Source organism: Lonchura striata, chromosome 27 (assembly GCF_046129695.1).
Source record: "Lonchura striata isolate bLonStr1 chromosome 27, bLonStr1.mat, whole genome shotgun sequence".
NCBI classification, from domain to species: domain Eukaryota; kingdom Metazoa; phylum Chordata; class Aves; order Passeriformes; family Estrildidae; genus Lonchura; species Lonchura striata.
In genome coordinates this window covers 5230006-5291645 of record NC_134629.1, presented here as the reverse complement: position 1 = coordinate 5291645, position 61640 = coordinate 5230006, and the positions used below count along the sequence as shown (strand labels likewise).

Genomic DNA, 61640 nt, shown 5'->3' with positions numbered 1-61640 from the left:
GGGAGTGACGAGCGTGACACGGGCGGGGGGGGAGTCCACGGCTGGTCCCAGCGCCGTCCCCGCTGTTGCCGTGGTAACGGGATGCGCAGGGATGCTGCGCCGCTGCTAAAAATGCCAGAAAAGGGGCGGATGAGCGTGCCCTGAGCCCCGCAAGACCCCCCGAAAAACCCCAAAACAGCCCCCAGGCCTCCCCCCCCACCCAGAGGGTCCCCCCGACCCGGCGTTGCTGCCCCGGGAAGGGGAGGGAGGGGATTTAGGAGTGCGGGGAGCAGCGGGATGGACGGAGGGATGGACGGAGGGATGGATGGATGGATGGATGGATGGATGGATGGAGGGATGGATGGATGGATGGATGGATGGATGGAGCGGAGTACCGGGTGGGGGGGACACCGGCAGCCCAGCAGGTGCCGGAGCCGGGGGCTCGGGGAGGCGCCCGGGAGCGCTCGCGCCTGCCCGGTAGCGGCGGGGCCGCCGCCCGCCCCCGCCCCAGCCCGGCCCTGGGAGCGGCGCATGGCGGAGAGCGGCGGCCCCGGCCGCCCCCGGCCGCTCAGGGCCCCCCCCGCCGGGCCCCGGCGCCCCCCGGCCGCTCTGGGCCCCCCCCGGCGGGCCCCGGCCGCCCCCCGCGCCGCCGCCGCCGCCGCCGCCGCCGCCAAGGACGAGCCCGTCGGGGCGCTGCCGTGAGCCCCGCCACCGGGGGGTCCCGGGCATGACCCCCCCGGCCCCGTAACCCCCCATCCCTCCGTCTCCCCCTCCCCCGTAGCCCCCGCACCCCCTCCCCATCACCGCCCCGTGTCCCTCACGCCCCAGCTCCGCTCCCGACCCCCCAAACCGGTAACCGCCCCCCCCCCTGCCCAACCCCGGACCCCCCGGTCCCCACAGCCCCCCTCCCCCCGCCCTGACTCCCCCCGATCCTCCCCCGCCCCCAGAAGCCCCCGGCCCCTGCCCTGCCCCGCTCGGGGGGATCCCCCCGCGATGCCCCCCGGCCGCTAACCGGGGGTGAGGGGGGGTGGTCCCGATCCGCGGCCGGCGGGGGGGTGCCTGCATTTCGGGGGGGGGGCGGCGGCGGTTCCAACCCCTCCGGGGGCGGGCGAGCGGCGAAGGCTTCGGGGAGGCAGGGCCGGGGGTGGGACCGGAGCATCACCGGCACCGGCGGCCGCGGCGCCGCGCGGGGATCCAGGGGGGCCGGGGGGGCGCCCCGGGGGGGCCCTGCCCGCACCCATGAGCAGGACCACCGGCCTCCAGCGCAGGACCACCTACCTCATCTCGCTCACGCTGGTCAAGCTCGAGTCGGTGGGCGCCGCGGGGGAGGCGGAGGAGGCGGGGGGTGGCGGCGATGGAGCCCCTGGCCCCGGCGGGGCTGCGGCCGCCCCCCGCACCCCCGAGCCCGGCCGAGCCCGGCGGCCCGAGCGGCTCTTCCAGCGGCAGGACGCGCTCCGGATAAGTACGGCCGGTCCCGGCCCCCCCGGCCCCGACGCCCCCCGCCCCCGCTCGCCCGCCTCGCCCCCCGCCGTGCCCCCCAAACCCGACCCGGCCACGCTGCCCCCCCGCCCCCGGCGGTGCCCCCCAAACCCGACCCGGCCACGCTGCCCCCCGTGCCCCCCGCCGTGCCCCCCAAACCCGACCCGGCCACGCTGCCCCCCGCCGTGCCCCCCAAACCCGACCCGGCGCTGCTGCCCCCCCCGCTCCCGGCCTTGCCCCCCAAAGCCGACCCCCGTGGGGCCAAGGGCACCTTGCAGGGGCCGGGGGAGCGGGCTCTGGCCGCGCTGGACATCCCCCAGCCCGCCGCGGCCCCCCGCCGCCCGCTGCTGAGCCAGGCCACCTGGGGGGGCCCCGAGGGACCCCCGGAGGGAGGCAGGGCCCCCCCGCCGCCCCCGGAGCCCCCCGCCGCCTCCCCGCACCCCTCCGCCGGCGCCCGCCGCCTCCGCCTGGCCGGCCCCAAAGCCCCCAAAGCCGCGAGCGGCGGGGGGACCCGCGGCACCCCCGACCCCCGGGCGGGCAAGGCCCCCCCAAAACCGGCCGGCAGCCGCCTCTCGTGGCCCGAGGGAGAGGGGAAGGGGCGCCCCAAGGCGGGGGGCAAGAGCGAGGGGCCCCCCCGGGCCCGGCTGTCCCCCAGCAAGGGCAAGAGCAAGACCCTGGACTACAGCGACCTGCAGCCGGGGGGGCTGGTGCCCGCCCCGGCCCCCGAGACCGGGCTGAAGCGGGGACGCGAGGGGGGTCGCGCCTCCACCCGCGACCGAAAGATGCTCAAGTTCATCAGCGGCATCTTCACCAAGAGCCCCGCGGCGACCCCCACGCACCCCGCGCCCCCCTGGTCTCCCCCCGGCGCCGACCCGGCCAGTGCCGCCCCGCACAGTGAGTACCGGCCCGCGGCAGCCCGGGGGTCGCCCCGGCCGTGGCTCGGTGTCCCCGCGCCCCCCCCGGTGACCTGGGGCAGGCGTACCGGTGCGCGCTGTTTGGCCGTGGTGTTGTGCCTCAGTTTCCCCGGCGGGCGGAGGAGGCGCCCGGACCCGCGGGTCGCGTGTGGGGCAGCAGGACCCGTCTGCTCCCGGTGGCTGTGGGGTGGGGGGTACGGGGGGCACAGGCGGGCACAGGGGGCACGGGGGGCACGGGGGGCACAGCGGGGCTGTGACCCCGGGCTGGGCCGGGCCGTGTTTGTGCCTTGGGGGCGATGTGAGGTGTCCGACCCGGCGGGGGCCGGTGCTGCTGGGGATTCCCGTGGTGGGGATCCCGTGCCTCGGTTTCCCCGCTGGGGGAACTCCACGGGGGTCAGGCGCGACCCCCTCCCCACCCCCGTTGTTCCGTCGTCGCGCCATCCGTCCGTCTGTCCTCGCCTCCATCCGTGCGTCACACCCGCGCATCCTGTCCCCCATCTGTCCGGCCACCCCACGGCCCCCCGTGTCCTTCTGTCCCCCCCGGCACCCCTGTGCCTTCCTGCGCACCTTGGCACCGCGGGGCGCGTGGGCAGCACCTGCAGGGCCGGGGGTGGCAGCTCGGTGACAATGCGAGGGGTGACAGGCAGCAGCGTTAACCCTTTCCCGGCTGGCGCGCGCCTGGCACGGACCCGGCTCCGTGCTGGTGGCAGAAACTGAGGCACAGAAATGGGGGGGGACCCCCTGACTGTGTCCTGCCTCGGGTTCCCCTTTGGTGGTGCCACCTCTGCCCAGAGGGGATGCCAGGTAGGAGATGTGGGGGGGGCACAGGGCACGTCCTCGTGCCAGGCCAGGCGCTTGTGCCGCGCCGTGTCCTTGTGTGCCACACGAGCTGCCGCCTCAGCCTGGTGCCCGCCGTGTCCTCGTGTCATGTCCTGTCCTCGTGCCACACCGTGTCCCGGTGCCACACTGCATGCCGTGTCCCTTGTGCCACACCATGTCCTTGTGCCACACGTGTCCCAATGCCACGCTGCATGCCGTGTCCCTTGTGCCATGCCTCATCCTTGTGCCACACGTGTCCCTCGTGCCACACCATGTCCTTGTGCCACACCGTGTCCCAATGCCACACTGCATGCCGTGTCCCTCGTGCCACACCATGTCCTTGTGCCACACCGTGTCCCGATGCCACGCTGCATACTGTGTCCCTCGTCCTTGTGCCACACCATGTCCTTGTGCCACATCATGTCCCAATGCCACGCTGCATGCCGTGTCCCTCATCCATGTGCCAAACCCAGTGCCACACCACGTCCCAGTGCCACACTGCATGCCATGTCCCTTGTGCCATGCCTCATCCTTGTGCCAAACCATGTCCCAGTGCCATGCTGCATGCCGTGTCCCTCGTCCTCGTGCCACACCATGTCCCAGTGCCACACCACATCCCAGTGCCACACTGCCACGCCGTGCCCTGGCGTCCATCGCGTCCCTGTGCCACACCTCGTGCTCACGCCATGCTGCATCCTCAGCCTGAGGTTGTCGTGCACCGCTGGCATCGTGTCCATCGTGTGCCACGATCCACGGCGTCCCTGTGCCACCCCTCATCCTCCCGCCACGCCGTGTCCTGGTGCCCGTCGTGTCCTCATGCCACATCCTCGCGCTGGTGGCGCCCGCTGTGGCCTGCTTCCCGCTGTGTCCCCATGCCACACCACGCCCTGGTGCCACGCTGTGCCCTCGTGGCTGCCGCACCCCGGAATCGTTGTGTCCCCATGCCACGCCGCGTCCTTGCCCCGACGGTGTCCTGGTGCCCGTCCCCGTTCCCATCGTGTCCCTGTGCCCCGCCGCGCTCCCCCATGCGTGCCCACCGTGTCCCCGTGCCCTCTGCGTCCTCGTGCCTTGGCACACGACGCCTCGTGCTGCCACGTCCCCGTCCCTGCCACGTGGCATCTGCGCGTCCTGCCGCCGCCCCCGCGGGCCCGCTGCCGTTGCTGGGTGACAGCTGGTGGCCGCCCACGCAGGAAGCTGCTGCTGCGCTGCGGGGTGGGGCCCCCCGGGGATTGGGGCTCCTGGGGGTGCCGGGGGCTGCTGGGGGGTGCCCGGGCTTCCCGGGCTCTGTCTCACCCATCTCCCTCCGCAGAGGCCTTGGTCAACAGCCAGGAGTGGACCCTGGGCCGCTCTATCCCCGAGATCCGCCTGGTGGGTGCCGTGTCCCCGTGTCCCCGTGTCCCCCGAGGACCATGTCCTCAGCCATCCTGACATCCCCTCTGCCCACCCAGGGGGTCCTGGGCAGCAGCAAGAGCGGGAAGTCGGCGCTCGTCCATCGGTTCCTCACTGGCTCCTACGTGGGCTTGGAGCCCACCGAGAGTGAGTGGTCATCGGGAGGACATGGGCATGGGATGGGCATGACCATGGGCATGGGATGGGCGTGGGATGGACATGACCATGGTCATGGGATGGATGTGACCATGGGCAGGGGATGGGCACAACCATGGTCATGAGATAGGTGTGACCATGGGCATGGGATGGGCGTGGGATGGACATGACCATGGGCATGGGATGGACATGACCATGGGCATGGGATGGACATGGCTATGGGCATGGGATGGACGTGACCATGGTCATGGGATGGATGTGACCATGGTCAGGGGATAGATGTGACCATGGGCATGGGATGGACACAACCACGGGCATAGATGGATGTGACCATGGGCATGAGATAGGTGTGACCATGGGCATGGGATGGACATGACCATGGGCATGGGATGGACACGGCCATGGGCATGGACGTGACCTTGGTCATGGGATGGATGTGACCATGGGCAGGGGATAGATGTCACCATGGGCATGGGATGGACACAACCACGGGCATAGATGGATGTGACCATGGGCATGAGATAGGTGTGACCATGGGCATGGGATGGATATGACCATGGGCATGGGATGGACACGACCATGGGCATGGACGTGACTTTGGCCATGGCATGGAAGTGACCATGGGCAGGGGATAGATGTCACCATGGGCATGGGATGGACACAACCACGGGCATAGATGGATGTGACCATGGGCATGAGATAGGTGTGACCATGGGCATGGGATGGACATGACCATGGGCATGGGATGGACACGGCCATGGGCATGGACGTGACCTTGGTCATGGGATGGATGTGACCATGGTCAGGGGATAGATGTCACCATGGGCATGGGATGGAAGTGACCATGGGCGTGGGATGGACACGGCCATGGGCAAGGGATGGATGTGACCATGGGTGTGGGATGGACATGACCATGGGCATGGGATGGGTGTGACCATGGGCAGGGGATGGACACGACCATGGGCATGGGATGGACATGGCCATGGGCGTGGGATGGACACAACCATGGGCATGGGATGGGCGTGACCATGGGCATGGGATGGATGTGACCATGGGCGTGGGATGGGTGTGACCATTGGCATGTCACAGGGATCAGTTCAGTGATGGAGTGGCCATGGGGATGGAGGTGCAGGACTGGACATCTCCATGGACCTGGGCTTGGGATGGACACGTGGTGGGGCTGGGCATGACCATGGCATGGACACGGTCATGGAATGGACACGGTCGTGATGCTGGGCATGGACAGGCGTGGAGATGGCGAAGGGGTTGGACGTGGCCGCAGAATGGACAAGGCCACGGTGCTGGTCATGGCTGCGGGACTTTTGGGGTCAAAGTGCTGGTCACACCTGGTGCTGGCCATGGCCACGGGAGGTTCCATCCCCGTGGGCGGAGCACACCTGCAGGGTCCCCCCTTCGCCTCCCCCCACCACTGCAGGTGGCCAGTTCAAGCATGAGGTGACGGTTGATGGCCAGAGCCACCTCCTGCTCATCCGGGAGGAGGCCGGCGCCCCGGACGCGCAGGTACGGGGGGACCGGGGGCCGGGGGGGGCCACGTCGGCCAGAGCCAAGCCCTGAGCCCCGCCCGTGGCCCCCCAGTTTGCCAGCTGGGCGGACGCCGTCGTCTTCGTCTTCAGCCTGGAGAGCGAGAGCAGCTTCGAGGAGGTGACGCGGCTGCACGCGCTGCTCAGCGACCTCCGCGGCACCAGCGACGTGGCCCTGGCGCTGGTGGGCACCCAGGGTGAGCCAGGGGCGCGCGGGGGATCTGCGGGGCCGGGAGCAGGACGGGGCAGCCCCGGCTGACCCCCCGACTCCCCAGACAAGATCAGCTCGTCCAGCCCGCGGGTGGTGGAGGACGCGCGCGCCCGGGCGCTCTGCGAGGTCATGCGGCGCTGCCTCTACTACGAGACCTGCGCCACCTACGGCCTCAACGTGGACCGGGTCTTCACCGAGGGTGGGTGGTGCCATGGGGTGATGGGGACAGTGACCAGCGTGTGGTGGGCACCATGGCCTGGTGGGATGGGGATGGTAGCCAGGGTGGAATGGCCGCAGTGACCTGGTCAGACAGGGATGGTGGCCAGCGTGGGGTCACGTCTGGGTCGAGGGGAGTGGTGGCCAGATGGCACAGGGCCATGTCTAGGTGAGACAGGGACTGTGTCCAGGTGGGATGGAGACAGTGGACAGGGTAGCACAAGGAACTGTGTCCAGGTGGGGTGGACCCATGTCTGGGTAGGTCAGGGATCATGTCCACCCCATGTGGGATGGGGGCTACATTCAGGTAGGATGGAAACAGTGTCCAGGTGGGATGAGGGTGGGGACAGTGTCCAGGTGGGATGAGGGTGGGGCCCATGCCCAGGTGGGTGGGGCCCATGCCCAGGTGGGATGGGGACAGTGTCCAGGTGGGATGAGGATGGGGACAGTGTCCAGGTGGGATGGGGCCCATGCCCAGGTGGGATGAGGGTGGGGCCCATGCCCAGGTGGGATGGGGCCCATGCCCAGGTGGGATGAGGGTGGGGCCCATGCCCAGGTGGGATGAGGGTGGGGACCATGCCCAGGTGGGTATCCAGGCCGGTGGCCGGGCAGGTTGGGGTCCGGCCCTCCTGACTCCGTGTCCCTGCAGTGGCCCAGAAGGCCGTGGCGCTGAAGAAGCAGCAGCAGCTGATGGCGTCCTGCAAGTCCCTGCCCAGCTCCCCGAGCCACTCGGCCGCCTCCACCCCCGTGGGGGGCGTCCACCCCAGCCAGGTGAGCCCCGGCCCCCCGCCCCGGCCCCCCGCCCCGGCCCCCCGCCGCAGCCCCGGCTGAGCCCGCGTCCCCCCAGACCAGCAACGGCGGCCACACCAGCGACTACTCGTCCTCACTGCCGTCCACGCCCAACGTGAGCCACCGGGAGCTGCGCGCCGAGACCCCGGCCCCGCCGGGCACCCCCGGCTCGCTGCACCGCGGGGCCAAGCGCCGCACCAGCCTCTTCGCCGTGAGTGCCCGCGGGCCCCGCCGCGGGTGGCACCGGGGGCGCCTGGCACCCCGGCTGCTCCCCTGGCATGGCGGTGGTGACACGGGGGGATGTGACATCCTGGCTGTCCCCCTGACGTTGTTACCCAGAACGTCATCTTGACAGGGTGGTGGCATTGAGGGGCATGTGGCACCCCAGGTGTCCCCTGGCGGGGTGGTGGCATTGAGGGGCACGTGGCATCTCAGTTGTCCCCTGGCGGGGTGGTGGTGGTGGCACTGAGGGACGTGTGGGCATCATGTGTGGGGATGGGGGACACAGAGGGCACCAGGGATGTCTCCACCAGGGGTTTTCTGCTGTGTCCTCTAGCAGGGTGGTGGGGACGCCTGGCATCCGTAGTGCCCGTTTGACATGGTGGTGGGGGTGGCACTGAGGGACGCGTGGGCACCCGGGGCGTTCCCACCATGGGCCCGCAGCGGTGGGGTCTGTGGCACCCCAATGTCCTCACCGCCGCGCTCCAGCAGTGGGGGACGTGCGGGCACGCCACGAGTGCCACCCCCTGTCCCTGTCGCTGTCCCCACAGACGCGCCGCGGCAGCGACTCCGAGAAGCGCAGCCTGGACAGCCGGGGCGAGGCGGCCGGCAGCGGCCGTGCCATCCCCATCAAGCAGGTGCGAGGTGGCGGTGGCGGGGGGACGCGGCAGGGTGCCAGCGTCCCCTCTGTCCCCTCACCGCTCCCCGTCCCCAGAGCTTCCTGCTGAAGCGCAGCGGCAACTCCCTGAACAAGGAGTGGAAGAAGAAATACGTGACCCTGTCCAGCAACGGCCTCCTCTTCTACCACCCCAGCATCAACGTGAGCGTCCCCGTCCCCCCGTGGTCCCCAAAGGCTGGGAGAGCCCAGCGTCACCCGCGCTGTCCCCCCAGGACTACATCCACAGCACCCACGGGAAGGAGATGGACCTGCTGCGCACCACGGTCAAGGTGCCCGGGAAGCGCCCGCCGCGCGCCATCTCCGCCTGCGGCCCCTCGGCCAGCATCAACGGGCTGCTGCGGGACCCCGAGGCGGGCGGTGAGCGCCGGGGCCGCCGGGGGCCGGGCGACACCACGGGGACCGCCGTGACACCGTCCCTCCCCCTCGCAGCCGGTGTCCCCTCCGTGGGGCTCAGCCTGCCCCCCGAGCCGGGGCTGAAGGTGGTGGGCAAGGGGTCCCTGCAGCGCTGCGCCTCCGCCTCCGGCGCCAAGCTCGCCTCAGGTGAGTGGCACCAGCACCAGCAGGGACGTGGCCACCTCTCGGGCCACCCACGGGGACTTCCCCGTGGTGGCCTCACTGAGCGTGGTGACTCCTGAGCAGCTCAGGAAGCTGGTGGCCCTTGGTGGCCCTGGTGGTTCTGGTGGCTCTGGAGGCCACTGGTGGTCCTGGCGAGCCCAGGGACCAGGTGGCCCTTGCTGACCACAATAACCCTGGTGGTCCTGGTGAGCCCAGGGACCAGGTGGCCCTTGCTGACCACAATAACCCTGGTGGTCCTGGCGAGCCCAGGGACCAGGTGGCCCTTGCTGACCACAATAACCCTGGTGGTCCTGGTGAGCCCAGGGACCAGGTGGCCCTTTGGTGGTGCTGGTGGCCACAGAGGAACTGCTGGCTCTGGCGACCATGCGGGTCCGGGAGTCCCAGAGGCCACAATGGGGAGCCTGGTGAGCCCATGTGGGCCTGGTGACCCTCATGAGTCTGGTGAGCCAAGGGGTTCTTGTGAGACCCTGGTGGCCCCAGGGATTTTGGTAAGACCAATGAACTTGGTGGCCTTGGGGGTGGGTCCTGGTGATCGCAGTGAGATCGGGGACGCCGGTGAGCTCTGGTGGCCCCAGTATGCCCAGCACCTCTGGGGTACTTCTGACCCTGTGACCCCAGTGAGTCCAGAGGCCCTGGTGGCCCAAGTGACAGTGCTGAGCCCAGAGGATTTGGTGACCCTGCTAGCCCTGACCTGAGTGGCTCTGATGGACCTGGTGACCCTGGTGGCCCTGACCTGGGTGGTTCTGATGGACCTGGTGACCCTGCTGACCCTGACCTGAGTGGCTCTGATGGACCTGGTGACCCTGGTGGCCTCGGTGGTCCTGGGGAGCTCCCTGGTGCTCAGGGGCCTGGTGAGCCCAGTGACCCCGGTGTCCACGGTGCCCGTGGGTGGTCTCTTGGCAGAGTCGCCGCTGTCCTTCGAGGCCGTGTCCAGCAGGGACCCTCCTCCGTCGCCGCTGGTGGACAGGAAGAAGCACCGGCGGAAGAAGCTGATGACGCCGTCCAAGACCGAGGGCTCGGGTGGGCAGGCAGAAGGTGGGTGCCACGGCCATGCGTCCCCAGCCCCGGTCACCATGACACAGTGGGGACAAGGCCACCATCCTCCACGGCGGTGATGCCCCCGAATTCGGGGAGATCTGGGGTGATGCTGCCCCTCACGCCCCCGTCCACGCTCGGCCACGCTGTCCACGCATCCCCCTCGCTCCGCCACTGCCTGCCACCTTCTGCACCGTCCCCAGGGCTTCGTGGGCCCCCCTGACTCTGTCCCCGTTTCCTCTCTCTACTCCTGCTGCCCGGACCCTCCGCAGCCAAGCGCAAAATGTGGAAATTAAAAAGTTTTGGTAGTTTAAGAAATATTTATAAAACAGGTAACGTGGCGCGAGCGGTGCCTGCCGTGCATGTGGCTGTGCCCCCCCTTGCCTGCTGCTAGCGCACACCCCGGCAGGGGTGCGGACACTGGGGAGGGGGGTCGGGCACAATTTGGGTGCCAGGGGTGGATGTGGGGGGGCTGGAGTGGGTGCTGGGCCAGCGGGTGCAGGACCCCCCCCGTCCCACCGTCCCCCCGGGGGTCTCTGGTCCCGCAGAGGAGGAGAACTTTGAGTTCCTGATCGTGTCGAGCACGGGGCAGACGTGGCACTTCGAGGCCGGCAGCTTCGAGGAGCGCGACGCGTGGGTGCAGGCCATCGAGAGCCAGATCCTGGCCAGCCTGCAGTGCTGCGAGAGCAGCAAGAACAAGGTGGGACCTCGGCGGGGGCTGCCAGGGTCCCCCGTGCCACCCCCCGCCCCTGTCACCGCCGTGTCCCTCCAGGCGCGCACGGACAGCCAGAGCGAGGCCGTGGCCATCCAGGCCATCCGCAACGCCCGCGGGAACTCGCTCTGCGTGGACTGCGGGGCACCCAGTGAGTCCGGGGGGACACGGGGACACGGGTGGGCTGGGACATGGGGGAACAGCAGGGGACACGGGTGGGGTGGGACATGGGGGACAGCGGGGGACACGGGTGGGCGTGGGACATGGGGGGACAGCAGGGACACAGGTGGGCGTGGGACATGGGGGGACACGGGTGGGGTGGGACATGGGGGAACAGCAGGGGACACGGGTGGGGTGGGACATGGGGGACAGCGGGGGACACGGGTGGGCGTGGGACATGTGGGCACAGTGGGGGACACGGGTGGGTGTGGGACATGGGGGACAGCGGGGGACACGGGTGGGCGTGGGACATGGGGGACACGGGTGGGTGTGGAACATGGGGGACAGGGGGGACACGGGTGGGTGTGGGACATGGGGGGACACGGGTGGGGTGGGACATGGGGGGACAGTGGGGAACAGCAGGGGACACGGGTGGGGTGGGACATGGGGGGACACGGGTGGGCGTGGGACATGGGGGACAGCGGGGGACACGGGTGGGCGTGGGACATGGGGGACACGGGTGGGCGTGGGACATGGGGGACACGCGGGACATGGGTGGGCATGGGACATGGGGGACAGCGGGGGACATGGGGGGACACGGGTGGGTGTGGGACATGGGGGACAGCGGGGGACACGGGTGGGGTGGGACATGGGGGAACAGCGGGGGACACGGGTGGGGTGGGACATGGGGGGACACGGGTGGGTGTGGGACATGGGGGGACACGGGTGGGTGTGGGACATGGGGGACACGCGGGACATGGGTGGGCGTGGGACATGGGGGACAGCGGGGGACATGGGGGGACACGGGTGGGTGTGGGACATGGGGGGACAGCGGGGGACATGGGGGACACGGGTGGGTGTGGGACATGGGGGGACACGGGTGGGTGTGGGACATGGGGGACAGCGGGGACACGGGCCCTGCAGAGCCCTGAATGCAGGGGGTGATGCCACCCGGTGAGATTGGGCCACCGGCCATGGCCACTTGGCAACCGGGGCGAGGGGGGGCTGTGGGACACGGGAGGCCACGTGTGACGTGATGCCACGGGTCACACGATGTCCCGGGCCAACATGATGTGTTGGCATGTGCCACGGGATGCCGTGGGCCACACGATGGATGGCACGGGCCACACGGTGCCATGGGCCACACCATGCCAGGGTCACACAGTGCCATAAGCCACACAATGCCGTGGGACACGTGATGTCATGGGTGACATGATGGATGGCACAGGACACACGGTGCCATGGGTCACACCATGCCATAAACCACAAAATACTGTGGGCCATGTGATGCCATGGGTGACACGATGCCAGGGGTGACATGATGCCATGGGCCACACGATGAATGGCATGGGCCACACATTGCCATGGGTCACACAGTGCCACAAGCCACATAATGCCATGGGACACGTGATGTCATGGGTGACATGATGGATGGCACAGGACACACGGTGCCATGGGTCACACCATGCCAGGGTCACACAGTCATAAGCCACACAATGCCGTGGGACATGTGATGCCATGGGTGACACGATGCCATGGGTCACACGATGGATGGCATGGACCACACATTGCCATGGGTCACACAATGCCCTAAGCCACAAAATGCTGTGGGACACATGATGCCATGGGTGACACGATGCCAGGGGTGACATGATGGATGGCGCAGGACACACGGTGCCATGGGCCACACCATGCCAGGGTCACCAATGCCATAAGCCACACAATGGGACACGCGATGCCACGGGTGACACGATGCCACGCGGTGCCATGACCGGCACCACGTCACGGATCACCGCGCCCACGTGCCAGGCTCTCTCTGTCCGTACCACCCCAGGGGTGCCGCAGCTCAGGCGCCACCCCACTGACGCCCCCCGCTCGCCCCGCAGACCCCACGTGGGCCAGCCTGAACCTGGGCGCCCTGATCTGCATCGAGTGCTCGGGCATCCACCGCAACCTGGGCACGCATGTGTCACGCGTGCGCTCGCTGGACCTGGACGACTGGCCGCGGGAGCTGACCCTGGTGCTCACGGCCATCGGCAACGCCACCGCCAACAGCATCTGGGAGCAGAACCCGCGCGGCCGCTGCAAGCCCACCCACGAGTCCTCCCGGTGGGTGCCCCCGGCCCGCCCCGCTGCCACGCCTCGGCTCCGGTGCCGCCGTGATGCCAGCCTGCCATCCCCGATGCCACCACGTGTCCCTGTCCTCCATGCCACCGTGATGCCACCACGTGTCCCTGTCCTCCATGCCACCATCCCTGATACCACCACGTGTCCCTGTCCTCCATGTCACCGTGATGCCACCCTGCCATACCTGATGCCACCACGTGTCCCTGTCCTCCATGCCACCATCCCTGATACCACCACGTGTCCCTGTCCTCCATGTCACCGTGATGCCACCCTGCCATACCTGATGCCACCACGTGTCCCTGTCCTCCATGCCACCCCACCATCCCCGATGCCACCACGTGTTCCTGTCCTCCATGTCACCGTGATGCCACCCTGCCATACCTGATGCCACCACGTGTCCCTGTCCTCCATGCCACCCCACCATCCCCGATGCCACCACGTGTTCCTGTCCTCCATGTCACCGTGATGCCACCCTGCCATCCCTGATGTCACCATGTGTCCCTGTCCTCTATGCCACCATGATGTCACCCTACCATCCCTGATGCCAAATGTCCCTGTCCTCCGTGCCACTCTTCCATCCCTGATGCCCTGTGTCCCCCATGTCCCCGTGGTGCCACCCTCTGTCCCTAATGCCCCATGTCCCCTGTGTCCCCTGTGTCCCCGTGGTGCCACCCTGCTGTCCCTGACACCCCATGTCCTCTGTGTCCCCCGTGTCCCCGTGGTGCCACCCTGCTGTCCCTGACACCCCACATCCCCCATGTCCCCTGTGTCCCCTCTGTGCCCCATGGTGCCACCCTGCTGTCCCTCACACCCCATGTCCTCTGTGTCCCCCGTGTCCCCGTGGTGCCACCCTTCTGTCCCTCACACCCCATGTCCTCTGTGTTCCCTGTGTCCCCGTGGTGCCACCCTGCTGTCCCTGACACCCTGTGTCCCCCGTGTCCCCCGTGTCCCCGTGGTGCCACCCTGCTGTCCCTCACACCCCACATCCCCCATGCCCCCGTGTCCCCGTGCCCAGGGAGGAGAGGGAGTCGTGGATCCGTGCCAAGTACGAGCAGCGGCTGTTCCTGGCGCCGCTGCCCGCGGCCGAGGCGCCGCTGGCCGAGCGGCTGCTGGGCGCCGTGCGCGAGCGGGACGTGCCCGCCGTGCTGCTGCTGCTGGCCCACAGCCACAAGGAGCAGCTCAACGTGCCCACGGCGGACGCGGAGCGGCGCACGGCGCTGCACCTGGCCTGCGACACCGCCCAGGTGGTGGTCACCCAGCTGCTGGTGTGGGTACGTGCGGTGGCACGGCGGGGTCGCGGGGTGGCTCTGGGGGGGGACGATGGGTGGGCATGGGTGCTGTGGCACGGCCACGATGGGGGTGGCGCGGTTGTGGGGACCGTGACGTGGGTGTGGGGGATGGGGTGAGGTCATGGGGACCGTGGGGTGGTCTTGAGGGATGGGGGGTGGCCTTGGGAACCATGGCATGGCCAGGAGGCGAGTGACACGGCCATGAGGAGTGTGGGGTGGCTTTGGGGGACACGGTGCGGTCATGGGGGACATGGTGTGGTCATGGTGTGGTCATGGGGAACACGGTGTGGCCAGGAGGGACACGGTGTGGTTGTGGGGGACAGGGTGTGGTCATGGGGGACATGGTGTGGTCATGGTGTGGTCATGGGGGACACGGTGTGGTCATGGTGTGGTCATGGGGGACACGGTGTGGTCATGGTGTGGTCATGGGGGACATGGTATGGCCATGGGGAACATGGGGGACATGGTGCAGTCATGGGGGACACGGTGTGATCATGGGGGACATGGTGTGGCCATGGGGGACAGGGGGTGGTCATGGTGTGGCCATGGGGGACAGGGTGTGGTCATGGGGGACATGGTGTGGTCATGGTGTGGTCATGGGTGACATGGTGGCCATGGGGGACATGGGGGACACAGTGTGGCCGTGGGGGACACAGGGTAGTCTTGGGGGACATGGTATGGTCATGGGGGGTGTGAGGTGTTCATGGGGCAGCTGGAGTGGGCTTGGGGGTCACGGCACAGCCAGGAGGAAGATCGTGGGGTTGTGGGGACTGTGAGGTAGCTGTGGGGTTGTGGTTGCTGGACTTGGGGACTGTGATGTGGCCAGAGGGAAGATGACATGGTCATGGGGGACACGGTGTGGTCATGGTGTGGGCATGGGTGACGTGGCCAAGGGGGACATGGGGGACATGGTGTGGCCGTGGGGGACACAGTGTGGTCATGGGGAGACACTGTGGTCATGGTGTGGTCATGGGGGACATGGTGTGGTCATGGTGTGGTCATGGGGGACATGGGGTGGCTGTGGGGGGCACGGTGTGGTCATGGTATGGCCATGGGGGACACAGGGTGATCATGGGGGACACGGGGTTGTCATGGTGTGGCCAGGAGGGACACGGTGTGGTCATGGGGGACATGGTGTGGTCATGGGGACATGGTGTGGTCATGGTATGGCAATGGGGGACATGGTGTAGCCATGGGGGACATGGTGTGGTCGTAGGGGACATGGTGTGGTCATGGTATGGCCATGGGGGACACAGGGTGGTCATGGGGGACATGGGGTGGTCATGGTGTGGTCACGGTGTGGTCATGGGGAACACGCTACAGTCATGGGGACAACGGCACAACCATGGGGGATGTGGAAGCGCCCGTGGCAATCCTGGGGTGTGCCCAGACGCCCAGGGAGGACACGGGGGACGTGACCCGTCCCCGGGGGCCGCGCGGGGCCCCGCGGGTGACGCGTGGCCGTGCCCGCAGTACGGGGCCGACGTGCGCGCCCGGGACGGCCGCGGCCGCACCGCGCTGTTCTACGCCCGCCGCGCCGGCAGCCGCGAGTGCGCCGACATCCTGCTGCAGCACGGCTGCCCCGGCGAGGGGCCCGGCAGCCCCCCGACCCCCGGCAGCCCCCCGACCCCCGGGCCCCCGACCCCCGGCGGGCCCCCGACCCCCGGGCCCCGCCGCCGCAGCAGCTGTGCCAGCGTGGGGCCCTGCGAGCCCCGCTCTGCCCTCGTATAGCCCCGAGGGGCCCGGCGCCCCTGGGTGCCCATCCCGGTGCCACCCGCGGGGTCGCCCCTTGCCCACGGTTTGTACTTTTGATGCTCTATTTATTATCCTTTCCATGTCGGGGTCTCCGCTGGTCCTGCCCCCCTCTCCGTGCCAGGGACCCCCATGCCAGGGGCACAGTGATGCCACTGCCACTGCCACTGCCACCTCCCTGTCCCCTCCCCGGGGTATTGTGCCCCAGCGTGGGGTGGGCACAGCTGGGGTCGGGGTGACCTCTGCCCATGTCCCTGCCACCCCCGCCCGTGTCACCCTCACCCCCCCCGTTGCCCCCTGCTCACATCACCCCGTCCTGCCCCGTCCCCGCTCCCGCGTGCTGTGTCCCCCTCCCCTTGTCACCTCCCCAGCCGCGCCCCCTCCCCAAATCACCCTCGCCTTGCCACCCCCTCTGACCCGCCCCCGTGCCCCCGTGTCCCCCCCGGCCGTGCCCCCCGCCCTGGCACAGCCCCGGCTCGGTGGCAGGAGCAGAGCAGACCCCGACTCCCCTCCCCTCCTTTTCTACAACAACCTTTTGTACGCCCCCTCCCCTTCCCGTGCCCTGACACCCCCCCCGTGCCCCGAGCTCCCCCCGCCCCCCGTTTCTCGGCGTCCCCTCGGGATCCCCGTTAATTTATTGCTTTGTTTAGCGATAGGATAGAGCCAGCCCCTCTTCCCGCGGGGGGGCACCGCCGGCGGGACCCCCGACCCCTCCCGCCGGCCTGGGGGGGCCGCCGCGTCCCCCTCCCGGCCCCCCATGAATGTAGGGGCGCCCCAGCTGTGACGCCCCCGACACGCCCCGAGGGGCCGAGCCGGGGAGCCCGGGGGGCCCGGGGGGCCGGGGGGGGTCGGTGGGGGGGGCCCAGCCCCGGGGGTCGCCCGGGGGTCCGGGCCGTGTACAGCGTTTCCATCTCGCGGGTGTGACTGTAAGTACGTGACAATGTCGGACACTGGTGCTGTGACCCGGCTCGTCCTTCCCGCCGGGCACGGGGGGCACGGGAGTGCCAGGAACACAGGGGGTACAGCGGACATGGCACAGGGGACATGGATGGCACAGGGGACATGGCACAGGGCACATGGATGGCACAGAGGGGCACAGGGGGCACGGGAGTGCCAGGAACACAGGGGGTACAGCGGACATGGAGGGCACAGGGGACATGGATGGCACAGAGGGACACTGAGGGGCACCGGGGACACAGGGGACACAGAGGGGCACGGGGACATGGAGGGGCACAGGGGACATGGCACAGGGGACACAGAGGGGCACAGGGGACACTGAGGAGCACAGGGGACATGGCACAGGGGACATGGATGGCACAGAGGGGCACAGGGGACACAGGGGACATGGAGGGCACAAGGGGCACGGGGAGGCACAGGGGACACAGAGGGGCATGGGGGACATGGCACAGGGGACACAGAGGGGCACAAGGGACCTGGCACAGGGGACATGGCAGGAGCACGGGGGACACAGGGGACACGGATGGCACAGGGTACATGACACAGGGGACATGGATGGCACAGGGGACACAGAGGAGCACAGGGGACACAGAAGGGCACAGGGGACATGGCACAGGGGTCACAAATGGGCACAGGGGACATGGCAGGGGCACAGGTGACACAGGGGACATGGAGGGCACAGGGGACACGGGAGTGGCAGGGACACGGGGCACAGCGGACACGGAGGGCATGGGGGACATCGAGGGGCACAGGGGACATGGCACAGGGGACACAGAGGGGCACAGTGACATGGCACACGGGACATGGGTGGCACAGGGGACACAGAGGGGCACCGGGGACACGGAGGGGCACGGGGGACACCGAGGGGCACCGGGGAGCGGCCGCTGTCCCGGCCCGCGCCCCGCCGGTCACCGGGCCCCCCCGCACTGACCGGAACCGGGGGCGGGGGCGTGACCATCTGATCTGGAGGCGGGGCTTGAATAGTAATGAGATGGGCGTGGCCTGAGAGGGCGGTGATTTGATGCGAGAACGCTCGTATGTAAACAAGGGGGCGTGGCTAATGACTCAATACACGCCCAAAGGGAGCGGCTTGATAGGTAGGCGTGGCTTCGATGCAAATGAGGTGGGTGGGGCCACACCGGCGGCACAATGGGCGGGGTTTGCTGCGTGGGCGTGGCTTAGAAGGGCGTGTCACGATGTGGGCGTGGCCTGATGGAATGGGCGGAGCCAACCCCGCCCGGTGCCGGGAGAGGTGGCGGGGACACCGGGAGGGGATGGGGGTGTGCGGGGACACCGGGAGGGGCGGGGGGTGTGCGGGGACACCGGGAGGGGATGGGGGTGTGCGGGGACACCGGGAGGGGATGGGGGGGTGTGCGGGGACACCGGGAGGGGATGGGGGTGTGCGGGGACACCGGGAGGGGATGGGGGTGTGCGGGGACACCGGGAGGGGCGGGGGGATGTGCGGGGACACCGGGAGGGGATGGGGGGTGTGCGGGGACACCGGGAGGGGATGGGGGGGTGTGCGGGGACACCGGGAGGGGATGGGGGTGTGCGGGGACACCGGGAGGGGCGGGGGGTGTGCGGGGACACCGGGAGGGGCGGGGGGTGTGCGGGGACACCGGGAGGGGCGGGGGATGTGCGGGGACACCGGGAGGGGATGGGGGGGTGTGCGGGGACACCGGGAGGGGATGGGGGATGTGCGGGGACACCGGGAGGGGCGGGGGGATGTGCGGGGACACCGGGAGGGGCGGGGGGTGTGCGGGGACACCGGGAGGGGCGGGGGGTGTGCGGGCACACCGGGAGGGGCGGGGGGTGTGCGGGGACAAGGAGCGGGGCGGACACACCCAAATCGGCCCCTCCGGCCCGTGCCCGCCCCCAGCCCCACCCGGCGGGTCCCGGAGGGGTCCCCAGCCAAGCCCCCAGCCCCGCGGTCCCTCCGCTGCCGCCGGCTCGGGGACCACCGCAGCTGCGGGGTCCCGGGCCGGGAAGAGCGGGGCGGGCTCGGAGCTGACGAGCCGGGCCGGGCCTCGCTCCGCAGGTTTTGGGGCGCTGGCATCACCCGGCACAGCACCCGCAGCCACCCCCGCGTCCTCGCCCGCGGGAGGAGGGACCACGGAGCACGGAGCGGAGCCGCGATGTCCCCACGCGGTCACTGTCAGGGCGGGGACACCGTCCCCAGGGAGTGAAGCCCCCCCCCCACGCCCTCCTGCCAGCCCCACCCCACCCGAGTCCCCCGTGTCCCCACCCAGCGCCCCCCGCCCTGGCAGCAGCACGGGGGATGGGATGAGGGGGTGCCGGGGGGCAGCCGGGGGTCCCAGCTGGGACAGCAGGAGGCCGTGGAGGAGGAGGACGGTGGTGATGGAGCCCACCAAGATGCCCCCGTGGGAGGGCAGCCGCGCGTGGGCAGCGTGGGGGCACCCGGCTGGTGGATGTGGGGGGCAGTGGGGACACCCCCCGTCACCCCTCCTCGATCCGCCACCGGCTGGGGCAGCCGGGGGGGAGCCCGCGGGCGGCGGGGGCAGGACAGGACCCACGGAAGCGGGGGGACACACCCCGAGGGGGGCTGGCACCCCAGATCCAGGGGGGCGCGGGCGGGTGACGCTGAACCTGTGCTTTCAGCGAGGGGGGACAGCGGTAACCCCACCCCCCCGACCCCTGGATCGCCCTCAGCCCCGCGTGGGGGGTGCCGAGGGTCGGGGGTCCCGCCTCAGCCCGGGGGTCTCTGTCGGTCCCTGCGTCCTGGCTGGTTTGGGGGCCCTGCAGGGTCCCGTGGGTACCAGCGGATCCGGGGGTCCCGGGGGCTCCGTGGGCTCCGCTGTCCCCGAGGGTTGGGGCGGTCCCGGTGGTCCCGGGGGCTCCGCTGTCCCCGAGGGCTGGGGCGGTTCCGGTGTTCCCGGCCCGCCCGGGGGTCCCGGGGGCTCCGCTGTCCCCGAGGGCTGGGGCAGTCCCGGTGGTCCCGGTCCCTCCGGGGGTCCCGGGGGCTCCGCGTTCCCCGCGCCACCATTGGCCGAGCCCCGCGCCCACCCCCCGCCCCTTCCCGCAGTTTTGGGGGGTAGGGGGGGGACACAGACACAGCCCGGGGTGACCTCGTTTTATTGGTAAAAGGGGGGGGCACAAAGAGGCCGAACGGCCCCGTGACGTCTCATTATGAGAGAGAGAACCCCCGGCGGGGGGGAGCAGCAGGACCCCCCCCATCACCCCCCCAACCCCCCCACCCCAAAATCACGGCCACCTCCCCCCCGACCCCCCCCCCAGTTCATCCGTGGCAGAAAATGCACCCGATGTCAGGGCAGGGGGGGCACAGTGACCCCCCAGCAGGGCACAGTGACCCCCCCCAGCAGGGCAGGGGTCCCGGGGGGCACACAGTGACCCCCCCCCAGCAGGGCAGGGGTCCCGGGGGGCACACAGTGACCCCCCCTCCCGGCTGGGGGACACTTTGGGGGTGTCCCTGTGCCCAACCCCACGGCAGAGATGAAGCCACAATTGCGGGGGTGGGGGGGACGTTCAGGATTTAAGGGATCAGAATTCGGGGGTTCAGAAGTCTTGGTCCTCAGAGTCAGCGGGCGGGGGGGCTCGTCGCGGCCCCCCCACACGAAGCGGTAATTGTCCTCCAGCGCCTGCTGCCGCCGCCGCTCCTTCTGCGCCTCCTCCGTGCCCTGCACCTGAGGAGGGGGGGGCAAATCAGTGCCCCCCCTTCACCTCTGTGCCCCCCGAACCCCGCTTTTCCCTCCTCAGCCCCTCCCCAGTGCCTCAGTTTCCACCCCGTTCCTCAGTGATGCCCCCCGCCTCAGTTCCAGCCCGTGCCTCAGTTTCCCCCACCTCAGCTGTGTCCCTGGTTTCCCCCCAGCACCATCATTTCCTCACCCCCCCGAGCCTCAGTTGCGCCCCCGCCCCTCGCAGCCCTCCCCCGCCCCTCGCAGCCCCTCCCCGCGCCCCCGCACCAGGATGCTGAGGAAAATCTCCTTCAGGCTCCGGGAATCCTCCTCCGACAGCCACTGCGCCGCCTCCTCCTCCTCGCCCCCCGACGACGACGCCGTCACGATCTTGATCTCGATCTTCCCTGGGGTGGAGGGGGGCCCGGGGGGGTGTTGATTTGGGGCTGGGGGCTCCCCGCTGCTGTCCCCCCCCCCACCCCGGCCGGAGCCCTCCCTACCTTCAGCCCGCAGCCCTTCCTTGGCCAGCAACTCCCGCACCTCGTTCTCCACCTGCGGCAGCCGCGGGGGGCTCTGGCTTTCCCTGGGGGGCTCCCGATGCTCCCGGGGCGGCTCCCGATGCTCCCGATCCCCCCGCGGGGGTTGCCGAGGCTCCGGTTCCTGGGGCGAGTCGCGGCTCCCGGCGCTGCCCACCCGCACCCGCCCGTCCTTGGGGCGCCGGGGGCTGCCCTTCCTCGCCTCCTCCTCCTCCTCCTCCTCCTCCTGCTGCTGCTGCTCGTCCCTGCGCCCCCCGCGGGGGTCGCGGCGGGGCTCGGCCCCGTCCAGCCGCTCCATCAGCCGGCTCAGGGTGGACGCCAGGGTGCGGCTGGCGCGGCTCCGGTCGAACTCGCCCTTCAGCCCCTCGGTCTCCAGCTCATCCTCCACCTGCAGCACGGGGGGCTCAGGGTGGGCTCAGGGTGGGCTCAGGGGGGGCTCCCCAGCCCGCACCCAGAGCAGCTGGCCCACACAGGATGTCCTCGGGCTGTCCCCGGCTCTGTCCTCAGCACGGCCAGGGGGTCCCAACCCTCCCAGGGGCTCCCCTGCGCAGCCAGGGGGGTCCCAACGCAGTCAGGGGGGCTCCAGCACAGCTGGGAGGGGGTCCCAATGCCCCTGTGGGGGTCCCAGTGCCCCCGTGGGGGTCCCAGATCCGCTGTGGGGGTCCCAGCGACCCTATGGGGGTCCCAGCTCCCCTATGGGGGTCCCAGCACCCCCGTGGGGGTCCCAGTGCCCCCTTGGGGGTCCCCACCTCGCTGATGATGCTGTCGAACTCCTGCTCCATCTGGTTCTTCACCTCTTCCTTCAGCCTCGCCACCTGCTCCCGTGGCAGCAGCTCCAGCCCTGCCAGCAGCGGCCCTGCCTCCTCCTCCTCATCTTCCTCACCCTCCTCCTCGTCCTCCTCCATCCCCGTGGGGGGGGTCTCGGGGCCAGGCCGGGCCTCGGGGCCGGGGGGCTCTGCGGGGCCAGGAGGGGCTGGGGGAGCTTTGGCTGCTGCCTCCTCCTCCTCCTCGCTCGCCTTCTCCTTGGCCTGAAGCAGTGGGAAGCGGCTCAGGGGGAAACTGAGGCACGCAGAGGCCCCCGAGGGGCACGGGGGAGGTGCCCACCTTCCTGGTGGTCTCCTTCAGCTCCTCGATGAACTGCAGCAGGTCCCCGGGGCTCCGGATCACCTTGAAGTGGATTTTCTTCCGTGGATCTACGAGGGAAGGCGGAGCAGGGGGCTGGGAGTGGCAGGGGGGACACGGGGATGGCCCCTGTCACCTGGAGGGGACACGGGGTGGGCACTCAGACTCACCAGCTGCCCGGCCACCAGCTGCCCTCGGGGACGGCTCCTGCAGGGAGGAGATGGGATGGAGCAGACTCTAACCCCCCCCAAAGTGACCCCAACCCACCCCAGGACCCCCAGAATGTCCCCAGGGCCGCTGGGACTCACCCTGGCGCCGTCCCGCTGGTCACTGGCTGTGGCTGGCACCTCCTGCTCCCCAGCTGGCACGTCCCTGGCTGGCTCTGGCCGGGTCCCTGGCACGGGGGGGACACAGCTGGCACAGGGGGACACGCCTGGCACTGAGAGCCAGGCCGGGGGTGCCAGGAGGAGAGGGGACGCTGGCGGTGAGTGGGGACAGGGCCGTACCATCCTGGGTGCCCGCAGCGCCCTGGGAGGGGCCCTCGCTGTCCCTGTCGCTCCAGAGCCGCGTGTCCAGCGTCCGCAGCTCCTCCGAGATCTCCTCCACCTTCCTCTTGGTGTCAGCTGGGGACACAGGGGACAGGGCCAGCACAGCTGGGGGACAGGGCCAGCACAGCTGGGGGACAGGGCCAGCACAGCTGGGGACACAGGGGACAGGGCCAGCACAGCTGGGGGACAGGGCCAGCACAGCTGGGGGACAGGGGACAGGGCCAGCACAGCTGGGGGACAGGGTCAGTCCAGAACCACGGCAGGCCTGGGGCCGAGGGGACAGGGCCAGCCCCAGTGCCAGCCTAGGACACGGGGGACACAGCCAGGAAGGGACAGGGCCAGCCCCAAGCTGGAGGGGACAGTGCCAGCCCTAGGAGGGAGGGGACAGGGCCAGTCCCGGGATGGAGGGGACAGGGCCAGCCCTGGCACGGAGGGAACCGTGCCAGCCCCAGTGTCACGCCCAGGACAGAGGGGACGCAGCCAGGAAGGTGACAGTGCCAGCCCTAGGAGGAAGGGGACAGGGCCAGCCTTGGGATGGAGAGGACAGGGCCAGGTTAAAGAGGACAGGGCCAGCCCTAGGTTGAGGAGGACAGTGCCAGCCTTGGACTGAAGGGGACAATGCCAGGCTGGAGGGACAGGGCCAGCCCCACATTGGAGGGGACAGTGCCAGCTGCAGGGTGGAAGGGACACTGCCAGCCTTGGGATGGAGGGGACAGTGCCAACCCCAGGTCTAAAGAGGATGGTGCCAGCCTTGCGATGGAGAGAACAAGGCCAGGCTGGAGGGGACAGTGCCAGCCTTGGGCTGGAGGGGAGAGGGCCAGGTTAAAGAGGACAGTGCCAGCCTTGGACTGAGGGGGACAATGCCAGGCTGGAGGGGACAGGGCCAGGTTAAAGAGGGCAGTGTCAGCCCCAGGCTGAAGGGGACAATGCCAGGCTGGAGGGGACAGTGCCAGCCTTGGGCTGGAGGGGACAGGGCCAGGTTAAAGAGGACAGTGCCAGCTTTCGGCTGAAGGGGACAGTGCCAGGCTGGAGGGGACAGTGCCAGGTTAAAGAGGACAATGCCAGCCCTGCAGCAGGGCTCAGTGCCAGCCCCGCGATGGCTGTGCCAGCCCCGCACCCTGCGTCCCGCGCCCGGCCCAGGGCTCCCCGGTACTCACAGACTTGTGCCCGCACATACTGGACGTACTGGGCGGGCGAGAGGGCGGGCTGGCAGCGGATGGGCTGCGGTGCCAGCCCCGGGGCGGGCCGCAGGAACGGGTGGTGGCAGATGCGCGTGGTGTGCACCGTCAGCACGTACCAGCACGACTGCGGCTCGTCCACGCGGGCGATGTAGTCCCCGGCGCCCTCCTCGCACAGGAACTGCGGGGACGGGCCCGGCCTGAGGCTCTGCTGCCCCCGGTGCCCCCCGGTGCCCCTCGGTGCCCATCGGTGCCCCCCGTCCTTACCCGGACCTCGGCCTCGCGGGCGCGGCCGGTCAGGTCGCAGCGGGAGCCGTTCACGTAGCTCTGGCTGTGGTAGCGCCGCAGCTGGTGCTGCTTGGAGGCCTGCGGGGCACGGGTGGGCACGGGTGGGCACGGGTGGGCACGGGGCAGGGGAGGGCACAGGTGGGCACAGGGTGGCACAGGGCGGGCACGGGACAGCGCCGCCCCGTCCCCAGCGCCGGGCACACCCACCTTGGCCGTCTCGTCGTCCCAGTCGAAGGCAGCCTGGTAATAGCCCAGCACCAGCACGTCCCCCTTGATCTCGGACTCTGCGGGCAGCGGGCACCGAGGGGGCAGACAGTGGGGCCGGGCCCAGCGGGCACCTCTGCCCCCAGCCGTGCCCCCAGGGTGCCCCCCGCGTCACCTTCCAGGTGGTACTGCTGGATGTGCCGCCCGTAGCAGAACTCGTACGTCCACCAGTCCTTGGTCTGGGGGGGCGGAGGCGGGGGTGAGGCCGGGGGTGCCCCCCTGGCGCTCCCCGTGCCCCCTCTGCCTCCCGTGCCCCCTGGCACTCTCCATGCTCCCCGTGCCCCCCTGGCGCTCCCCGTGCCCTGCCGGTGCCCCCCGTGCCCCACAGTACCCCCCTAGCTCTCCCCGTGCCCCCCGGCACTCCCCGTGCCCCACGGTGCCCCTCTGGCACTCTCCATGCCCTTCGGTGCCCCCCCGTGTCCCCCGTTGCTCCTGTATCCCCCTAGCACTCCCCGTGCCCCCCGGTACCCCCCCGTTGCTTCCCCATGCCCCCGATGCTCCCCGTGCCCCCCTGGTTCTCCCCGTGCCCCCCCGGTTCCCCCCTGGCGCTCCCCCTTCCCCCCGTTGCTCCCCAGTGCACCCCGGCCCTTCCCCGGTGCCCCCCGGTGCTCCCCATGCCCCCCGGCCCTTCCCCGGTGCCCCCCGGTGCTCCCCATGCCCCCGATGCTCCCTGTGCCCCCCTGGTTCTCCCCGTGCCCCCCCGGTTCCCCCCTGGCGCTCCCCCTTCCCCCCGTTGCTCCCCGGTGCCCCCCATGCCCCCCGTTGCCCCCCGTGCCCCCGGTACTCCCCGTGCCCCCGGTGCCCGGTGCCCGCACCTTGAGCAGGCAGGGCGCGGTGCCCATGGGCCGCAGCAGCTCGGCCACGCCCGAGCCGTTGTAGGGGCGGGGGTCGCGGGGCGGCCCCGGGGGCGGCCCCACGGCCGCGGGGGGCAGGCGGCACTCGTAGCGCTGCTTGAAGCGCGACGCCACCGTCACCACGTCCGCGGCCCGGTGCTGCGGGCACGGCGCCGTCAGAGCCCCGGGACCCCCCGGGACCCCCGAGAACCCACAGAACCCCCCGGGACACCACAGGGACCCCCGAGAACCCACAGAACCCCCCGGGACCTCAGAGCCCACCGGGACACCACAGGGACCCCCGGGACCCCACAAACCCCCCGGGACCCCCGGGACACCACAGGGACCCCCGGGACCCCACAAACCCCCCGGGACCCCCGGGACACCACAGGGACCCCCGAGAACCCACAGAACTCCCCAGGACTTTAGAGCCCCGGGACCCCCGGGACCCCCGAGAACCCACAGAACCCCCGAGACCCCAAAGGGACCCCACAGACCCCCCGGGACTCCCGGGACCCCACAGCCACAGGGAGACCCCAAAGCCCCTCCGGTGTCCCCGGAGCCCCCCGGGACCCCCCACCCCCTCCGGGTGGGACGGGGCAGAGCCCCCGGCCCGGCCCGGCCCCGCCGCACGGAGGGGGCACGGCCCGGGCACCCCCCGGGGCCGCGTCCCCGCCCGGACCGGGCACCGAAACGCGAAGTGAGACTGCGGTCCCCGCCCCGTCCCGCCCGCCCGGAACATCTGCCCGCGGCGGCGGCCCCGAGACCGATCCCCGGGACCCCGGCCCCGCCAGCCCCGGGAGCCGCCCCGCAGAAAGGAACGGACCCCCGGCCCCGGTAAGGAGCACAGCCGGTGTTCCCGGCCCGGTTCAGCCCCGGTAAGGAGCACAGCCGGTGTTCCCGGCCCGGTTCAGCCCCGGTAAGGAGAACAGCCGGTGTCCCGGCCCGGTTCAGCCCCGGTAAGGAGCACAGCCGGTGTTCCCGGCCCGGTTCAGCCCCGGTAAGGAGCACAGCCGGTGTTCCCGGCCCGGTTCAGCCCCGGTAAGGAGAACAGCCGGTGTCCCGGCCCGGTTCAGCCCCGGTAAGGAGCACAGCCGGTGTCCCGGTTCGCCCCTGACCCGGCCCCGTCCCGGCCCGCCCTCGGACCGTCGCTCCCGGTTCCTTTAGGCTCGCCCCGGGCGGCATTCCTGCCCCGCGGCTCGGCAGCCCCACGGCCGGAGCGCCGGTCCCGGCGGGGCCCCGGGGCGCCGCCCGCCTCCCCCTCCCGCCGCCGTTGGCCCCGGAGCCGCGGCGCACCTGCCCGGCCAGCACGGGCTCGGCCAGGATCTCGAGGCCGTACTTGAGCTCGCTGAGCTCCTGCAGGTTGAGCGCGGCTCGGGCCCCGCGGAGGGGCCAGCCCGGGCCGAGCAGCGCCAGCAGCGCCAGCGCCGCCGCCGGCCCCGGGCCCCGCCGCGCCGCCATCTTCCCCCGCCGCCGCCGCCGCCGCTTCCGCCCGCGCCTCCCCGCGCCCGCCCCGGCCCCGCTGCTCCGTGCCGCGATTGGCTCGGGCATCTGTCTGTCAAAGGCAAGCGCGGCTCTGATTGGCCATTGGGAGGGGATGACGCCGCCGGTTGTGAGGCCGCGGGGGCGAGGCGGTGGCGAGACGGGGGCCGCGGCGATTGGCCGGAGCGCGCGCGGGCGGCAGCCAATGGCGAGGCGGGGCGCGGCCGGCCGCGATGACGTCACGAGCGGCTGTTCCCCATTGGTCGAGCGGGATGCAGGCGATCCCCGCGCGCTGATTGGCGGACAGCGCCGAGCATCCCCGGGGGACCACGTGATTACCGGGGCCGGGAGGGGGCTCCGCGGTGTGCGGGGCGCCCCGAGCGAGCGGGGCCGCCCCCAGCAGCCCCGGCCCCATCCCCGGCACCGGAGCCCCTCTGCTCCCCCGGCCTGCCCCGGGCCCGCCCAAACCTCTCCGAGCGCCCCCCGTGCCCCTCCGCGCTCCCCCCGCCGCCGGCAGCACCGCGAGCCTCCCCAGCCCCCCCGGCTCCGCAGCCGCTCCGAGCGCCCGCCCCCTCCCGGTCCCGGCAGAGCTCGTGCCGGGCCCCCCCGCGCCCCCGCCCCGCTCAATGGGGCCGTTGTGCGCCCCACGCGTGGGCACAAAGCGCGGCCTGTGGCCGCCGCGCCGGGGCCGCTGATCCCGGCCCGGCCCCCCCGACCGGCCCGAGCCGCGGGGCAGCCGCCGCCCGCCCCTCCCCGCGCTCTGCGCCCCCCCCGCCTCTCCCCCCGCAGCCTCGCCCCGCCCCTCCCGGTGCTGCGGCGGTGCCGTTCCACACCGGGGCCGCCGGGGGCGCCCTCGCCGCCCGCTCCGGTGCCGGTGCCGCTTGCGGCCGCGGAGCGCCGGGATCCGCCAGCGGAGCCAGGTAGGGCCGGGGCCGCTCTTGTCGCGACGCGTCGCGGCGAGGGATGGCACCTGCCACCGCCCCGCGGCTGCGACATCGCCGCTCTCCCCCCGAACACCCCCGGCTCCCCGCGTCCCGCGCCCCCGGGCCCCCCGGCACCCCGCATCCCCGGCCCGCTGCGCCCCCGGCCCCCCTCGCTCCGCATCCCCCACGCCCCCCGAGCCCCCCGAGCCCCCCCAAGGCAGCCCCGGCCCCTCCCGCCGCGGCGCCCGCGCCCAGCCCCGCCTGAGCCCGAGCCCCTCATCCTCGGGGGTCCCCCGGGGGGTCCGGGGCGGCGGGACCGGGAGGCGGCGGGACCGGGGGATCCGGGGCCGCTGCGGGTCCCGCCCGCCCCGACGCTGTCCCCGTGTCCCCAGGCCGGTGCTGCGGGGGCAGAGCCATGAGTGTGGGCTGAGCCCCCCCCGCCGGGACCTGTGCCCACCCCCAGGTGAGCACCGGGAACACCGGGAGCACCGGGAGCACTGGGAATGCTGGGAGGCACTGGGAGTACTGGGAGTACTGGGGGCACTGGGGGCACTGGGGGGCACTGGGAGCACTGGGAGTACTGGGGGCACTGGGAGTACTGGGAGGCACTGGGAGGCACTGGGAGCACTGGGAGGCACTGGGAGCACTGGGAGTACTGGGGGCACTGGGAGCACTGGGAGCACTGGGAGGCACTGGGAGCACTGGGAGTACTGGGGGCACTGGGAGCACTGGGAGCACTGGGAGGCACTGGGAGCACTGGGGGCACTGGGAGGCACTGGGGGCACTGGGGGGCACTGGGGGCACTGGGAACACTGGGCGGCACTGGGAGGTGCTGGGGGCACTGGGGGCACTGGGGAGGGATGGGGGGCGAGCACAGCAGAGCAGGGAACTGGGGGGGACTGGGCTGAACTGGGAAACTGGGAGATGGGAGCGCTGGGAAACGCTGGAGGCAGCGCAGGACTGAGGGAGGGCGCAGTGCACTGGCGGCACTGGTTTGTGCTGGGAGTCACTGGGAGGTGCTGCGGGCACTGGTTTGTACTGGGAGTCACTGGGAGGTGCTGCGGGCACTGGTTTGCAGTGGGAGGTGCTGCGGGGACTGGTTTGTACTGGGAGGTGCTGCGGGCACTGGTTTGTACTGGGAGTCACTGGGACTGGTTTGTACTGGGAGGTGCTGCGGGGACTGGTTTGTAGTGGGGATGCTGGATGGCAGCAGGAGGCACTGGGGACACTGGTTTGTACTGGGGGCACTGGGGGGCACTGGGAGGAGCTGGGTTTCACTGGGGGCACTGGGTTTCACTGGGTTTTACTGGTTCACACTGGGTTGTACTGGGTTTTACTGGTTTTCTCTGGGTTTCTCTGGCTTTCACTGGTTTTCTCTGGGTTTCACTGGGTTGTACTGGTTCACACTGGGTTGTACTGGGTTTTACTGGTTTTCTCTGGGTTCCACTGGTTTTCTCTGGGTTCCACTGGTTTTCTCTGGTTTTCACTGGGTTGTACTGGGTTTTACTGGTTTTCTCTGGGTTCCACTGGTTTTCTCTGGGTTCCACTGGTTTTCTCTGGTTTTCACTGGGTTGTACTGGGTTCCACTGGTTTTCTCTGGGTTCCACTGGTTTTCTCTGGGTTCCACTGGTTTTCTCTGGGTTTCACTGGTTCACACTGGGTTGTACTGGTTTTCACTGGTTTTCTCTGGGTTCCACTGGTTTTCTCTGGGTTCCACTGGTTTTCTCTGGGTTTCACTGTTTTTCTCTGGGTTTCTCTGGGTTTCTCTGGGTTTCTCTGGTTTTCACTGGGTTGTACTGGGTTTTACTGGTTTTCTCTGGGTTCCACTGGTTTTCTCTGCGTTTCCCGGGGGCACTGCCCCCCGGCTGGCCCGCGCCCCGGGTGACGCCGTGCCCCCCGTGCCCCCCAGGCAGGATGCGGGGGGCGCAGCGGGCGCTGTGCCTGCTGCTGGTGGCCTCGGCCTCGCTGGCCGCGCTCTACCTGCACCTCTGGGCACCCAAGGGCCCCCCCAGCGTGGACCTGCGCCGCCCCCCCCCCGCGCGGCTGCCACCCCCTCTGCCCGCGCCCGCCCGCGCCTACCCCCACGTGCCCTTCCGCCTCAAGGAGGAGGTCTTGGAGTAAGCACGGGGCAGGGGGAGGGCGGGGGCACCCAAAGGTGGGGGGCACCCAAAGGTGGGGGCACCCATGGGTCGGGGCCTGGGAGCCCCGGGGATGGGGCATGGCGGGGGGGCACCCAAGGGTGGGGGTACTCCGGGCTGAGTGCACCCCAGGATGGGGTTGTGGCTCCCATGGGGCACCCATGGGTGGGGGCACCCAAAAATGGGGGCACCCAAAAATGGGGGCAGGCCAGGGTCGGGGGGTGGGGGCACCGGGAAGGGTGGTGACAGCAGGGGGGTGACAAAGGCGGTGCCAGGGTGGGTCAGGGTTGTGGTGGATGGCGGTGGGGTGGTGATGGAGGGTGGCAGCAGGGGCCAGGGCCGTGCCAGGGCCGTGCCAGGGCCGTGCCAGGGCGGTGCCAGGGAGGAGCCAGGGTGGTGCCAGGGTGGTGCCAAGAGAGGACACGCAGTGACAGGAGGGGACAGGAAGGTGCCAGGGAGGAGCCAGGGCAGTGCCAGGGTTGTGCCATACAGGCCAGGCAGGGACAGGAGATGCCAGGGTGGTGCCAGGGCACTGCCAGGGAGGTGCCACGCGGGTCAGGCAGGGACGGGCAGTGCCAGGGCGGTGCCAAGAGAGGACACGCAGTGACAGGAGGAGACAGGGTGGTGCCAGGGCCATGCCAGGGTGATGCCAGGGCGGTGCCAGGGCGGTGCCAGGGCGGTGCCAGGGCGGTGCCAGGGTGATGCCAGGGTGATGCCAGGGTGATGCCAGGGCCGTGCCAGGGCGGTGCCAGGGCCGTGCCGCGCGGGTCAGGCAGGGATAGGATGTGCCAGGGCGGTGCCAGGAGGTGCCAGGCCAGTGCCAGGAGGTGCCAGGCCAGTGCCAGGGCCGTGCCGCGCGGGTCAGGCAGGGCCGGGGGCGCCGCTCGCGGGTCCCGGCGCCGCCGCTGTCGGTGTCACGGCCCTGTCGCCACAGGCTGCTGCCCAGGAACGGCTGCTCGTGCGAGGCGGAGGCCGAGGCGGGGCTGGCGCTGCCGCTCCGCCGGAGGCTCTTCGGGCCCGGCCCGGCGGGGCTGGACTTCGCCAGCGCCTTCGCGCCCGGGGAGCGGCCGCGGCAGCTGCGCCTGCGGGAGCGCGAGTACCGCAGCTACCGGAGCCGGTGAGCGCGGCGGCGGCCCGCGGGGCCCCGCGCCCGGTGCGCGGTGCGTGCCCCGGGCTGGCACGGGGGGGCTCCCCGGGGACCCCCGGCTGAAGCGCCGGTGCCCCCGCAGGGTGCAGACCCCCGCCGACCGCCTGCTGATCGTCCCGGCCAACTCCCCGCTGGAGTACCCGGCGCAGGGGGTGGAGGTGCGGCCGCTGCAGACGGTGCTGGTGCCCGGTGAGGGGGCGCGGGGGCACGGCGGCGGGGGGCACGGGGGCGGGGGGCACCGGCTCAGGGCGGGGAACACACGGGGGGCACGGGGGGGGCACAGAATGGGGGAAACACGGGGGTGGGGAGCGCTGGGGGAGGCACGGGGGTGGGGGGGCACCTGTGGGGGGACGGGGTGGGTGCCCCTGGGGAGGGGGTGTCCTGAACAGGGGGTGTCTTGGGCAGGGGGTGCCCTTGAACAGGGGGCGCCCTGGGCAGGGGGTGCCCTGGGCAGGGGGTGCCCCTGGGGAGGGGGTGCCCCTGGGGAGGGGGTGTCCTGGGCAGGAGGTGCCTTTGAACAGGGAGTGCCCTGGGCAGGGGGTGCCCTGGGCAGGGGGTGCCCCTGGGCAGGGGGTGCCCTGGAGAGGGGGTGCCCCTGGGGAGGGGGTGCCCTGGGCAGGGGGTGCCCCTGGGGAGGGGGTGCCCTGGAGAGGGGGTGCCCCTGGGGAGGGGGTGCCCTGGGCAGGGGGTGTCTCTGTGCAGGGGGTGTCTCTGTGCAGGGGGTGCCCTTGAACAGGGGGTGCCCCTGGGCAGGGGGTGCCCTGGGTAGGGGGTGCCCCTGGGGAGGGGGTGTCCTGAACAGGGGGTGCCCCTGGGCAGGGGGTGTCCCGATGGCTCGGGGGGACAGGGGTCCCTGCGGGGGTCTCTGCCCTCACCCCCCTGTCCCGCCCCCAGGGCTCAGCCTGCAGGCGCCGCCCAGGAGCAGGTACCAGGTGAGGGCGGGGCTCGAGCGGAATGGGCGGGGCCTGCTCGGCCAGTGGGCGTGGCCATGGGGTGGCGTGGCAATTGGAGTGGACTGGGAGGGGCGTGTTCAATCTGTGGGCGTGGCTATCGGGTGGGCGTGGCCTTCTGGCCTGTGGGCGGGGCTATGGCGTGGGCGGGACAATTGAGTGGAGTGGGCGGGGCCTGTCCAATCTATGGGCGTGTCTATGAGGTGGGAATGGCAGTGGAGGGATGGGCAGTGGGCTGTCCCATCAGTGGGCGGTGCTATGGGGTGGGCGGGGCCTGTCCGCTCTGTGGGCGGGGCTAAGTGGTGGGCGGGACCTCTCAGGTCCGTGGGCGGGGCTAAGGGGTGGGCGTGGCCCATCAGGTCTATGGACGTGTATATGGGGTGGGCGTGGCCTGACCGCTCTGTGGGCGGGGCTAAGTGCTGGGCGGTGCTGTGTGGTGGGCGTGGCCTGTCCGCTCGGTGGGCGGGGCTGAGGGCGGGGCGGGGCCGTGGAGCGGCCGGGGCGGGCTGGGCGCGCCCCCTGCCCCCCATGCGCCCCCTGCCCGGTTTTGGGGTCCGGGCCGGGCCCCCCTGACGTGCCGGCCCAGGTGAACCTGACGGCGTCGCTGGGGACGCTGGCGGTGGCGGCCGAGGTGGAGGGCGTGGCGCTGCGGGGGGAGGGCCGGCCGCAGCTCTCCGTGGCCGCCGCGCGGCTGGACCACCTGAACCGGCAGCTGCAGTTCGTCACCTACACCAACACCCACTTCCACCCCGACACCGCCGACATCCGTGCGTACCGGGCGGGGGGCTGACTGCGGCGGCCCCGGCTCCCCCAGACCCCACCCCGCGCTCCTGGGAACCCCAGAGCCCCCCGGGACCGCGGCTCACCCGTGGGAGCTCCAGCACCCCCCGATCCCTCCTGGATGCCCGGTTCCCACCGGGAGCCCCGGATCCCCACTGCCCGCAGGGACACTCGTGGGGTCCCCACTTCCCACAGGGACACCCCTGGATCCCCAGTGCCCGCAGGGACACTCGTGGGATCCCCGATGCCCACAGGGACACTCGAGGTGTCCCCGATTCCCACAGGGACACCCCTGGATCCCCAATGCCCGCAGGGACACTCGGGGTGTCCTTAGAACACTCGGGGTATCCCCAACGGCCCCGTCGTTCCCCGTTCCCCCGTTCCCCCCGTTCTCCCCGTGCCCCCCGTGCCCCCCGTGCCCCCCGTGCCCCCGTGCCCCCTTCCCCGTGCCCCGTGCCCAGCCGCCCCTCGCCCTGCAGTGCAGTTCTCCACCGACGGCCACTCCGCCGCCTTCGCCATCCGCATCCGCCACCCGCCCACGCCCCGCCTGTACGGCCCGGGCCCCGCCGGGGACGGCGACGGCGACGACGACAGTGACAGCGACAGGGACAGGGACAGCGACAGGGACAGCGGCGGGGACGGGGGTGAGCACCGGCCGGCGGCCCGACACCGGCCCGGCCCGGGCCCCGGCGCTCCCGGTGTCCCCAGTGTCCCCAGTGTCCCAAATGTCCCCGGTGTCCCCAGTGTCCCCAGTGTCCCTGGTGTCCCCAGTGTCCCAAATGTCCCCGGTGTCCCCAGTGTCCCCAGTGTCCCCGGGGTCCCCAGTGTTCCCAATGTCCCCGGCACTCCCAGTGCTCCCAGTGTCCCCAGTGTCCCCAGTGTCCCCCAGTGTCCCCAGTCCTGCTCCTTGGGACAGTCCCAGTGCTCTCCGTGTGGGTGTTCCCAGTGCTCCCAGTGCCAGACTCTCAGAGCTCCCAGCACTCCCAGTTCAGGCTCCCAGCGCTCCCAGCACTCCCAGTACAGACTCCCAGCACTCCCAGTTCAGGCTCCCAGTGCTCCCAGCACTCCCAGTACAGACTCCCAGCCCTCCCAGTTCAGGCTCCCAGCGCTCCCAGTGCTCCCAGCGCTCCCAGTTCAGGCTCCCAGCGCTCCCAGCCCTCCCAGTTCAGGCTCCCAGCGCTCCCAGTGCTCCCAGCACTCCCAGTTCAGGCTCCCAGCGCTCCCAGTTCAGGCTCCCCGCGCTCCCAGCACTCCCAGTGCCCCCCGTCCCCCCAGGGTACAACATCTCGGCGCTGGTGACCGTGGCCACCAAGACGTTCCTGCGCTACGACAAGCTGCGGGCGCTGATCGCCAGCATCCGCCGCTTCTACCCCTCCGTCACCATCGTGGTGGCCGACGACAGCCAGCGCCCCGAGCCGCTGGCGGGGCCCCACCTGGAGCACTACCTCATGCCCTTCGGCAAGGTGGGCACCGGGGTGGCGGGGACACGGGCAGGGACACGGGGGTGGCAGGGACACGGGGGGGGCAGGGACCCGGGCAGGGACACGGGGGTGGCAGGGACCCCAGAGAAGGGACACGGTGCTGGCACGGACCCCGGGCAGGGGACATGGGGGTGGCAGAGCCACAGGCAGGGACACGGAGGGCGGCAGGGACCCCAGAGAGGGGATACAGGTGGTGGCACGGACCCGGGCAGGGGACACGGGAGTGGCAGGGACCCCAGACAGGGACCTCAGGCAGAGGACACAGGGGATGGCACAGACCCCGGGCAGGGGGCATGGGGTGGTGGGGACCCCAGAGAAGGGGCATGGTGCTGGCACAGACCCCGGGCAGGGGACACGGGGGATGGCACGGACCCCAGGCAGGGGACACGGGGGTGGCAGGGACACCAGACAGGGGACATGGGGTTGGCAGAGCCATGGGCAGGGACACGGGGGGTGACAAGGACCCTAGAGGGGGGCTCGGGGGGCACGGGGGGCTCAGGGGGTCTGCCAGGGCTGTGGTTCCCAGAGAAGGGGACACGGGGCCCGGAAGAGCCGCCGGTGCCCGGGGCTGGGGGGCACGGGGCTCTCTGGGGGCCATGGGGGCAGGCACCCGGGGGCACCCATGGGTGCGGTGGCCGAGGGTCCGCGCTGCCCCCGCCGCAGGGCTGGTTCGCCGGGAGGAACCTGGCGGTGTCGCAGGTGACGACCAAGTACGTGCTGTGGGTGGACGACGACTTCATCTTCACGCCCCGCACGCGGCTGGAGAAGCTGGTGGATGTGCTGGAGAGAACCAGCCTGGACCTGGTGCGGGCACGGGGCTGCGGGGGCGCGGGGGGCACGGGGGAGCGGGGGGCACGGGGGGCGCGGGGGGCACGGGGGGCGCGGGGGGCACGGGGGATGCGGGGGCACGGGGGACTCGGGGGCTGTGGGGGCACAGGAGGGTACAGGGGGCACGGGGATCTGCACTGGGGGCACTGGGGGCATGGGGGGGGCTGCATGTGGGCACTGGGGGGGCCGCAGGACGCATGGGGGGCTGTGGGGGGCTGTGGGGGGCATGGGGGGCTGTGGGGGGCTGTGGGGGCACAGGAGGGCACTGGGGGCCGCAGGGGCACGGGGGGCAGGTTCCTGTGGTCTGGGGGTGCCCCTGGTTCCCGTGCCCAGTGCCGGACCTGGACCGGGCGTGGGGGTCTCGAGGGGGCGTGGGGGGCACCAGCAGGGCACGTGGGGGGCAGGGCTTGGCCAGCGTGCCCCCGGGCAGGAGCAGCCCGGAGCTGGCAGCGGGCGGCCGGGGGGTCCCCGTGCTCCGGGAGCGCCGCTCCCGGTGCCCCTGCCCAGGGCTGGGGTGTCCCGGTGCTCCCCGTGCCCCGGTGGGCGATGCTGGGGGTCCCGGGGGTCTCGGGTGGGTGGCACCCTGGGGATACCCCCGTCCCCCCGCGGCAGTTCCGGTGGGCGATGCTGGCAGGGCCATGAGGGTCCCGGTGCCCAGGTGGGGGCTCGGGGGGTCCCAGTGCCCAGGTTGGAGCTTGGGGGGTCTTGGTGCCCAGGTGCGAAGTCCTGGTGCCCAGGTGGGCAATGCTGGCAGGGTCCTGGAGCCCAGGTGGGAGCTCGGGGGGTCTCGGTGCCCAGGTGGGGGTTCAGAGGGTCCCAGTGCCCAGGTGGGCGATGCTGGCAGGGTCCTGGAGCCCAGGTGGGGACTCGGAGGGTCCCGGTGCCCAGGTGCTGGCACAGCCCCAGCACAGTGGCCCCATCCCATCCCAGTCCCAATGCCATCCCAATCCCACCCAATCCTGATCCCAATCCCTTCCCAATCCTGATCCCCATCCCATGCCATCCCATGCCATCCCATGCCATGCCATCCCATGCCATGCCATGCCATGCCATGCCATGCCATGCCATGCCATGCCATGCCATGCCATGCCATGCCATGCCATGCCATGCCATGCCATGCCATGCCATCCCATCCCATCCCATGCCATCCCATCCCATCCCATCCCATCCCATCCCATCCCATCCCATCCCATCCCATCCCATCCCATCCCATCCCATCCCATCCCATCCCATGCCATGCCATGCCATCCCATGCCATCCCATGCCATGCCATGCCATCCCATGCCATGCCATCCCATGCCATCCCATGCCATGCCATGCCATCCCATGCCATCCCATGCCATCCCATCCCATGCCATCCCATGCCATGCCATCCCATCCCATGCCATGCCATGCCATCCCATCCCATCCCATCCCATCCCACCCCGTCCCGTCCCGTCCCGTCCCGTCCCGTCCCGTCTCACCGGTGGGCGGTCCCGGGGGTCGCGGCGGTCCCGGGGTGCCGGTGCCGCCCCCAGCCCCGCCGTGCCCGCAGGTGGGCGGCGCGGTGCGGGAGATCACCGGCTACACCACCACGTACCGGCAGCGGCTGAGCGTGCGCGGCGGCGGCGCGGGCGGCGACTGCCTGCGGACCCGGCCCGGCTTCCACCACCGCCTCGCCGGTTTCCCCGCCTGCGTCGTCACCGACGGCGTCGTCAACTTCTTCCTGGCCCGCACCGACAAGGTGCGGCAGGTGGGCTTCGACCCCCGCCTGCGCCGCGTGGCTCACCTGGGTGAGAACCGGGCACCGGGAGGGCTGGGGAGCCCACGGGAGGGTCCTGGGGGTCCCACGGGGGGTCCTGGGGAACCCACGGGAGGGTCCTGGGGGGGATGGGGAGCCCACGGGAGGGTCCTGGGGGGCTGGGGAGCCCACGGGAGGGTCCTGGGGAGCCCACGGGAGGGTCCTGGGGGGCTGGGGAGCCCACGGGAGGGTCCTGGGGGGATGGGGAGCCCACGGGAGGGTCCTGGGGGTCCCACAGGGGGTCCTGGGGAACCCACGGGGGGTCCTGAGGGTCCCACAGGGGGTCCTGGGGAGCCCACGGGAGGGTCCTGGGGGGGATGGGGAGCCCACGGGAGGGTCCTGGGGGGATGGGGAGCCCACGGGAGGGTTGGGGAGCCCACGGGGGGGTCCTGGGGGTACCACAGGGGGTCCTGGGGAACCCACGGGGGGTCCTGAGGGTCCCACGGGAGGGTCCTGGGGGGGCTGGGAGGTCCTGGGGGTCCCACGGGAGGGTTCTGAGGGGCTGGGGAGCCCACGGAGGGTCCTGGGGGTCTGGGGGGTCCCACAGGAGGGTCCTGGGGTTGCCCGAGGTCTGGGGGGTCAGCCTAAGGGGGTCCCTGAGCAGGAGGGTCCCGGGGGTTCCCAGATTCCTGAGGGATCTGAGGGATGAGGGGAGCCGGGGCTGAGGGGGGAGGGTGGTCTGGGGGTCCCCAGGGCGCCAGATTCCCCCCAATTCAGGGGGTCAGAGATAAGGGGGGTGCTGGGGTCCCCCACACTGGGGTCAGAGATAAGGGGGGTGCTGGGATCCCCGCAGTTCAGGGGGTCAGAGATAAGGGGAACACTGGGGTCCCCCACATTGGGGTCAGAGATAAGGGGGGACACTGGGGTCCCCCCAGTTCAGGGGGTCAGAGATAAGGGGGAACACTGGGGTCCCCCACACTGGGGTCAGAGATAAGGGGGGATGCCGGATTCCCCCCAGTTCAGGGGGTCAGAGATCGGGGGGGACACCGGGGTCCCCCCGGTTCAGGCGGTCAGAGATAAGGGGGAACACTGGGGTCCCCCCAATTCAAGGGGTCAGAGATCAGGGGGGACCCCGGGGTCCCCCACAATGGGGTCAGAGATAAGGAGGGACACTGGGGTCCCCCCGGTTCAGCGGGTCAGAGATCAGGGGGGACCCCGGGGTCTCCCCCCGTGGGCCCACGAGATCAGAGTCAGCGCGGGGGACCCCGGGGCGGCTCTGAGCCCGTTTGGGGGTGTCCCTCTGCCCCCCCAGAGTTCTTCATCGACGGGCTGGGCGTGCTGCACGTGGGCTCGTGCGAGGACGTGGTGGTGGACCACGCGTCCAAGCTGGCGCTGCCGTGGCGGCGCTCGGAGGGCGAGCGCCAGTACAACCGGTACCGGTACCCGGCGGCGCGCGACGACAGCCTGCGCCTCAAGCAGCGCCTCTTCTTCTTCAAGAACCGCTTCAAGTGCATGGCCGGCGACTAGCGGTGCCCACCGGCGACGGGGATGGCCACCGGTGACTGGGGGTGGCCACCGGCACCTGGGGGTGGCCACCAACGCCTGGGGGTGGCCACTGGCACCTAGGGGTGGCCACCGGTGACTGGGGGTGGCCACTGGCACCTAGGGGTGGCCACCAACGCCTGGGGGTGGCCACTGGCACCTAGGGGTGGCCACCGGTGACTGGGGATGGCCACTGGCACCTAGGGGTGGCCACGGGTGACGGGGGGTGGCCACCGGTGACTGGGGGTGGCCACTGGCACCTAGGGGTGGCCACCGGTGACTGGGGATGGCCACTGGCACCTAGGGGTGGCCACCAACGCCTGGGGGTGGCCACTGGCACCTAGGGGTGGCCACCGGTGACTGGGGATGGCCACCAACGCCTGGGGGTGGCCACCGGTGTCTGGGGATGGCCACCCATGACTGGGAGTGGCCACCGGCGACTGGGAGTGGTCACCAGCACCTAGGGGTGGCCACCGGTGTCTGGGGGTGGCCACCGGTGACTGGGGGTGGTCACCAACACCTAGGGGTGGCCACCGGTGACTGGGGATGGCCACTGGCACCTAGGGGTGGCCACCGGCGATGGGGGTGGCCACTGGCACCTAGGGGTGGCCACTGGCACCTAGGGGTGGCCACCGGCGATGGGGGTGGCCACCCGTGACTGGGGGTGGCCACCGGCCCCGGGTGCCAGCCCTGGGCTCTGCCAGCCAGCCCCGGGGTGCCACGGGGCTGCTGACACCGGGGCGATGCCACCCCCGGGGTGGCACTGGCGGGGCCACTGTCACCGCGGTGACACAGGGCCACTACCCCCAGGGCCACTGACCCCCGCGGGCCACCTCCTGTGGGCCACCTCATTGCTGGCCACCCCCAGGGCCACCATCCCGGGGCACCCCTGGGGTGGTGCCCCTTTGGGCCACCCCCGGGCCGCCACCGCCGGCCGCCCCCGGGGTGCCCACGGGGACACCGGCGTGACACGGGGCCACCCCCGGCGTGGCCAGCTCCGGGGCCACTGCCGCCGCGGTCCGGCCCAAGGGTCACCCTCCCGTGTGCCACCACCGCTGGCCACCCATGGGACACCCCCCCACCCGTGGCCACCCCACGGGCCACCCCCGTGGGCCACCACCCAGTGCCACCCCCAGGGCCACCTCGGGGTCCCCGCCGCCCCCCGCCCCCCGCGGCGTTTTTAGCTCTTTTGTACTTTGGGGGGGAGGTTGCCCGGGTGCCCCCCTTGCCCCCCACTCGGTTTTCTACCGCCCGGCCCCTCCCCCGCGCTGCCGCCAGGATTTTTGTGCCAAGTCTCGGCCCCTCCCCCCCGGACCCCCGAGGGGGTGGGGGAGGGGCTGGGGGAGGGGCTGCCCCCCCCGCCCTTTTCTACCCAATGGATGGTGAGATTTTATCCAGCCCGAAATCGGCCTCTTTCTTCCAAAAATGGGGGTGGGGAGGGGCTCAGGCCCCACCCACTGGGGGGGCTGAGGGGTGCGGGGGGGGCTGTGGAGAGTGGGGGTGTGGTCAGTGGGTGTGGTCAGTGGGTGTGGTCAGTGGGGTCAATGGGTGTGGTCAGTGGGCGTGGTCAGTGGGTGTGGTCAGTGGGGTCAATGGGTGTGGTCAGTGGGTGTGGTCAATAGGCGTGGTCAGTTGTTGAGGTCAGTGGGTGTGGTCAGTGTGTGAGATGGCTGGGTGTGGTCAGTGGGTGTGGTCAGTGGGGTGTGGTCAGCGAGTGAGGTCAGTGGGCGTGGTCACTTGTGATCAGTGGGTGTGGTCTGTGGGAGTGGTCAGTGGGTGTGGTCAGTTGTTGAGGTCAGTGGGTGCAGTCATTGGGTGTGGTCATTGGGCGTGGTCAGTGGGTGTGGTCAGTGTGTGAGATGGCTGGGTGTGGTCAGTGGGCGTGATCATTGGGTGTGGTCAGTGGGTGTGGTCAATGGGGTGTGGTCAGCGAGTGAGGTCAGTGGGCGTGGTCAGTTTTTTATGTCAGTGGGTGTGGTCAGTGGGCGTGGTCGTTTGTTGAGGTCAGTGGGTGTGGTCAGTGGGCGTGGTCAGTGGGTGTGGTCATTGGGCGTGGTCAGTGGGCGTGGCTCCCCCGGGCATGGCCTTTGGTGGGGGGGGGGGATTTCATCAGGAATGTCTTTGGACCCCATCCCCCACCCAGCCCCCTCCAGGGTCCATCCTGACCTGGCAGGACACGGCAGGGACAGGGATGGGACAGGGACTGGACAGGGACAGGACAGGGACAGGGACAGGGACGGGACAGGGACTGGACAGGGACAGGGCTGGGACAGGGAAAGGGACAGGGACAGGGACAGGGCTGGGGACAGGGACAGGACAGGCACAGGGACAGGGACAGGGACAGGGACAGGGACAGGGACAGGGACAGGGACAGGGACAGGGATGGGGACAGGGACTGGACAGGGACAGGACAGGGACAGGGACAGGGACAGGGACAGGGACAGGGCTGGGGACAGGGACAGGGACAGGGACAGGGACAGGGACAGGGACAGGGCTGGGGACAGGGACAGGACAGGCACAGGGACAGGGACAGGGACAGGGACAGGGACAGGGACAGGGATGGGGACAGGGACAGGGATGAGGACAGGGACAGGGACAGGGCTGGGACAGGGACGGGAACAGGGATGGGATAGGGACAGGGCTGGGACAGGGACAGGGATGGAACAGGGACAGGGACAGGGACGGGACAAGGCAGAGCAGGGACAGGGACACAGCAGGGACAGGGACACTCCAGGATGTGGCCATGGACACACTGGTGACAGGAGCATGGCAGGAACACGGGTGGGGACATGCAGGGACTGGGACCCACAGTGGACACGTGGAGGACAAGGACACGGCAGGACAGGGACAAGGACAAGGACATGGGCCATGATGGACACCCAGGGACAGGGACACCCGGGGACAAGGACACCCGGGGACAAGGACACCCAGGGACAAGGACACTGAGGGACAGGGACACCTGGGGACAAGGACACCCGGGGACAGGGACACTGAGGGACAGGGACACCTGGGGACAGGGACACCTGGGGACAAGGACACCCAGGGACAGGGACACCCAGGGACAGGGACACCCGGGGACAGGAACACCCGGGGACAGGGACACCCAGGGACAAGGACACCCAGGGACAAGGTGCTCCCCTTCCCTGGTGTCCCACCACAATGTCCCATCCCAATGTCCCAACCCCAGTGACCCATCCTGGTGTCCCATCCCAATGTCCCACCACAATGTCCCACCCCAATGTCCCAACCCCAGTGACCCATCCTGGTGTCCCATCCCAATGTCCCAGCCTGGCATCCCATGGGGATGTTGCACCCGAGTGTCTCTGTTCAAGCCTGATGTCCCAAATCTGTCCCATCCCAATGTCCCAACCCCAGTAACCATCCTGGAGCTGGCAACCCCAATGTCCCATCCCAGTGTCCCCATCCCAATGTCCCATCCTGGTGTCCCATCAAAATGTCCCAACCCCAGTGACCATCCTGGTGCTCATCTTCCCTGGTGTCCCATCCCAGTGTCCCAAATCCCTGTGTCCCATCCTGGTGTCCCCATCCCAGTGTCCCCATTTCCATGTCCCCAGCCTCACGCCAATGTCACATCCCCGTGTCCCATCCCAGTGTCCCCATCCCTGTGTCCCATCTGGATGTCCCCAGTTCCCCATTTTCATGTCCCCAGCCCCATCCCAATGTCCCATCCTGGTGTCCCATCCCAATGTCCAATCCCAGTGTCCCCATCCCAGTGTCCCCATTTCCATGTCCCCAGCTTCATCCCAATGTCCCATCCTGGTGTCCCATCCCAATGTCCAATCCCAGTGTCCCCATTTTCGTGTCCCCAGCTTCATCCCAATGTCCCATCCTGGTGTCCCATCCCAATGTCCCATCCCAGTGTCCCCATCCCTGTGTCCCATCTGGATGTCCCCATCCCAGTGCCCCCATTTCCATGTCCCCAGCCTCACGCTGATGTCACATCTCCGTGTCCCATCCCAGTGTCCCCACTCAGGTGTCCCTGCCAGGGCTCCATCCCGCTGTTGGCACCCCAAGGCCGGGCTGGAGACGTGGGGCCGTGGGAACCTCAGGGAGCTCAGCACAGCCGAGTTTTGCACCATCCCAAAAACCCAGCTGGGCCAGGAAGGGATGGGAGAAGGGCTTGGGAGGGTGGGGGAACCCCACGGGGAAGGATTTGAGGGCGTTGGACACACCCTGGGTGGGCAGCAGCTGCCCCCCGAGCTGGGCTGAGCCCAGCGTGGGCAGAGGGAGGGCGGCTGTGCCCTCTGCCCCTGTGCCCAGGTGAGACCCCACCTGCAGAGCTGCTCCAGCCCTGGGCCCGCACAGGGACACGAGGAGCTGCTGGAGAGAGCCCCGAGGAGCCTCGGAGCTGCTGCAGGGCTGGAGCCCCTCTGGAGCCGGGCTGGGAGAGCTGGGGGGGCTCACCTCACTGCAGGGAGAGCTCAGAGCCCCGCCAGGGCCTGAAGGGGCTCCAGGAGAGCTGCGGAGGGAGCGGGAACAAGGATGGAGGGACGGTAATGCCAGTTCAATTTATTACTGATTTGCAGCTTGCATAATTCAAGTATAGCTACTAAATTTGCTTAACTCAGTCCCTACTGTCTTCTCCTTTAGACATGGTATGAGAGCTGCAGTCATGCAGCCTTCTAATTTCTCACTTATCCATGACAGCAGGAATATCAAGTCCATTCCATTAGTCAAAAATCTTTATTTAGGATAATTTGACTCCAAAAGTTCAGATCAAGCAGATGAAGATAGCAGGGGGGATTGCAAACCTAAAGCCAAAAGACTATTCTTGAAGGAACATAAGGCATTGTTATGGTTAATACAGCTAAAATTTCCTTTTTGCTTTACAGTATTAAACATAATAAATGCTCCCCAGAGCCAGGGAATGGATTGCTGGTGCCAGGGGCAGGGATGGATGGGAGACGGGGCAGGAATTCCTCCCGTCAGGGTGGGCAGGGGCTGGGATGGATTTCCCAGGGCAGCTGGGGCGGCCCCTGGGTCCCTGCAGTGCCCAGGGCCAGGCTGGACGGGGCTGGAGCAGCCTGGGACAGTGCGGGGTGTCCGTGCTGGGAGCGGATGATCTCTGCGCTCCTTTCCGACCCGAACCCTCCGCCAGCCCGCGACCCCCTCAGCCGCCATCTTCCGCACTTCCGGACTACGTTTCCCATCACACCCCGCGCCAGCACGGCCCCGCGTCCCCAGGGGACTCGGTTTCCCATGGTGCCCCGCGGGGGCTTCACGTGACGCGGGGCGGTATAAAGGCGGCGGTGCAGCGGCCGCGGCCCCATTGTTGTCGGCGCGCGCGGCGGGGCGGGAGCGGCCCCGGAACCCCCGGGAGCGGCCCCGGGGCCCCCCCAGCGCCCCCGGCACCCCGAAACCCCCCCGGGCACCGGTGAGTGGCGGGGGAAGGGCGGCAGGGTCAGGCCTCGGGGGCTGGAAGGAGGGCGGGGGGGGCGGCCCCGCCTGCGGGGGGCGGGGAGGGCTGTGAGGGATGGGGGGCCTGTGAGAGATGGGGGGGATTTGTGAGGGATTGGGGGGCTCTGAGGGATGGGGGGTTTGTGAGGGATGGGGGGGTTTGTGAGGGATTTGGGGGGCTCTGAGGGATGGGGGGGGTTTATGATGGATTAGGGGGGCTGTGAGGGATGGGGGGGATTTGTGAGGGATGGGGGGTTTGTGAGGGATTAGGGGGGCTGTGAGGGATGGGGGGTTTATGATGGATTAGGGGGGCTGTGAGGGATGGGGGGGTGTAGGGAATGAGGGGGGGGGTCTTTGTAACTGCGATCTATAGGAAATGGGGGGGCTGCATCAAATATGGGGCTGCCCCTGCTGGGAACACATGGGAAGCTATAGGGGATGGGGGTGGCTATAGGGGATGGGCTCCTATAGAGGATGGGGGGGTTCCTTACAGCTCCCCCTGCTTTGGGGGCCTGTGGGGGCTCTGTAGGGCTCCCCCTGATATTTGGGGAGGGGCTTTTGGGGGGTCCTGGCAGGTGGGGTGTCCCCTCTGCTGTGCTGTGGCGGGGCACTGGAGGTCCTTAAAGTGGCCTTGGGGACCTCATGGGGGGCACGGGGGTTGTGCTGGGGGGTCCTCGAGAAGCTGCTGGTGATGATGATGATGGGGAGGTCACACATGGGGGGGGTCACCTCTGGGGAGAGCCTGGCCCCCTCCCAGTGTCCCCTTCATCTCCTGGGCCTCTGGAGCCAGGTGTTCATGGACCCACCTTGATCGTTCATGGACCCACCTTGATCTCCCAGTTCCAGGATGGACACAGGGCCTGAGGGCTTTTTTTGGGGTCACCTTTCTGTCCCCCCAGCTCTTTCAGCCAGGAGGTTTTCCAGATCAGCTCCTCTGTTCCAGGAATCCTAAACTCTCCTGATCCCTTTCTTGCTCCAGAAGTGATTCCAGAACGTGGGGGAAAAAAAAAAAAAAAGTATTTTTAGTTTAACTCCTTTTGGTGAGGTTTAACCCTTGTAATTCCCCAGTTCCCATGATGCCTCCCTCAACATTTGAACCCACTTTTCATTCCTCATCTCAAAATGTTGCAGAAATGCTGGGAGCTCTGTGGGAGCTGTGCCCCAGATTTCCCTGAAGAACCCAATTTTTCCACCTTTCATCCTAAAACCCAGAGCTGAGTGTTGGGAGTGTGAGCAGTGACCTGGGATGGACTCGGATCCCTGGGAAATCCATGGATCTTTCAGCTACTGAGCCAAATCCTATTCAAGGGGTCCAGACTGCCCAAATCTTCCTGGTGATCATCCCAAAATCCCATTTTTTTGGCTAATTCTTGCCCTGGAATAACACCTGGATTCATTGGTGCTCCCAGAGCCTTTCTGGGTGGGTTCTACCTGGGCTGCTCATGGATCATTCCCACCCTTCTCTCACCCCAGAATTTCCTGGATCTCTGCTTTTGATTCCTTAAAACCATCCAGAGAATCCATTTTTGGCTCTGGATTTTGATGGGAATCTTCTTATCTTCAACAGCAAAATGGGTGCTGGAAGTCAGGGAATGCAAGCAGGAATTTTTGAGCCTGTTTTTCCTTCCTAACTTCAAAATCCGTTTAATTTAAAGATGGAAAAAATTGGAAACTTGATAATTTTATTTATTTGGTTTTTTGGTTTTGGTGGGTTTTTTTGTTTTTTTTTTTTTTCTTCGTTCTGATTCTTCCAGGAGTTTCTTTACATCATGGAAAGGATTATTTGGAATAATTTGGGTTTTTATGTGAGGATTAGGAATGCCATCCTGACAGATCCATTGGGGAAGGATCCTTGCTCAGGTGTTGGGATCCCACCCAGACTCCAGCTCTAATTTTCCATGGAAATGTGGTTTCAGGGAATAATTTGAGGACTTTCAGCAATATTAGAGAGCTGGAAAGGCAGTGGGGGGGGTTTCCACTTCTGCTCCTCCTGGCATTGGGATTGATCAATTCCTTCCTTCCTGCTCTTCCCCGTCTACCACCAGGATTCCTCACTTTTCCTTCCAAAAAACCCTAAAAACCCTGGATTTCACCCCGAGCTGGTGCATGGGTTGGGAATTCCTATTCTGCCTTTTGGGACCCAAATGTTCCCTTCTGGAGGGGACAGGGAGGATCCCTGGGCTGGATCCAAATCCCACCCAAAACCCAACCCCCGAAGGGCTGCAGAGCATCCAGGTCCATCCTGGAAGTTTCCCAATGGGAATCGGGTCTAAAAATTCCCTTATCCAACGTGGAGCTGCAAGTTTCCCCAAATCTCAAGTATTGCCATGGGTTATTTGGGACTTTTTGGGATTAAGAAAGCCCCAGGGAGGCTCATTCCCAGTCTGGCATCTGTGACGGACTGGGAATTCTTGGACCATCCGGTGCTTTTTCTAAACTTTAGGGAATTTTGGGGGGTGATCAGGGGGTGAGTCTGGCAAAAAGAAAACCCAACCAAAAAAAGCTCTTTTCCTTTGGTCTTGGGCGAGTTCCATCCCAAATCAATCCCGAAGCTGGGGTGGGTGTCCGTGCGGAGATTCCTGCTGGTGGGCTGGCACCGGGAGCTCCGGTCGGGATCGGGATGGGATCGGCAGCATCCCCGGGGAATCCCGGGCATCTCCTCCTGGCCGTGCCGCGACTCACGGGACGCGAACACCCGCGGCTGGAGCCCACAGCTCCCGGCGCGGCGGGGCGATTCTCCCGGGAGAACCGGGCGCCGCTCCGCGGGCATCATCCCGGCGCTCTCCGCAGGCTCCTCCGCTCCCGTCCCGTCCCACCGGGGGCTCCATGCGAGCCGAGCCCCGATGGCCGCGGTCCCGAGCGCCGGGATCAAGCGCAAGGCGGAGGATGCGGGCTCGGCATCGGCCGCGTCCAGCGGAGCCGCCTCGGACGACGAGATCGCCACGAGCGACAGCGGCGACAGCTGCGACAGCGGCGGCGGCGGCGGCGGCGCCGGGCGTGAGCGGGAGCGGCGGGATGCGGGGCGGCTGCGTGCCGTGCGGGAGTTTGTCCGCGGTTCTGGAGGGTTCCGGGAATTTGGGTCCGGGGGGAGCGTTAGGGAACGGGGGAGCGTCAGGGAATGGGTTAGGGAACGGGGGAGCGTTAGGGAATGGGGAGCGTTAGGGAACGGGTTAGGGAATGGGGGAGCGTTAGGGAACGGGTTAGGGAACGGGGGAGCGTCAGGGAACGGGGGAGCGTTAGGGAATGGGTTAGCGTTAGGGAACGGGTTAGGGAATGGGGGAGCGTTAGGGAATGGGGGAGCGTTAGGGAATGGGGGGAGCTTTAGGGAATGGGGGAGCGTTGGGGAATGGGGGAGCTTTAGGGAATGGGGGAGCTTTAGGGAATGGGGGGAGCGTTAGGGAACGGGGGAGCGTCAGGGAACGGGTTAGGGAATGGGTTAGGGAATGGGGGAGCGTTAGGGAATGGGGGGAGCTTTAGGGAATGGGGGAGCGTTAGGGAATGGGGGAGCGTTAGGGAATGGGGGAGCGTTAGGGAATGGGGGAGCGTTAGGGAATGGGGGAGCGTTAGGGAACGGGGGAGCGTTAGGGAATGGGTTAGGGAACGGGTTAGGGTTAGGGAATGGGGGAGCGTTAGGGAATGGGGGAGCGTCAGGGAATGGGTTAGGGAATGGGGGAGCGTTAGGGAACGGGGGAGCGTTAGGGAACGGGGGAGCGTTAGGGAACGGGGGAGCGTTAGGGAACGGGGGAGCGTTAGGGAACGGGGGAGCGTTAGGGAATGGGTTAGGGTTAGGGAATGGGTTAGGGTTAGGGAATGGGGAGCGTTAGGGAATGGGGAGTGTTAGAGAATGGGGGAGCGTTAGGGAATGGGGAGCGTTAGGGAACGGGTTAGGGAATGGGGGAGCGTTAGGGAATGGGGGGATGCGCTGGAATTCTTTAGAATGGGGTGGGGGGGGAATTTTGGGGTTTTCAAGGGGAATCTTACCAAATAGTGATTTTGAATTTTTGGGGATTTTTAATTTTTGGGGGGGAATTTTGAGGTTTTCAAGGGGAATTTTACAAAATAGTAATTTGGGGTTTGGGGATTTTTAATTTTTGGGGGGGAATTTTGAGGTTTTCAAGGGGAATGTTACAAAATAGTAATTTGGGGTTTGGGGATTTTTAATTGAGTTTTGGGATTTTTAATTTTTGGGAGGCGAATTTTGGGGTTTTCAAGGGGAATGTTACCAAATAGTGATTTTGGGGTTTAGGGATTTTTAATGGGGTTTTGGGATTTTTAATTTTTTTTGGGGGGGGGAATTTGAGGTTTTCAAGGGGAATTTTACCAAGTAGTGATTTTGGGGTTTGGGGATCTTTAATTGGGTTTTGGGATTTTGAATTTTTGGGGGGGAATTTTGAGGTTTTCAAGGGGAATTTTACAAAATAGTAATTTGGGGTTTGGGGATTTTTAATTTTTGGGGGGGAATTTTGAGGTTTTCAGGGGGAATGTTACCAAATAGTGATTTTGGGGTTTGGGGATTTTGAATTTTTTGGGGGGAATTTTGAGGTTTTCAGGGGGAATGTTACAAAATAGTAATTTGGGGTTTGGGGATTTTTAATTGGGTTTAGGATTTTTAATTTTGGGGTTTTGGGGAATTTTTAAAAATTTGGTGAATTTTGGGGTGTTTTAAAATTTTTGTTGTGTTTTTAGAAACTTTAGGGACAACTGAGATTTTTTTTTTTTTTAATTTCGGGGAAATTCGGAGGAACTTTTTGTTCTTTGGGAGATCAGGGGAATTTCTGGGATTTATTTCGAGGGATCGAGGCATTCGTGGGGAATTATTTGTGGAGTTCATGGGGCTTGAATTTCCTTTGAATTTTGGGAAACATTGGAGGAGTTCGGGGGAGTTTTGATGGGGGGAATTTGTAGATAACCCAGAGAGGAATTCTGAGCAGAGAGAATTCAGGGAGGACTTTTTACTCTTAGGGAGATCGGGGGAATTTCTGGGATTTATTTCGAGGGATCGAGGCATTCGTGGGGAATTATTTGTGGAGTTCATGGGGCTTGAATTTCCTTTGAATTTTGGGAAACATTGGAGGAGTTCGGGGGAGTTTTGATGGGGGGAATTTGTAGATAACCCGGAGGGGAGTTCTGAGCATTTGCCGCGGGGCGGAATTAAAGGGAAATCATGTGCAACTTTAAATTTTGGAGGGAAACACGGAGGGAATGGAGGGAAACACGGAGGGAAGGGCTGACTTTGGGGTAATTTTGGGGGTGCCCCGATGCTGCGTGGCCCTGACCCGCGCTGTGCCCGCAGCCCCGTCCATCCTGCGGCGCTCCCGGGCGCGCCGGGCTGGGAAGCGCGTGCGCTTCGCCCAGGTCACCGTCTACTACTTCGCCCGGCGCCAGGGCTTCACCTGCGTGCCCAGCGCCGGCGGCAGCTCCCTGGGCATGGCCCCGCGGCACCACCGCGCCCGCAGGTACAGCCTCAGCCAGTTCGCCCACCTGCGCCAGGTGAGCCACCGGCAGCACCTGCGGCAGCACCTCCGCCGGGAGAAACTGCGCGCCAGGAGGAGGGAGGTGAGCGGGGAGGGACTGGGGGAGTCCCAGCTGGGAAATTGGAGGGGGTTTGGGGTGATGGAGGGAGTCTGGGTGGAGAACACCTGGGGAGGGAGGGCAGAATCCAGGTGGGAAATAGCTGGAGAGGGAGGGAGGGAGGGTGGAATCCAGGTGGGAAATACCTGGGGAGGGAGGGCAGAATCCAGGTGGGAAATAGCTGGAGAGGGAGGGAGGGAGGGTGGAATCCAGGTGGAGAACACCTGGGGAGGGAGAGCAGAATCCAGGTGGGAAATAGCTGGAGAGGAAGAGAGGGTGGAATCCAGGTGGGAAATACCTGGGGAGGGAGAGCAGAATCCAGGTGGGAAATAGCTGGAGAGGGAGGAAGGGAGGGTGGAATCCAGGTGGGAAATACCTGGGGAGGGAGAGCAGAATCCAGGTGGGAAATAGCTGGAGAGGAAGAGAGGGTGGAATCCAGGTGGGAAATACCTGGGGAGGGAGGGCAGAATCCAGGTGGGAAATAGCTGGAGAGGGAGGGAGGGAGGGTGGAATCCAGGTGGGAAATACCTGGGGAGGGAGAGCAGAATCCAGGTGGGAAATACTTGGAGGGGAAGGGAGGGAGGGAAATATTTGGGGAGGGAGGGAGGGCAGAATCCAGGTGGGAAATACTTGGAGGGGGAGACAGTGTGGAATCCAGGTGGGAAATACCTGGGGAGGGAGGGTGGATGTGGAATCCAGGTGGGAAATACCTGGAGAGAGAGGGAGGGTGGGAGGGTAGGAAATACTTGGGGAGGGAGGGTGGGCAGAATCCAGGTGGGAAATACCTGGAGAGGCAGCAGTGGGGGACCCGAGTACGGAATACCTGGAGGGGCTTTGGGGTGACAGAGGGTGTCTGGGTGGAGAATACCTAGGGAGGGAGGGCAGAATCCAAGTAGGAAATACCTGGAGAAGGGAGGGAGGATGGAATCCAGGTGCAAAATACCTGGGGAGAGCAGAATCCAGGTGGGAAATAGCTGGAGAGGGAGGGAGGGTGGAATCCAGGTGGGAAATAGCTGGAGAGAGAGGGTGGATGTGGAATCCAGGTGGGAAATACCTGGGGAGGGAGAGCAGAATCCAGGTGGGAAATAGCTGGAGAGGGAGAGAGGGTGGAATCCAGGTGGAAAATAGCTGGAGAGGCAGGGAGGGTGGAATCCAGGTGGGAAATAGCTGGAGAGGCAGCAGTGGGGGATAATACCTGTGGGTATTATTGGGGTGAGAAAGAGTATGTGGGTGGGGAATAGGTGGGGGTGGATTTGGGGGAGCCCCAGGTATTGGGGCTGGGAGGGGGAATCCAGGGCGGGAAATACCTGGATGGGTTTGGTGGTGGGGTGGGAAAGCCCCTGGGGAGGGATTGGAGGGAGGGAAGTGAAAAATGCCTGGGTGAGCTTGGAAGAGGGGCAAACTGAGGGGAATCCAGGTGGGAAACACTTTGGGGGGGATTTTAGGAGGTACAGGGAAAAATCAGTGCGGGAAACACCTGGGTGGCATCCGGGGATGATCAGGATGTTCCAGCGGTGAATGTGGCAGTGCGTTTCTAAAAAAAAAAATCCCAACAAAAAAAGCTCTTTTAGCTCTTTTCCTTTGGGTGGACACACCTTGGGAGAGCTGAGGGAAGCACACCTGGCCAGGTGTGCCCCACGTGCCCACGCGTGTAAAAAAACTCTTTTCCTTTGGGTGGACACACCTTGGGAGAGCTGAGGGAAGCACACCTGGCCAGGTGTGCCCCACGTGCCCACGCGTGTAAAAAAACTCTTTTCCTTTGGGTGGACACGCCTTGGGAAGGCTGAGGGAAGCACACCTGGCCAGGTGTGCCCCAGGTGCCCACGCGTGTCCCTCCGTCCCCAGCTGACCCAGAACGGGACGGTGCCGTCGGCCGAGGCCGCGGGGCTGACCTTGGCCGACGTGTCCGACGACGACCTGGACGTGGGGCAGGTGGAGGTGGGCGATTACTTCTACCTGCAGCCGCTGCCCACCAAGCGGCGCCGGGCGCTGCTGCGCGCCTCGGGCGTGCGCAGGATCGACGCCGAGGAGCGGCAGGAGCTGCGGGCGCTGCGCCTGTCCCGCGAGCAGTGCGGCTGCCTCTGCCGCCTCACCTGCGAGCCGCGCACCTGCGCCTGCAGCCAGGCCGGCATCCAGTGCCAGGTGAGCCCCAGGTGCGGGTCTGGGGCGGGATGGGGGCCAGGTGAGCTCCTTGAGGAGTGGGGAGAGCCAGGTGAGGGCATCCAGTGCCAGGGGAGGGCATCCAGAGCCAGGGGAGGGCATCCAGAGCCAGGTGAGCCCCAGGTGCAGGTTTGGGGCGGGATGGGGGCCAGGCTGCTCCTCGAGGAGTGGGGAGAGCCAGGTGAGGGCATCCAGTGCCAGGTGAGGGCATCCAGTGCCAGGTGAGGGCATCTCGTGCCAGGTGAGGGCATCCAGTGCCAGGTGAGCCCCAGGTGCGGGTCTGGGGCGGGATGGGGGCCAGGCTGCTCCTTGTGCTCCTCAAGGAGTGGTGAGAGCCAGGTGAGGGCATCCAGAGCCAGGTGAGCCCCAGGTGCAGGTTTGGGGCGGGATGGGGGCCAGGCTGCTCCTCGAGGAGTGGGGAGAGCCAGGGGAGGGCATCCAGAGCCAGGTGAGGGCATCTCGTGCCAGGTGAGGGCATCCAGTGCCAGGTGAGCCCCAGGTGCGGGTCTGGGGCGGGATGGGGGCCAGGCTGCTCCTCGAGGAGTGGGGAGAGCCAGGTGAGGGCATCCAGTGCCAGGTGAGGGCATCCAGTGCCAGGTGAGGGCATCCAGTGCCAGGTGAGCCCCAGGTGCGGGTTTGGGGTGGGATGGGGGCCAGGTGAGCTCCTTGAGGAGTGGTGAGAGCCAGGTGAGGGCATCCAGTGCCAGGTGAGGGCATCCAGTGCCAGGTGGGCCAGAGGACAGGGGTTTGGGGTGGGATGGGGGTCAGGCTGCTCCTTGAGGAGTGGGGAGAGCCAGGTGTGCCAGGTGAGGGCATCCAGTGCCAGGTGAGCTGGGAAGAGGGGGGACAGGTGGGCCTCGAGGCACACCCACTGTGCCCATGTCCTGAGGGAGCAGAGAGTGCCAGGTGGGGCAGCTGGGTTTGTGCTCTTGTTCCTTGGAGGAGCAGGGACAGTTCCAGGTGTGTTTTGGGCACACCTGGAATGTACAAACTCCTCCCCACCCCAGAGCCACATTCCTGCTGTCCAGGTGGGATTTGGGATCACTCTGGGGTGGGATTCAGGCTCTGGGGGGATCCTCCAGCCGTCCACGTCTCCTCCCAGAGGAGACACCTGGCTGGGCTACGGCCCCACCGCGATGTTTCGGGTGGGCTCAGGGCCGGGAGGGGCCCTGCAGAGTCCCACAGGTGCCCCCTGTGCCCAGGTGGATCGCACGTCGTTCCCGTGCGGCTGCTCCCGGGACGGCTGCGGGAACGCGGCCGGGCGGATCGAGTTCAACCCGCTGCGCGTCCGCACCCACTTCCTGCACACCCTGATGAAGCTGGAGCTGGAGAGCCGGCGGGAGGAGGAGGAGGAGGAGGAGGAGGGAGCTGCTGCCCTCCCTGGCCCCACCTGGCCCCCCCCCCAGCCCCCCGAAACTCAGGACTTCCAGGAGTACCTGGCGGAGAACGAGCGGGCGGTGCTGCACCTGCAGACGGCCGAGGAGCTGGAGAGGCTGAAGGCTGAGGAAGACTCTGGAAGCGGCTCTGGGGGAGAGGGAGGCGGGGTCTGCGTCCTGGGGGAGCACCTGGATGACACCTGGCAGGTGAAACCTCCTCCGTGCCCCGGGCTCGGCTCCACCATCCTCATCCCGGCCCAGTTCCCGCTGGAGTCTCCCGTCCTGTGCTACCCCTCGGGGCAGCCGGCCCAGGTGGGCTCCCAGCCTTACCTGGCCGAGGCACCTGGGCTCTACTGCCAGGAGGAGCCGCAGGCAGGTGCCAAGGGTGGGAGTGGCCACGTGGAGCATCCAGCTCCAGCTTCCAGCCCCCCTGGGAAGGAGCTGGGGGTCCCACCTGTCCCTGCTGCTGTGAGCAAGGGAGGAGCACCTCAAAATCTCCCAGAGCACCTGGAGCACCCCCACCTGCCCATATGAGTGGCCTCAGGCCCTCTGGCTCCATTATTTATTCCATGGATTGATTATTTAATTGGTGGGGGCTGCTGTGGACAGAGGAGGTCCCTGGCCAGGGCCAGGAGTCCTTCACTCACCTGGTGGGGGTCACCTGTGCCAGGACTCAGCTGAGCTGGAGCCTCGGATCCTTCCTGTTCTCCATCCCACCTGGTAGGGGTCACCTGTGCCAGGACTCGCCCGAGCTGGAGCCTCCTGGATCCTGTGGCAGCTCTGTCCCCCCTGGCTGCCTCCACTTTCCTTGTTTTTAAGGGAAAAGCTCTTTTTCCCTAATTCCTGTTTGTTTAATGAATGTTTCACCTGGGCCGCCTCCCGTCCCACCTCATCCAGGTGGTGCTGCCACTCACCTGCAGCTGGGATGGATGGAGAAACACCTGGAACTGGCACGACAGACCCAAGAGTCCCCAAACTCACCTGGAAGATTTTGGGGGTTGAACCAACTTCACTTCCTCAGCTGGCTCCTCCATCACCTGGAACTGATCACCTGGACCTGCTGGAACTTCTGGGATGTTCATTCCCTTGCTGGGAGGCGCCTCCAGCAGCTGCTGAGGGGCTGGAGCTGCCCCTGCAGGGACCAGGATTTGGGATGTGAGGGTGCAGGAGTGTCCCTGTCCCCTACCTGTGATCCTGGCCCATCGCAGGTGGGCTCTGGGCATCCAGGTGGTCCTGGGCCGACTCCAGCAGGGTCAGAGCGCTGTCCTGTTCCCCATGGATGCAGCGTCACCTGGCCCTGCCCTGCCTGGTCCCTGAGCTCTCAGCTGCCTCCTTGCCCACCCCAGGTGAGCCCCACCTGGCTGTGTTGCCCAAAGAACCTGTTCCTGCCATTCCAGCCCTCGGGATCCATCCCACCATGCCAGCGGGATCCTGCAGGTGTGCTCAGGTGTCCTGCTCCTGCTGTCCCGTGGATGTGCCGTTCCTGGTGAACCTCCTGGAGCACCTGCAGCTCCCTGTGCTGCTCCTCAGGTGCTTCCTGCTCACCTGTGCTCCTTCTGACTCCGGGCATCTCCACTGGCATCAAACTGGTCAGACTGGGATGGATTCAGGTTCTCCAGGTGTGGATTCTCCAGACTCACCTGGGCCCTGCAGCCCTTCCTTGGACTGGGATTCATGGAAAACCCACCTGTGCTCCGGACCTTCCTGCAGCTCTGGGATCTGTCTTGGGGTGAAACTTCTCCTTTTTGGGGCTTTTCCCTCTTTTTTGGCTTCAGCCAGGTGAGACCAACCAGGGCCAGGAGCAATTCCAGCCTGAGAAGAGGCAGGAGTGGGGAAAATCGGGATGTGGGGTGGGGCTGCCTGTTCTCCACCGGGTTTGTGCCCCAAATCCTGCATTCTGCTCACCTGGACCCTACAGACTGTGGGATCTGCTCGCCTGGAGCTGCTCACCTGGTGGGATCTGTGCCCCTGGAGCTGCTCACCCGGTGGGATCTGTGCCCCTGGAGCTGCTCACCCGGTGGGATCTGTGCCCCTGGAGTTGCTCACCCGGTGGGATCTGTGCCCCTGGAGCTGCTCACCCGGTGGGATCTGTGCCCCTGGAGCTGCTCACCTGGTGGGATCTGTGCCCCTGGAGCTGCTCACCTGGTGGGATCTGTGCCCCTGGAACTGCTCACCTGGTGGGATCTGTGCCCCTGGAGCTGCTCACCTGCCCTGGGCTGTGCCTTCAGGACCTGCTCACCTGGATGCTCCCAGACCCCGGCGTCGCAGGGACCCAAATCCCCCAATCCAGCTGCTGCCTCCCCGTTCTTTTCCTGACTTTTTGATTTCACCGTTGGCTTTTCCTGCAGTTTTCCCACACTGGGGTCTGACCCCCTCCAATTTTGGGGGTTGAGAGTCCCCTGGTGCTCCTGGGGGTCACCTGTCCCCTGGTGGGGGGGCAGTTTAAACGGGCTCAAAGTGGGATTTTTGGGGGCTTTGGGGGCGTTGAGGGAGTTTTTTGGGTTGAAAAGGGTTCAGAGGGGTTTTTATGGGGTTTAGGGGTTCCGGAGAGTTTAAAAAAGAGGTTTAAAGGGGTTCAGAGGGGTTTTGGGGGGATTCAGGGAGGTTCAAAGTGGGGTTTTTAGGGGTTCTGGGGTGTTTTGGGGTTCAGAGGGGGTTTTAGGCATCCAGACAGGTTCATGGGGGCTAGGAGGGGTTCAGTTGGATCTAAAGGGGTTTATAAAGGGACTTTAAGGGTCTTTTAGGAGATCAAGGGGGTTCAGAGGAGTTTAAGGCACTTTAAGAGGAGTTTGAGGGGATTCAAGGGAGTTAAATGGGGTTTAAGGGCGTCAAAGGGATTTTTTAGGCTTTTGAAGGGAGGCTTAAGAAGAGCTTTAGGGGAGTTCAGAGGAGTCTAAAGGGATTCGAGTTGGTTTAAAGGGCTTTTTTAGATACTCAAAAGGAGATTTAAGTGAGTTCAGAAGATTTAAAGGGGTTTAAAAGGCTGTTCAGGGGTCTTAAATGGGTTCAAAGTTGTTTAGGGTGGTTCAGAGGAGGGGTGTAAGGGGTTAAAAAGGGGATTTGGAGGGGCATTTTGGGGTTCAGAGAGTGGTTTTTAGGGGTTCAGGGAGGGATTTAATGGTGTCCAGAGGTTTTTTAGGGCTTCAGAAGAGATTTCAATGTGTTTGGCAGGGTCAGAGGGGTTTAAGGGGGTTCCAGGGGTTATTTTTGGGGTTCGAAAGGGGGGTTCAAACCATTTAAAAGCACTTAAGGGGGTGTTGAAGGGGTTCAGGGGGGTTTAAAGGGGGTTCCAAGGGGTTTCGGGGGGTCAGAAGGGGTTTTGGGGGATCAGAGGGGTTTCGGGGGGTCAAGGGGATTTCCCAGGGGTCACTGTGGGGTTGGGCTGGGGAGGGGCCGGTTCCCGGCCTCGGTGGCCCCCAAACCCCCCGGGGAGCCCCCAAATCCCACAGGAGTGACCCCAAACCAACCTTATCCCCCGAGGGCAGGGAGGGGGGCAGGTGACCCCAAATCCTGCCCCGGATCCCCCGAGCCAGTGCTGCCCAAACCACGGAATTCTGGATTTATCCCATTTCCCCCAAACCCCTCCAGAATTCCCGGATGGATCCCATTTCCCCCAAACCCCGCCAGAATTCTGGATTTATCCCATTTCCCCCAAACCCCTCCAGAATTCCCGGATGGATCCCATTTCCCCCAAACCCCACTGGAATTCCTGGATTTATCCCATTTCCCCCAAACCCCGCCAGAATTCCCAGATTTATCCCATTTCCCCCAAACCCTGCCAGAATTCTGGATTTATCCCATTTCCACCAAACCCCTCCAGAATTCCCAGATTTATCCCATTTCCACCAAACCCCTCCAGAATTCCCGGATTTCTCCCATTTCCCCCAAACCCTGCCAGAATTCTGGATTTATCCCATTTCCCCCAAACCCCACCGGAATTCTGGATTTATCCCATTTCCCCCAAACCCCTCCAGAATTCCTGGATTTATCCCATTTCCCCCAAACCCCTCCGGAATTCCCGGATTTCTCCCATTTCCCCCAATCCAGGCTCGGTGGATCGGGTGGGGTTTGGCCCTTTCAGCTCGTTGCATTTGATCCCATCGGGATTCCATGGATTTGGCCCTCGCTGGTGCTACTGCCCCCCAAAATTCCCGGGGGATTCCCAAACTCCCCCCCAGGGCGCCCAAAGCGGCTTCGGAGCTTTTAATGTCATTTTGATTTCCTCTTTTGGTTTTTATTCCCTTTTTTTCTGCTTCTTTTGCATTGCTTTAATTTTTAATTCCATTTTTCTTCCCTTTTTATTTTACATTTTGGTTTTATTTCCTTTCTTTTTATTGCTTTTTTATTTCTCGATTGAATTTTCACTTGCACTTCTTTCTTTTTTAATTCAATTTATTTCCCTTTTTATTTCCTTTTTAACTTCCTTTATTTTTTTCTTTCGCTTTCCTTTTTTCTATTCCATTTTTTATTTCATTTTTTGGTTTTTAATTTCCGTTTTAACTCCACATTTAACGCCACCAAGTGAATCCAAAGCTTCTCCCCACTATTATTCATTTTTCCTGCTTTTCCGCAGTTTCCCAGGACAATGCTGTATTTAAAGAGAATATTTAAGTGGAAAAATAAAAAGTGGTTAAACTTGGCGGGGAGTTGTGCCTTAAATAGGGGCAAATCAATAAAATTTGGGTCAAACCACTGAAATCTGGCCAAAATAGAACAAAAAATTGGGTTATAATGAAATTTGGGTTAAATCCACCAGGATTTGGGTGAGGCTTGCTAAGTTGGGGTTAAATTCACAAAATTTGGGGTAAAATCCCAGCCCTGGGTTCCTTCAGACCCTGGGACTGGACTTGGTCCAGAATGGAATTGGGGTCACCGGGGACCCCCCTGGACCCGGCTGGGCCCCGTCCCATCCTTCCATCATTTCCATCATTTCCATCCTTCATCCATCCTTTCCTTCCATCCATCCTTCCCATCCTTTCATCATTTCCATCCTTCCATCATTTCTATCATTCCATTATTCCATCTTTCATCCATCCTTCATCCATCCATCCATCCATCCATCATCCATCCATCATCCATTCATCCTTCCCATCCATCCTATCCTTCCATCCTTCCCATCCTTCCGTTATTCCATCATTTCCATTTATTCCATCCTTCCACCCTTCATCCATCCTTTCCATCCTTCCATCCTTCCCATCCTTCCATTATTCCATCCTTCCCATCCTTCCATCCTTCATCCATCCATCCTTCCCATCCTTCCTGTTGTTCCTGTTGTTCTGTTGTTCCCGTCATTCCATCATTCCATCCTTCATCCATCCTTTCTATCCATCGTTCCCATCGTTCCATCATTTCCATCATTCCATTATTCCATCCTTCCCGTCGTTCCTGTTGTTCCCGTCTTCCCATCCTTCCCATCCTTCCCATCCTTCCCATCATTCCATCCTTTCCATTCCATTATCCCATCCCAGTTCCCATCCCATTATCCCATGGATCCCATCCCACATCCCATCTCATGATCCCATTATCCCATTCCGTGGATCCCGTTATCCCATACCAGTTCCCATCCTGTTATCCCGTCTCATCCTATCCCATCCCATTATCCCCTTGTTATCCCCTTGTTATCCCCTTGTTATCCCCTTGTTATCCCCTTGTTATCCCCTTGTTATCCCCTTGTTATCCCCTTGTTATCCCCTTGTTATCCCATCCCATTATCCTGTTATATCAGCCCTGTTCCCATCCAGCTATCCCGTTATCCCATTCCCATCCCGTTGTTATCCTGCTGTCCTATCCCGTTATCCCGCTATCCCAGTTCCAATCACAAATCCCATCCCATTATCCCATTATCCCATCCCATGGATCCTGTTATCCCATCCCAGTTCCCATCCTGTCATCCCATTATCCCAGTATTCCATGCTATCCCATTATCCCATTATCCCATCCCGTTGTTATACCGTCCCCATTCCCATCTCGTTATCCTGTCATCCCCATTCCCATTCTGCTATCCCATTATCCTGTTACACCGTTATCCCATCCCCGTTCCCATCCCGTTGTCATTCTGTTATCCCATCCCAGTTCCCATCCTGTTATCCCATGGATCCCATCCATCCCAGTTCCGATCCCAGATCCCATTACCCCATCCCATGGATCCCATTATTCCATCCCAGTTCCCATCCCATTATCCCGTTATCCCACTATCCCATTATCCCATTCCTGTTCCCATCCTGTTGTCCCGCTATCCCATTATCCCGTTATCCCATACTGCTGTTATCCCATCCCCATTCCGTTATCCCGTTATCCCATCCTCGTTCCCATCCTGCTATCCCGTTATCCCGTTATCCCATCCCCATTCCCATTCTGTTGTTATCCCCTTATCCCATCCCCGTTCCCATCCCGTTATCCCGTTATTGTCCCGTTATCCCGTCCACATCCCTGCTGTTGTCCCGCTGCCGTCCTGGTGCCGTCTCGGTGCCGTCCCGCTGCTGTCCCGCTGTTGTCCCGCTGTTCTCCCGCTGTTCTCCCGCTGCTGTCCCGCTGCTGTCCCGCTGTTCTCCCGCTGTTGTCCCGCTGTTCTCCCGCTGTTGTCCCGCTGTTCTCCCGTCCCCGTCCCCATCCCGGCCACGGCGGCCCCGCCCCCGCGTCCCCGTTGCCATGACAACGTCCCGCCCGCGCTCTCGCGAGACTTGGGGCGCACGAGGGGGCGTGGCCAGTGTGAGCGGCAGGCGCTGGCCCCGCCCCTCCCGCCGTGCCCCGCGCGGCCCCGCCCCCTCCGCCATGCGGCTCCGGGTCCCGCCGGGCGCTCCCGCCGCCCTCAAGGTGCTCGCGGCCGCCGCCGCCGCCCCCGCGCCCGGCCCGCCGCGCCCGGGCGGGCCCGCAGGTGAGACCGGCCCGGCCCGCCGCCCCCGGCCCGGCCCCGCCGCCCCCGGCCCGGCCCCGCCGCCCCCGGCCCGGCCCGCCGCGCCCGCGCCCGGCCCGCCGCGCCCGGGCGGGCCCGCAGGTGAGACCGGCCCGGCCCGCCGCCCCCGGCCCGGCCCCGCCGCCCCCCGGCCCGGCCTGAGCCTGTCCCCCCGCACAGAGCGGCCGAGCGCCCCGCCGGCCCCCGGGCAGGAGCAGCAGCTGCAGCTGGAGCTGGACAGCGGCACCGTGCTCTTCTCTGCCAACGCCATCTGCCAGTGAGTGCGGCCCCGGGCCTGCCCCGGGCCTGCCCCGAGCCCCCGGGCCTGCCCCGGGCCCGCCCCGACCCTGCCCCGGGCCTGCCCCGGGCCCGCCCCGACCCTGCCCCGGGCCTGCCCCGGGCCCGCCCCGACCCTGCCCCGAGCCCCCGTGCACACCCCGAACCCCCCCGGGGCTCCCCTTCCCGCCCCCCCAGGTACTTCTACCTGTGCCGTGGGGAGGAGCCCACCGACCTCACCACGCAGTGGCTGGAATGGGAGGCCACGGAGCTGCAGGTGAGCGACCCCCGGTGTGACCCCCGGTGCTCTGCTTCCTGTCTCCCGGTGTGACCCCCGGTGTGACCCCGGCACTGTGCTCCCTATCCCCCGGTGTGACCCCCGGGGCTCTGTGCCGTGATCCCCCGGTGTGACCCCCGGTGCTCTGCTTCCTGTCTCCCGGTGTGACCCCCGGGGCTCTGTGCCGTGATCCCCGGTGTGAACCCCTGGTGTGACCCCGGCACTGTGCTCCCTATCCCCCGGTGTGACCCCCGGGGCTCTGTGCCCTGTCCTCCGGTGTGACCCCCGGTGTGACCCCCGTGTGACCCCCGGGGCTCTGCTCTCTGTCCCCCCGGTGTGACCCCCGTGTGACCCCCCGGTGTGACCCCCGCTGTGTCCCTGAGGCTCGGTCTTCCCTGTCCCCACAATGTGACACTGTCCTGTCCCCGAGGCGCTCCGTGCTCCCAGCTGACCCTGCTGTCACCAGCGGGGGTCACAGCTGTGTGCTGTGTGTCCCTGCTGTGTCCCCCTAATGTGACCCCGCTGTCCCCCTGCTGTGTCCCCACTTTGTCCCCTACTGTGTCCCCCCATTGTGACCCTGCTGTGCTCCCCCACTGTCCCCCCACTGTGACCCCTCTGTGCCCCACTGTCCTCCTGCTGTCACCCTGCTGTGTCCCCCCATTGTGTCCCTCTGTTGTGACCCTGCCCTGCCCCCGCTGTCCCCTCTCTGTCCCCTCTCTGTCCCCTCTCTCTGTCCTCTCTCTGTCCCCTCTCTGTCCCCTCTCTCTGTCCTCTCTCTGTCCCCTCTCTGTCCCCTCTCTCTGTCCTCTCTCTGTCCCCTCTCTGTGTCCTCTCTCTGTCCCCTCTCTGTCCCCTCTCTCTGTCCCCTCTCTGTCCCCTCTCTGTCCCCTCTCTGACCCCTCTCTCTGACCCCTCTCTCTGTCCCCTCTCTGTCCCCTCTCTGTCCCCTCTCTGTCCCCTCTCTGTCCCCTCTCTGTCCCCTCTCTGTCCCCTCTCTCTGTCCTCTCTCTGTCCCCTCTCTGTCCCCTCTCTCTGTCCTCTCTCTGTCCTCTCTCTGTCCCCTCTCTGTGTCCTCTCTCTGTCCCCTCTCTGTGTCCTCTCTCTGTCCCCTCTCTGTCCCCTCTCTCTGTCCCCTCTCTGTCCCCTCTCTGTCCCCTCTCTGTCCCCTCTCTGTCCCCTCTCTGACCCCTCTCTGACCCCTCTCTGTGTCCCCTCTCTGTGTCCCCTCTCTGTCCCCTCTCTGCCCCCTCTCTCTGTCC

The 61640-nt window shown here is 66.8% G+C and overlaps 5 protein-coding genes across 5 annotated transcripts in view; 4 read left to right on the top strand and 1 right to left on the bottom strand.

The window, feature by feature from the left end:
• Positions 1–2174: 2174 nt before the first annotated feature.
• AGAP2 (ArfGAP with GTPase domain, ankyrin repeat and PH domain 2) lies at positions 2175–16588 on the top strand. Its single transcript, XM_077788626.1, has 19 exons — positions 2175–2352; positions 4501–4559; positions 4640–4727; positions 6172–6257; positions 6333–6474; positions 6553–6687; positions 7354–7475; positions 7552–7704; positions 8264–8350; positions 8428–8532; positions 8604–8748; positions 8821–8931; positions 9871–10002; positions 10275–10334; positions 10551–10702; positions 10775–10865; positions 12760–12982; positions 14016–14271; positions 15763–16588. Exons 1-19 carry the CDS (start codon positions 2241–2243, stop codon positions 16018–16020), a joined length of 2517 nt encoding a protein of 838 aa, XP_077644752.1. The 5' UTR covers positions 2175–2240; the 3' UTR covers positions 16021–16588.
• A 3486-nt stretch (positions 16589–20074) lies between these two features.
• On the bottom strand, positions 20075–26860 carry OS9 (OS9 endoplasmic reticulum lectin; the record flags this gene model as incomplete). The annotated part of the gene is made up of 14 exons (XM_077788563.1): positions 20075–20660; positions 20940–21058; positions 21152–21575; positions 21937–22215; positions 22292–22380; positions 22480–22516; positions 22618–22703; positions 22816–22932; positions 24015–24216; positions 24303–24401; positions 24531–24607; positions 24703–24766; positions 25403–25579; positions 26717–26860. Coding segments are annotated over 14 exons (2292 nt in total), but the record flags the coding sequence as incomplete, so codon positions are not given.
• An 895-nt stretch (positions 26861–27755) lies between these two features.
• Positions 27756–38402, top strand: B4GALNT1 (beta-1,4-N-acetyl-galactosaminyltransferase 1). The gene is made up of 12 exons (XM_077788625.1): positions 27756–27822; positions 28218–28288; positions 29735–29942; positions 30898–31080; positions 31193–31299; positions 32005–32042; positions 32647–32827; positions 33320–33484; positions 34116–34303; positions 34985–35125; positions 36684–36921; positions 38182–38402. The coding sequence occupies exons 3-12, from the start codon at positions 29740–29742 to the stop codon at positions 38394–38396; spliced, it is 1659 nt and encodes a 552-aa protein (XP_077644751.1). The 5' UTR covers positions 27756–27822; positions 28218–28288; positions 29735–29739; the 3' UTR covers positions 38397–38402.
• Positions 38403–46626: 8224 nt separating this feature from the next.
• On the top strand, positions 46627–54658 carry CSRNP2 (cysteine and serine rich nuclear protein 2). Its single transcript, XM_077788624.1, has 4 exons — positions 46627–46826; positions 49123–49385; positions 51246–51542; positions 52763–54658. Exons 1-4 carry the CDS (start codon positions 46673–46675, stop codon positions 53468–53470), a joined length of 1422 nt encoding a protein of 473 aa, XP_077644750.1. The 5' UTR covers positions 46627–46672; the 3' UTR covers positions 53471–54658.
• A 5049-nt stretch (positions 54659–59707) lies between these two features.
• MARS1 (methionyl-tRNA synthetase 1) overlaps positions 59708–61640 on the top strand; it is a 10284-nt gene continuing 8351 nt past the window's right edge. Inside the window, exons 1-3 of the mRNA XM_077788562.1 lie at positions 59708–59930; positions 60009–60105; positions 60303–60381. Of these exons, the coding sequence (XP_077644688.1) occupies positions 59708–59930; positions 60009–60105; positions 60303–60381 (399 nt within the window). The remainder of the gene's footprint in view (positions 59931–60008; positions 60106–60302; positions 60382–61640) is intronic.

Excerpts from the sequence above, each read along its gene's own strand:
- B4GALNT1 (XM_077788625.1), top strand. The coding sequence starts at position 29,740 with ATGCGGGGGGCGCAGCGGGCGCTGTGCCTGCTGCTGGTGGCCTCGGCC. Across the intron at positions 31,081-31,192 it reads TACCGCAGCTACCGGAGCCG|GGTGCAGACCCCCGCCGACC; the intron begins GTGAGCGCGGCG and ends GTGCCCCCGCAG. Across the intron at positions 35,126-36,683 it reads AGAGAACCAGCCTGGACCTG|GTGGGCGGCGCGGTGCGGGA; the intron begins GTGCGGGCACGG and ends CCGTGCCCGCAG.
- CSRNP2 (XM_077788624.1), top strand. The coding sequence starts at position 46,673 with ATGGCCGCGGTCCCGAGCGCCGGGATCAAGCGCAAGGCGGAGGATGCG. Across the intron at positions 46,827-49,122 it reads CGGCGGCGGCGGCGCCGGGC|CCCCGTCCATCCTGCGGCGC; the intron begins GTGAGCGGGAGC and ends CTGTGCCCGCAG. Across the intron at positions 51,543-52,762 it reads AGGCCGGCATCCAGTGCCAG|GTGGATCGCACGTCGTTCCC; the intron begins GTGAGCCCCAGG and ends CCCTGTGCCCAG.
- AGAP2 (XM_077788626.1), top strand. The coding sequence starts at position 2,241 with ATGCTCAAGTTCATCAGCGGCATCTTCACCAAGAGCCCCGCGGCGACC. Across the intron at positions 8,749-8,820 it reads GCGGGACCCCGAGGCGGGCG|CCGGTGTCCCCTCCGTGGGG; the intron begins GTGAGCGCCGGG and ends TCCCCCTCGCAG. Across the intron at positions 10,703-10,774 it reads GCGAGAGCAGCAAGAACAAG|GCGCGCACGGACAGCCAGAG; the intron begins GTGGGACCTCGG and ends GTGTCCCTCCAG.